Source organism: Bufo bufo, chromosome 1, assembly GCF_905171765.1.
Source record: "Bufo bufo chromosome 1, aBufBuf1.1, whole genome shotgun sequence".
Lineage (NCBI taxonomy): Eukaryota > Metazoa > Chordata > Amphibia > Anura > Bufonidae > Bufo > Bufo bufo.
Window position 1 is genome coordinate 423960658 of NC_053389.1, and position 72089 is coordinate 424032746.

Genomic DNA, 72089 nt, shown 5'->3' on the forward strand with positions numbered 1-72089 from the left:
AACAAAACTGCCACCTTATCCCGTAGTTTCCAAAATGGGGTCACTTTTTAGGAATTTCTACTCTAGGGGTGCATCAGGGGGGCTTCAAATGGTACATGGTGTCAAAAAACCAGTCCAGCAAAATCCGCCTTCCAAAAACCATATGGCGTTCCTTTCCTTCTGCGCCCTGCTGTGTGCCCGTACAGCAGTTTACGATCACAAATTGGGTGTTTTTTTAACTACAGAATCAGGGCCATAAATATTGAGTTTTGTTTTGCTGTTAACCCTTGCTTTGTTACTGAAAAAAATGGATTAAAATGGAAAATCTGCTAAAAAAAGTTAAATTCTGAAATTTCATCTCCATTTTCCATTAATTCTTCTGCAACATCTAAAGGGTTAACAAAGTTTGTAAAATAGGTTTTGAATACCTTGAGGGGTGTAGTTTCTAAAATGGGGTCATTTTTGGGTGGTTTCTATTATGTAAGCCTCACAAAGTGACTTTGGTCCTTTAAAAAGTAGGTTTTCGAAATTTTCTTAAAAATTTCAAGATTTGCTTCTAAACTTCTAAGCCTTCTAACATCCCCAAAAAATAAAATGGCATTCACAAAATGATCCAAAAATGAAGTAGACATATGGGGAATGTAAAGTAATAACTATTTTTGGAGGTATGACTATCTATTATAAAAGTAGAGAAATTGAAATTTGGCAATTTGCTAATTTTTCTAAATTTTGGGTAAATTTGGTAATTTTTCATTAATAAAAATGACATTTTTTGATTCAATTTTACCACTGTCATGAAGTACAAATATGTGACAACAAAACAAACTCATAATGGCCTGGATAAGTAAAAGTGTTTTAAAGTTGTCACGACATAAAGTGACACATGTCAGATTTGCAAAAAATGGCCTGGTCCTTAAGGCGTTAAAGAAGATCATGTTTTGGAGAGAAAAGCCAGACTTATTTACCACCAAAACCAGAGAGACTGACCTTTTGGATGCCAGGTGTTGCTATGTTATTATGTCTGAAAACCTGTTTTGTCTGGAAAAACTGCTGTGTCATTACCATTGAATATCATTGAAGCTCTAATGCAAGTCTGTGAGAGATGGAAAGTGTAACATTATATTTGTTTGGGTTGTGTTTCTCCTCTCCACCTGTCCCACTAGAAGGCTTTAGTTCAGGTAGAAACTGTATATAAGGAGAGCAGTTGGATCCCCTAGCATTCTGCAGTTAGGGATCACTGCAGTGTTAGAAGAGACTCATGACAACTATTAACCAGCCTTCTTAGAGAGAGAGGGGGACCGCTAGCTCAGGCCTTTCCGCAGCATCAAACCCTTTTTCTGCCTGGGATGAGACTGGAGATCTTGTGCCTTGCCTGTATTGTTTTTGCACTTGAGTTCCTCCAGTAAAGAAGCACACTGGTCAACTGCAGACCCTGACCTTCTGGACTTATTTCCCATTGGGGTGCACCATGCCTTACCATCCCCTCCGGAGCACAGCAACAAATGCTGACACCTTAACGGTGTCCGAGAGACCCGGTGTAGAGTTGAATTGAGATTCTGATGCCATTTCTTGTTCTTTATTTGGTAAGGTGAATTATTAGAGATCTTGTGTGAATCCAAATCAACAGATGCATCAATATTTTCACATATATGCACCTATTTTCCAAATTTTATCCCAGCTAAAACTGCATCTGCCATAAATTTAAAGATGAAATGGGAATCTCAAAATCTGTCAATGGTCCAGCTCAGGCTTTGGATTAAAATTTTATTACAGTCTTTTCCTGGGGCATACACAGTATTTTGTTAAGGTAGGGGTCTTTCACTAACCTGAATACAGGGAGTGCAGAATTATTAGGCAAGTTGTATTTTTGAGGATTAATTTTATTATTGAACAACAACCATGTTCTCAATGAACCCAAAAAACTCATTAATATCAAAGCTGAATATTTTTGGAAGTAGTTTTTAGTTTGTTTTTAGTTTTAGCTATTTTAGGGGGATATCTGTGTGTGCAGGTGACTATTACTGTGCATAATTATTAGGCAACTTAACAAAAAACAAATATATACCCATTTCAATTTTTTATTTTTACCAGTGAAACCAATATAACATCTCAACATTCACAAATATACATTTCTGACATTCAAAAACAAAACAAAAACAAATCAGTGACCAATATAGCCACCTTTCTTTGCAAGGACACTCAAAAGCCTGCCATCCATGGATTCTGTCAGTGTTTTGATCTGTTCACCATCAACATTGCGTGCAGCAGCAACCACAGCCTCCCAGACACTGTTCAGAGAGGTGTACTGTTTTCCCTCCTTGTAAATCTCACATTTGATGATGGACCACAGGTTCTCAATGGGGTTCAGATCAGGTGAACAAGGAGGCCATGTCATTAGATTTTCTTCTTTTATACCCTTTCTTGCCAGCCACGCTGTGGAGTACTTGGACGCGTGTGATGGAGCATTGTCCTGCATGAAAATCATGTTTTTCTTGAAGGATGCAGACTTCTTCCTGTACCACTGCTTGAAGAAGGTGTCTCCCAGAAACTGGCAGTAGGACTGGGAGTTGAGCTTGACTCCATCCTCAACCCGAAAAGGCCCCACAAGCTCATCTTTGATGATACCAGCCCAAACCAGTACTCCACCTCCACCTTGCTGGCGTCTGAGTCGGACTGGAGCTCTCTGCCCTTTACCAATCCAGCCACGGGCCCATCCATCTGGCCCATCAAGACTCCCTCTCATTTCATCAGTCCATAAAACCTTAGAAAAATCAGTCTTGAGATATTTCTTGGCCCAGTCTTGACGTTTCAGCTTGTGTGTCTTGTTCAGTGGTGGTCGTCTTTCAGCCTTTCTTACCTTGGCCATGTCTCTGAGTATTGCACACCTTGTGCTTTTGGGCACTCCAGTGATGTTGCAGCTCTGAAATATGGCCAAACTGGTGGCAAGTGGCATCTTGGCAGCTGCACGCTTGACTTTTCTCAGTTTATGGGCAGTTATTTTGCGCCTTGGTTTTTCCACACGCTTCTTGCGACCCTGTTGACTATTTTGAATGAAACGCTTGATTGTTCGATGATCACGCTTCAGAAGCTTTGCAATTTTAAGAGTGCTGCATCCCTCTGCAAGATATCTCACTATTTTTGACTTTTCTGAGCCTGTCAAGTCCTTCTTTTGACCCATTTTGCCAAAGGAAAGGAAGTTGCCTAATAATTATGCACACCTAATATAGGGTGTTGCTGTCATTAGACCACACCCCTTCTCATTACAGAGATGCACATCACCTAATATGCTTAATTGGTAGTAGGCTTTCGAGCCTATACAGCTTGGAGTAAGACAACATGCATAAAGAGGATGATGTGGTCAAAATACTCATTTGCCTAATAACTCTGCACGCAGTGTATGTGCGAGGTACCTGGATAAGAAACAATGATTAAAAATTGACATGGATCAGACACACGCTTAACAAATGGTTGAAATGCTGCTGTAGCTGTTAGTGTGAATATATACTTTCAGCAAACAGAGTGCTGTGATTCCTTCTAGTATGCTATATCGAAGTCTGGTGAACCAGGATGACTTGTCACTTTGCATTCATTTACCCTGGATGCTGTTTTGTTTGTTTGTTCTGCTGGCTCTTGTATCTTTGGATAGGACACAGTTTGTACCTTCACATACAAGCACATCTTTAACACACCCATACACTCAGCATATCTAAAATTTTTCCTGATGGTATCCTTAAAGTGCTAATATAACGTACAGTTGTTGCCCAAAAATTTGAGAATGATAAAAATTTTGGTTTTCACAAAGTTTTCTGCATCAGTTTTTATGGTAGCAATTTGCATTGACCCTGACCTAGATGGTCATGAAGAGTGATTCAGTGAATTGCAATTAATTTCAAAGCTATACCTTCCCATGAAAATTAATAAAAAAAACACATCCACTGCATTTTAGCCGTTTTTCAGAATTACCTGATAGCATCATTGCAGTGATCTTCTCGTTAGCTCAGGAGAAAGTGTTAATGAGGGCAAGGCAGCTGATATCATATGGTTACCTTAAAGGAAACATGTACAATCTTTATTGCTTTTCATCAAAAGGGCTTCACATGCAATGATATTGCTGCTTGTAAGATTGGACCTACGCCAGCCATTTAGCAGATCATCAAGATCTTAAAGGAATAAGTTTCAGTTGCTGTGAAGAAAGCTTCAGGGCGTCCAAGAAAGTCCAGCAAGTGCCAGGACCATCTCCTAAAGAAGATTCAGCTATGGGATTGGTTCACCTCCAGTGCAGAGCCTGCTGAGGAATGGCAGCAGGCAGGTGTAAATGCATGTGCATGGACAGTGAGGCAAAGGCTTTTGGAGGATAGCCTGCTGTCAAGAAGGGTAGCAAAGAAGCCACTTTTCTTCAAGAAACACATCAAGGAAAGACTGATATCTGCTGGAAGTACAACAATTTGACTGAAGAGGTCTAGGGTAAGGTCATTTTTGATGTTGTAGCCCCCTTTAGACTATTTGGGACATCAGGAAAAATGATTGTCGGGAGAAAAAAGGTCAGTGCTGTGTCGTGACAACAGTAAAGCATCCTGATACCATTCATGTGTGGTTTGCTTCTCATCCAAGAGAGTTGGCTCACTTACAATTTTGCCTAAGAACATTGTCACAAATAAAGAATGGAATCAAAACATCCAATGATCCAGAAGCAATTTGGTGATGAACAATGCTTTTTCCAGCATTATGGAGCACCATGTCACAAGGAAAAAGTGATAACTAAGTGGCTCATCGAACAAAACATTGACATTTTGGTCCATGGCCAGGAAACTGCCCAGATCTCAATCCTATTGTGAACCTGTGGTCAATCCTTAAAAAGAAGGTGGACAAAGAAAAACAGAAACTGAGAGCATAGATTAGGCAAGAATTGGTTGCCATCAGTCAGACTTTTGCCCAGAAGCTGATATCCAACATGACAAGGCAAATTGCAGAAGTCTTAAAAAAGACGGGTTCCAGTCACAGCAGCTGGAACAGCAGTCCAATGCCTTATATAGGCATCGGAGCTTGCCTTCTACAGAAGCCTATGGGATCCAGCCCCCTGACTGGGTCTCATAGGCACTCTGTCAGTGTATTACACATTACACTGACACGCAATTCATTACACTACACAATGTATTGTAATGCATTGTAGAGGGGATCAGACCTTCAAAATTTGAAGTCTCATAGTGGGACAAAAATGGAAAAAAAACACCCCTTCCCCATAATAACTATAAATTAAACATATAAAATTGTAAAAAAAAATAGGAAAAAAGAAAAATAGGTGAATACCGTAAAAAACACTAAATAAAACCTGTGCCAAAACAGGCATTTTTTATGACATTGCCTCACAAAATGTGTAATACCAAGCGATCAAAAAGTCATATGCACCCCAAAATAGTACCAATGAAAACATCACCTCATCCTGCAAAAAATGAGCCCCTACATAAGACAATCACCAGAAGAATAAAAAATATGGCTCTCAGAAAATGGCAACACAAAAACATGATTTTTCTTTACGAAAATGCTTTGTGTAAAAGTGGTAAAACATAAAAAATATATATAAACTTCTATCTCTGTAATTGTAGTGATCAGCCAAATAAAGATAACATGTCATTTTTCGAAACCCAAAAAGCAATGGCAGAATTGTTGCATTTATTTATCCTACTTCCCAAAAAGCAAAATAAAAAGTAATCAAAAAGTTGTATGGGCTCCGAAATTGAACCAATGATGATGGCAACTGATCCCACAAAAAATAAGTTCACAGACATAAAAAAAACATATGGTTGTCAGAAAATAGCTGTACTGGTACCCCAGAGACTGTTCAATACCAACATGGTTCCTGTAAACCAATTACCGTATATACTCGAGTATAAGACAAGTTTTTTGGCACATATTTTTGTGCTCAAAAAGCCTCCTCGTCTTATACTCGAGTCTAGTCTAGCTCCGGTAATACAGGCAGTGCGGGGGGCGGCGCTCACTCACTGACGTCACGCGCCTGCGCCGCCTAGTGGGAGAAGGCGCGTGACGTCAGTGAGTGAGCGCCACTCCCCGCACTGCCTGTATTACCGGAGCAAAGACAAAGTAAGCATACTGCTGTGAGCGTCGGGGAGGGGGATCTGTGGATGGCACTGTAGGGAGATCTGTGGATGGCACTGTAGGGGGATCTGTGGATGGCACTGTAGGGGGATCTGTGGATGGCACTGTAGGGGGATTTGTGGATGGCACTGTAGGGGGATCTGTGGATGGCACTGTAGGGAGATCTGTGGATGGCACTGTAGGGGGATCTGTGGATGGCACTGTAGGGGGATCTGTGGATGGCACTGTAGGGGGATCTGTGGATGGCACTGTAGGGGGATCTGTGGATGGCAGTGCCAGCCACAGATCCCCCTACAGTGCCATCCACAGATACCCCCTCCCCTAAACAGTGCCATCATGGCACTGTTTAGGGGAGGGGGATCTGTGGATGGCACTGTTTAGGGGGGATCTGTGGATGGCACTGTTTAGGGGGGAGATCTGTGGATGGCTCCCTGTATTTAATGCAGAGTGTGTGTGTATATAATGCACACACTCTGCAGTAAATACAGGGAGTCACCCTCTTGCAGATGTGTGTATATAATGTAGAGTGTGTGCATTATATACACATACACTCTGCATTATAGCTGCATTTCCCACCCTAGTCTTATACTCGAGTCTTATACAAGTGTTTCCAAATTCTGTAATATGCCTGTGGGGGGAAAGTGCTCTGTACACCCCTTACTAAATTTCTTGAGGATTGCAGTTTCTAAAATGGGGTCACTTTTTTGGGGTTTCCGCTGTAGGGGTACCTCATTGTCTATTCAAATTCAACATGGCGTCAAAAACCGTTTCAACAAAATCTGTAAAATGCAGAATCAAGGTAATAAATATTGAGGTTTATTTTGCTGTTAACCTATGTGCTGCAGGAAAAAAATGGATTAGCATAAAAAATCTAAAAAAAATAAAATAAAATTTCACCTCTGTTTCCTTTAACTCTTGTGGAACACCTCAAGGGTTAATAAAGTTTGTAACATCAGTTTTGAATAATTTGAGAGGTGTAGTTTCTAAAATGGGATTATTTATGGGTCGTTTCTATCATGTAAGCCCCTCAAAATCACTTTAACTGAACTGAATTGGTGCTCAAAAAAACTGTTTGGGAAATTTTCTGGAAAATTTGAAACAAATTGCTTCTAAAATTCTAAGCCTTCTAATGTCCTAAAAAAAAAATTGCATTTACAAAATGATGCCAACATAAAGTAGACTTATGAGAAATGCTGGTTGATAACTTTTATGATGAGAATTTCACATTCACATCTTTATAAATAAAGGGAAAAAAACGACTCAAATTTACGGCTAACATAAAGTACAATATGTCACCAAAAAACAAACTCATAATCGGTTAGATAAGTAAAACCAGTCCAAAGTTATTACCACATAAGGTGACACATATCAGATTTGCAAAAATAGGCCTAGGCAGGAAGGTGAAAACTGGCCTGGAGTAGAAGGGGTTAAAATATCTTTACCCTTGGAGTGACAGAAAGGCATGTTACACAAAAATCACTTTATTTTAACTGCATGCTCCATTCAGACACTTTTGGTTCAGCCCAGTTCAGTAAGTAGCAACCCTTCCATGTGTCCCTATTGCACAGTAATGTGTGCGGAGCTTACACATGAGTCTGTTCCTCCACTGTTTACATTCCTGTTTTATGCACTTATCTCATTGTGTGTGTACAACCAAAGGGGATAAAGTCTAAAACATGTCTTCAAACTTCTCTACACTTTGTAAGCTGCTATGCACACTGATGGCTAAATATTTGACAAAAGTCTGAAAGATAACGTATGATAATTGACCATAGTTTAAATCGTGGGGCGATTATAATCCTTTAAGGGCCATTTCATTTTTGAAAAATGGAAATAGTATAAAATAGTACAACACATGTTGCCCATACAAGGGTACTTGGAATAGTGCCACATAATAATACTAGCCATAACAATACCATTCAGGCTATGTACAAATCGGTGTTAGAAGCTTTATCACTGATTCCATGATAAATACTGCGCTATTTTGTTTGGAGAAAGGACAGACACCATAATGGAAACCTAATAGGCTTATCGTTTTTGGGGTTCGTCTTATGGCAGATCAGACACTGTTGTTATTATTTTTTTTTTTATGTAGTTGTATTTTTTTGCCTTCAAAACAATGCCAGCAACTGTGGAGGTAAAACATTCACCTCTTCCACATTTCTGCACTGCTCTGGGCTTCAGTAATCCAAGTAAGACCTATACCAGAGAAAAGGTGGCCATCTTACCTCTAGGATAATGCAAGCCTGATGCTACTAAAATACTGTATTACACTGAGGAACAGAAGTATTTGAACACCCTTCAATTTTGCAAGTTTTCCCGCTTAAAAATCATGGAAGGGTCTGAAATTCACATTGTAGGTGCAAATCATGGAAATCTGGAAATCACATTGTATGATTCTTTTAAGAATTTATTCGTCTTGCACTGCTGAACATAAGTATTTGAACACCTGAGAAAATCAGTGTTAATATTTAGTACAGAAGCCTTTGTTTGCAATTACAGAGGTAAAACGTTTCCTGTAGTTCTTGACCAGGTTTGCACACACTGCAACAGGGCTTTGGGCACACTCCTCCACACAGATCTCCTCTAGCTCTGTCAGGTTTCGGGGCTGTCGCTGAGAAAAACAGAGTTTCAGCTCCCTCCAAAGATGTTCTATTGGATTTAGGTCTGGAGATTGGCCAGGCCACTCCAGAACCTTGATATGCTTCTTACGGAGCCACTCCTTGGTTATCCTGGCTGTGTGCTTCGGGTCGTTGTCATGTTAGAAGACCAAGCCACGACCTATCGTCAAAGCTCTGACTGAGGGAAGGAGGTTGTTGCTCAAAATCTCACAATAAATGGCCCCATTTATCCTCTCCTTAATACAGTGCAGTCGTCCTGTCCCCTTCGCAAAAAAGCACCCCCAAAGCATGATGTTACCACCCCCATGCTTCACAGTAGGAATGGTGTTCTTGGGATACAACTCATCCTTCTTTTTCCTCCAAACACGACGAGTGAAGTTTAGACCAAAAAGTTCTCTAGGGGTGCATTTAGAGTGGGGACATTGGGGGGCATCTGGAGCACTTATGAGGGTGCACCTAAAGCAGAGGCATTGGGGGGACTTAGGGCAGAGTACCCCCAATGCCACTCTGAACTCCGCAGAGAGCAGCACACATTAATAGATCTGTGTCTGCTATAAACAAATCCCCTATTTCTCCCTTACAGTCTCCTACAGCTCACTACTGTCATACACCTGAGAAATCAGCCCAGCACCGCAGAGGGGTCCTTCTCTCCAGCAGCCAGTTTTCTGACAGCAGCGAGGACAAGAGGATGGTCAGACATGTTCTCTCCTCCTTCACCGCCAGCAGCTGGGAAGTTTAGAAGATACTGCGGGGCCTCCTGTACAATTTACACCAGTAGGAGGCTGCATCGGTGCATGATACTGCCACCTAGGGGCTACAATAATTATCTCTCCTGAGATACAAGAGAAAGAATTACTCCTCCGTCCTATCTCCGGGCGCAGGAGACTGGGGGCCTACCAAGGATGGGCCAGTCCGAGCCTGTTCAGGATAGGTTATCAATATTAGATCAGCAGGGGTCTGACTGCAGGGGATGAGAACGGTAGAGTGTACTATCAGGGGATCCCCTATCTATCCAACGCTACTGAAGAGGTTTTTGCAGCATCTTTGGTACATTAGCTTATTGCACCCACTGGTTTTACGTAATGGGTTGAAGTACAACCGTAATTTTGTTATCTTATTATTTCCTTGGGCTTCCTTCTCTATTTTATGGTATTATTCAAATAAAGGTTATGTCTTAGTTACTATGCCAACTGTAATAGTGTTTAGTACTGGCATGGTCTGTGTTTACCAAGATTCTGCAATTGCGGATTCAGTTGTGCTGTGATACACTTTGAGAATAGTTTGTTTTCAAGGGACCCTTCTAACAAGTAGGGATTGTACAAAGCAGAGGACCCTTTTGTTGAGACCTTTTGCCCAGATTCCAAAAAAAAGAAACAAAAACAATTTAAAAGTTATCTTGAAACACATCTGCTGACTGCATGAGAAACATAATCTTAACAGGAACAGTTACTCTTTCCACTAAGATGCTTCCTAGGAGTGCCAAAGGGAAAAAAATATGTGAAGTATTTTGATGTTTTTTTCTTATTAAAGATATGTCTTCTAAACTGATTATCTATAGGTGCAAAACACCTTTCTGAAAAGCAGTATGCCAATTGAAAGCAGCAGTGTAGCCTGGGTTTTATTCCTTAGGATGCTTTCACACTGTGTTTGCAGTGTCTGACAGCGGTATATGGGGAGTATATAGTATATATGCTACTATATATACTATGCTCAAAGGCTCCTATGTTAAAAAAAATTTATATTGTTTAGTATACTTTTTGTGTCTCTGTATAGAATAGTCTAGTCAAATATGCTATTCTCAAAAAAAGGTATACCAATGTGTACCAGCCTCATGGAGGCCAAAAGCACGCTCTTCAATGGTGGCTTGACTAGTTAAATGGGGCCTATGGATACATTCGACATATACCCCGGTAGCTTTCCGGTGCATGAAGCAGTGTGAATGCACCCTTAATTGTATGGATGCACGAGGGTATAAAGGCCATCCATACAGGTGGAAAATGGGAGGGATTCTTGTGGAGAACCTAAGCATCTATTCTGCAGGGGCACTACAACATTAGCTACTGGGCCCTTCATGCCAAGAATAAGGGGTGTCTTGTGTTGGGAATCATTTTTGTGGTGTGACTCTATCATAAAACTAGTGGTGTACCTGTGATATAAACAACATTCTTTTCAATGAAATGACCCCAATATATTGGCCACAAATTTTAAAATCAATAAGCTATTCAGTTGAATGTCCATAAGATATAAATCAGATATTATTTCTTGGCTCCTTAATATTTACAGAACCTATGCCTCCTGAAATCAGAGCGTGGTTCTTGTCACGTGACATTTTCCTATTTATGAAGTTTGTGTTCTCTTCTTTGTAATTCAACATCTAAAACATTTGATACTCTCATATAAATGAGGAAAATGTGTCCCATCACAAGGCACTCAATGCTCTGACAACTGTGATATTTGTGGGAACTTGTCTATTTTGGATACGACATCGGAGGGTTAAGGGAGCGGTTCAAATACAGACCCCCATCTTCATTTCTCATACAAACTGAGAACTGAGAAAATTCCCACACTCTTCTGAAGACGCTAGCAGGAAGTCCCATTAACTTCTTGTTTGCCACAGGGGATGCATGGAAGGGAACTAGTTAATAGATGCAAGACCCTTTTAGTTTGGTTCATTAGTGTTCCCAGACAACTTGCTGGCACAGAGTTGGTCTCACTCTCTCTCTCCTCTGTTTCTCTCTGTTTTTGTCCCTCCCCCACTGCTCTGTTTCATCCCCCCCCCCCTTCTCTTTCAAACCTAATGATTCCCACATGGTTCTTGGTATCTCAGCCAAGCCTCCTAGCATTGTCTGAAAACTCCAAATTTAGAAGAAATATGAAAATTGTCAAACAGTCAGTCCTTAGTGGGTAAAACTGAAAACCTCCTAAACTGTCACAGGTCAAGGCAAGAAAAGGAGGGGGTGTCACGTGAATACACCCCCAACCAATGGCATCCCACAACGACCTGACAGATGTGCCTTATAACAGCCTGGCCTCTCTTCCCTCCAGCTCATATAAGGTAAAAGAAAAAAGGTCTTTTCCCCCAGATGGTTAGAATCTAGTGCAGGAAAGCCCTCATCTCTTACACAGATTTTTGCTTGTGCAACCCAGGAGGATCAAATTCTCAAGAATGCCTTGGAGGAGGTAAGTCGTGATTTTCATAACTTGTACCAATAAGCCTGTGCAGGAATATAGAATGAAAATCCATAATTATAATTTCTTCTTACAGTGTGTTAAGTCCAAGTTACAAAATAATGCTGTAAAACAGTTCTCTTCATCGTTACAAAATGCTTTATAAAAGCGCAAAACTGTATATGTGATGGTGTCATGAAAAATCTTATGTAAGGTTCAGAAAGTGAATTATGAAAGTTATGCCACTTTGTAAATTCTTCCATTCAAACGCTGGCCCCTAGGTGCCAACACTGCAGGAAGATGGTTTATGGTTATTCATGTACGACATGTAAGGCAGCTTCTGCAGATGCATAAAGTTCACTGTCCGCTGTATATACATGCATGTGCAAATAATCATAGCTCACTTCTGCCTTGCTGGTGCCTGACATGTCAGCCCAAGGGCCAAAATGAAATGGAAGTAAATTGCAAAGTGACAAAACGTCTCTAGTTGAGGAAGCTCTGTTCAAAACATTTTACATAGGAACTGTAAAGTACACCTACAGGTAAATTACTTATACTTATTTCATAGTTATCTATAACCTAGTCTGACAGTCATCATTCCTAGTCTTCTATAACCTAGTCTCATAGTCAACTCTTATAGTCATTTATAACCAAGTCTCATAGTCATCTCTCATAGTCACCTATAACCTTGTTATCATTATCTCTTATGGTCATCTATTACCTAGTTAAAGGCATCTTTAATAGTCAACTAAACTAGTCTCATAGTCACTTTTCATAGTAATCTATAACCTAGTCTCGTAGTTATCTATAGCCTAGCCTTAAAGTCATCTATAACCTAGTCTTCTAGTTATTTACTCATCAGTAACCTATTCTCATTGTCATCTATTACCTAGTCATAGTGCATTGTCATCTATAACCTAGTCTCATCATCGTCTCTTACGGCCATCTGTGATATCTCGTTGGCATCTCTTATGGTCAACTGTGAGCCTCAGTCATATTACAGCCATCTGTAATCTAGTCTCGTAGTCATCTGTCATAGTGATATGTAAGTCTAGTCATCTCTAAGGGCCAGTTCACTCAAAATATTTTTAAAAACATGCTTAAAAATTCAGCGCAAAATGCATGTCTTTTATTTCAGCATGAAAAAAAGGGTTCACTTCAAATCAGCGTGGAATACACTACTTTTTTCAGCGTGAAAAAAAGTGTTCCCTTCAATACAAAGCTTGATTTTTTTTTGTAGGCAGACCTGCGCAAAAAACGTGCGGAATCCGCACAAAAACACATGGACTTTCATGGAACAGTTTTTTTCCTGCTTCCTATTCATTTCAATGGGACGCTCAGCGTTGAGTCTGCCCCAAGGTTGGAGATCGATGCTTCTTACACGTGCAAAAAAGAAGCAAGTGCCGCTTCCCATTGAAATGGATGGGAGGCTGTTGTGAGGCATTTTGTGAGCTGATTTAAAGTTGATTTTGAGGCAGAAATGCTCCAAAATCCGTGAAAATGTGTGAACTAGCTCCTATGCTCAGCTACAGCTTAGTATCTAAAAGCATGTCTAGTTGTTCCACCTGTTGTTCCCTAACCCTGAAGATCTATATTTTCCTTTTCTTCCTATTAATATTCTCCAATGTCCCTGTCTGTATGTAACTTCCTTTTCTGTATATTCAAACCACAAGTCTCTCCCTTTTTTCTTGCTTCCCTAGCATTTTCTACACCACCCCCCAAGCTGCAGCTGTCTGCAAACCATGAAGTGCTTGTGTTTATATCTGGTATATCTGGAGTTTTTGAAGTATGTTAAGAAGTCCAATTTATCTTTAAAGAGCCAAGTAATCTTCAAAACCTAAATATTGCCAATGTACCCAACAGAGGGGCTTGTGCATTATAAGAAATGTATAGTTGATATTGAAATATTCTTTGCAGACATGAAAGTCTCATTCTCCAGTAGTATGGTAAAATATTTGTCAGTGTTATATAAGTAGTAAACTATTCAAAGCCTTCTTAAAGGGGACATCAGAAATAATTCTGGTTTAAGAGAGCATTATATTAACTGCTAGTTTATAGTGTATTGCCTTAGCCATTCATTCCCAAAAATAAATGTGCGTCCTTGGCTACAGGTATCGTATTTCGAATAAAGTGCCGCAGTATATGTTGGTGCTATATTATTAATGGTATAAACACACGGTGCATTTCTATTGCCATAAAAGTATTGCGTTGCTGCACAAAGCATAGTGAGACCTCCTCGCTGCCAAGCATTATCATATTCCCTCTGCTATTATTTATGGAGAATTACACGATGACATTTATGACAGCACAGATGATAAGCCTGGATGTATTTCCATAAAGTGAGTGGGGCCTTCTCTAGGCATGTGTGACCTGCCAAACCTTGCAGCAACTTTCTGAAAGGAGTGGGACATAAAGTTGGCAGCAAAAGGCCTAGGCAGCTGCTCCAGATGTGACCACTTTAACCGCTGGAAAAACCCTGAGGCTCTCATCATCATGCTTAGACTGGCGATGCTTAGAGATTTCCCAACGCATTATAACCTTAATCCTCTGTATCACAGACAGCATGTGGGTGTTCTAGGTGACCATCTATTGCTCTGGTCTTGGTCTTGTGTCTGTCTATTTATCTATCAATCTGTCTGTCTTATAGAAATAAGATACATGGATAGATAGATAGATAGATAGATAGATATCGTCTATCACATCTGTTTATCTCATATCTATCTATCTATCTATAATATAAAAAAGACCGCAGCACTTCCAATTGGTGAAAAAATGTGAAGTCCTTTATTCACCCACGTGACGTTTCAGTCCACTTGCTGGGACCGTTCTCAAGCAACATTTACAAAAGCTCAGTGCATATATATATATAGGGTATCAAACACTTACATGATTAAGTATCATTAAATAAAACAATCAAAATAGCATGATATCACATATAAAAAAAAACAAATCATGTACATACATTTCAAGTTCCACCAAGTATATAGTGCAGCATTTACCATTGAAGTATTCTTGCTTCAATCTTATTATACTGAAACGTCGCCTGGGTGAATAAAGGACTTCACATTTTTTCACCAATTGGAAGTGCTGCGGTCTTTTTTATATTATAGATAGATAGATATGAGATAAACAGATGTGATAGACGATATCTATCTATCTATCTATCTATCTATCTATCTATCTATCTATCCATGTATCTTATTTCTATAAGACAGACAGATTGATAGATAAATAGACAGATACAAGACCAAGACCAGAGCAATAGATGGTCACCTAGAACACCCACATGCTGTCTGTGATACAGAGGATTGGACCAGAAGGTGAGGTGCGGAACGAAACAGAGGCATGGATCAGAAGCCTACAGAAGCACTCCGTAGTGCTTCTGTGGGTTTTCTGTCCTTGCTCCCACAAAGCAGTAAAATAGTGCATGCACTACTTTTTTGCGGTGCGGACTGTCGTTTGCGGATTGAATCCACAGACGGCGGGCACGTAGTCAGTGCCCATGCATTGCAGACTGCAATTTGTGGTCCACAACACAGGCACGGCCAGCACACGGTCAGTCTATCTATCTAATCTATCTATCTCATATCTATATATCTATAAGCCCAGAACATCAGTTCTGATGCATTTTTCTTAGAACTGTGTTTTTTTTCGGAAATGTATGAATAAATTGACAATGGGTGCTACCACTCACAATCCAATCAGTGCTGATCAGTGTCAAACTGCATAGGTAAAAATCCCTATTAACATAGGGAATGGTAACACCTATCCAGGAGAATATATACGAATAAAGCGGAACAACACAGAGCTGTAGGAGCATGTTCCCCAGACATGTTATTTCATTAGGAATACCAGCATTTTAGAAAGCAGATATGTCAAGAGAGTGGACAGGTCCTCATGAAAGACTGTGCTGCTGTCACCCTTGCCCCATCATATTTCGGGGTCATAGGAGGACAACATTCATCCAGTGAGGTTTTGTTTCCTGTAGATCATACACCTCAGTGATGAGCATGTTCATTGGAGCAGCCACCATGACAGTAAGCACTCTTTTTCCTAAAATTAAGGGAGAATTATATTGGTTGCTAAGGGCAACAGGTGAGTCACACAGGTCCCTGGATAGACCTATTTTTATACATCTAAACCCTGGTCAGATGAGGGACCTTATTCCCAATAAAATATCTGTCACTGGGGCTGGGAGGAAATTCAGCCACATTGACAGATTGACGAGCAATCAAACCCCATTGCCAGCCTGAGCAATCCTGACCAGTGATGGCAACACAACTTTTAACCGATCCAGGAATCGTTACCACCTTGGGCAAATCTGCCCAACCATGGCAACTCCCACCAAAATGCTGGGGGTTCCACAATGTATGACTATAATCCTTACAATCTTCTAGAATATATAGCACTTTTCTAATGAACAAACCAGCAAAAATCTAAATAAATCTATGGCCGGTTTAAGATTGCTGTAATGGGGCCATTTTAAGGCTACAAATCCCAGAGCATGTCCTCCTCCCATGGTTCTACTAAACTGAACTTGGATCGTCATCAGAGCAAAACCTTGTTCTACAATTATTTTCATGTAAAATAGGACATATATCTCTACATACTGTGCAATTGCAATAAATGTTCAAAATGGAAATAATCCTTTAAAGTATCTTGTGTGACATGACGGGACATAGTTAATTAGAGGCCCTGGATATTTTGATGTCAGTTAAAAACATCAAGTATCATCATTTGTGGAGATCGGGGTTGTAAAAGTAGGAAACCACATAGTAGATACACTTACTACCTTTGAATGTGAGTAAGACAAGCAAGGCCAAAATTCCTTTTTAAGTAAAGGCTCTACTGTTGCCTTTGTGGGATGTCTTCTGTCCCGAATGGCTGCTGTTCTATAGGTTGTATTAAAACCTATATTAGGGAGCTAGGGTATCAATATAGATGTGGAGAATTAAAACCTAAATAAAGTTTATACCCTGCATTGCGCTGCTTTCTGCTTGTGGTCTGTTCCTCTCATACATTGAGCTGAACATAAGAATATTTTTGCCATTAAAAATTAGTCCGAGGCTAGCACTTTTAGGCTAGGGCTACACGAGGACATTGAGGTCGCACCAATGTCGCTCGACAATTTTCATAATGATAGTCTATGGGGTTGCACTGCGACATGCGTCATGCTGCGACTGCGACACGACAGTAGCAAAAATTCCATCCCATTTTGCAGTGCGACACCAAAGACTATAATTATAAAAATTGGGGTGCGACATTGGTGTGACATCAATGTCGTGCGACACATGTTGCAGTGTAGTTGTGCCCTATGTGTCGCATGACTTATTGTCGCGCGACACATGTCGTTGTGTAACCCTAGCCTTGTAGTCCACATAGGGCAGTGAACGTCTTGCTGTGTATCAACAAGGCGAAGTCTACTGGGTTTAGATGTAAGCCATATAGTAAATACTTTGGCACAATATACCATACATACCATGTTCCCACAAAATTCATGTTGGGGTCTGTGGTTTGGATAACTCCATCACTTCCTGCTGCTCTCATGAATGACCCTCCATTCCACAACATGCGAAGCGTCCTCTCTCACATGCTCCCTGACCTCTCATCTTCTTCGTTGTTTTTATCCCATCAAGAATGCTACTTGTAAACAGAATGGAGAAGTTTCTGTGTCACACGCTTCCCATTTCCTTCACAAACTAATTAAACCCATGCTTGTGTAGCCCATGCTGAAACGGTGTCATGCATATTCTGTTTCCTGCATACAGTTACATGCATCAGTAAGTGTTCATAACTGCTTACATCTGCTCCTAGGGATGACTGGGCAGGGAAGTAGATTCCCTAAGATGTGGTTTGTGTTATCAGCATGCGTGACTTGATGGAAGAAAAGAAATACTTTAGTCTTTCTCTTGATTTTCCTGTTTTATATTATGTAATGATTAGAGAGCCTGACCATAGAAACATAAGCAAGTGATTGAGAAGGCTTCATTGACTGTCAACACGCACCATATTAGGTAGTGCAGGTGCCACTAATAATTTATGACATTATATGGTTGTCAAAAAAAGTCTGCCATGAAAGACTTAAAGTGTTGAGTTGAGGCAGAATGACCTATTGGATGGTATGGTGTAAATATCTCATATAGCTTTTAATACCACCTCCATCATCTAACAAGGCACTTTTCCTAAATGTAATTTCCACATTTTTTATTTATTTATTTATTTATTTAGTCCCCAATCCCATTAGATGGTGTCTTGTTAGTGTCATGTCCAAAATGGACTTGCTTTGATAATTGTACTTTATTTGTCATTAGTTTTGTACCATCTTGTCGTACTTTACCCAAACACTATAGTATTGCCATGTATAATCAATTAAACTGCCATATAGGTGTCAGATTTTACTTATCCCATAGCCATACCCGTGTCATAAGAATCTAAGATATTTATAATCAAATCGCAAAAATGCAACGTTCCTAAAAAAATTCACAAGCAAAAGCAAGCTGATTTCGTAAGTCTCTGTTCTCATAACAATTCAGCCTCCCATTGGAGGTACACATTGAGAGAATGCCCCAACATATACCTTGCCCTTGTCTGCTTAGAACAGTGCAGTCTATGATGTTTTTCTTTACAGGAAAAATAAGGATACCAATGTATATTAGCCCCACCGATACCAAAAAGAAACTCTATTGGCATCCTTATGACTACATTTTGCATATGTGCTGGGATCTGTCCTGGCATATATATGGGAAATGTAGGGCTCTGACATTATGTGAACAGAGCCTGAAGGTGCCCTTACGTTATTAATAACTATCAGCCTTGTTCGCCTGCTAGCTGTTCTTCCTGACTCCTCCATATAACTGGGAGAGGTGTGTAAGAGACAGCCAGACTCCTCTCTTGGCGGTTTATTTTCCTTGAGAACTAAAGAATGGGGGGGGGGGTTAAAGTTGAACATACCTGATCCTTTTCTACCCGACATCATCTTTATATAGAGTTGGCACGTCCCCATACACATAAGATAGATGCTATTGATAATATTGATGACATCTCCTCAGGATAGGCCATCAACATCAGATCAGTCCGACAGCACCCCCACTAGCCAGGGTTTTATGCTGCTATGGAGCTCGTGCTGACACTGCTCACCATCTCCCTTGTAGCGGCGGTGCAGTGTAATTACAGCTTCCTCTTCCATTCACTTGAGCAGGTCCAGCAGTTCTACAATAATTACACTGTACCGCCGCTACAAAATAGATGGCGTACTCACTGAAGAGGATGCAGTGCTCATGCAAGCTCTGCAACCCAAACCTATCTTTAGTACGGAGCTCCTAAAGTTCAGGAGAGCGCACCGTGGCCGTCCTCCATTAATTTCATATGGAAAAGCTGAAAATAACGGAGCTGCTTGTGTAGTCCCATAGAAACTACACAAGCACAGCCACCACTCTATTCCCTTTTATGGAACTGCTGAAAATAGCTGAGCTCTATCTCTCTTTTGGAGATTCGTTCTAGAGATAGGTGCGGGTCCCAGAGGTGGGACCTGCTTCTAGCTGACACTTATGGCATATCCTAGCGATATGCCACCAATGTTCCAGATGAGACAACCCCTTTAAGCAAGCAACATGACATCCAGACCCACTTTTAGTGGTCTTCTCTATTTAAGTATCACATGTGCTGGTATATGGAGTTGCTTGGTGGAGAACATGGAGAGGAGCATAGCTGGCCACCTACTTCCCTGTGACATGGGGGGGGGGGGGGAACAGTGTGCTTATCAATGGTTTTCTGTATACTTGAACCTATGTGGCTGGTATTATGTAAAAAAATAAATAAATAAGTGTCCACCCATAGAGTGCCCATAGTTTCCCTTATATTACAGTTAGGTGAAAGTGTAGCTCTCCAGTGTGAGGATCCAATAAACAACACACTATACCCTAGCTTCCTAGACTATGTAAGCATGACATGGCAATGGGGTTACCTGGCTACATCAGATTTTTTTACTTTTCAGTGGAGTTAGGGTTGATGGCTTAGATGAGATAGCTGGAGCTGCACAGTCACATAGCCAGCAGTGGCAAAATGCCCTTTGAAGGCAGACAAAGATAAATGTATAATATAAACTCGTTATAAGATAAAAGTTTAAGTTGTCTCTTACTGTAAATAATGTATAATAATATCTAAATAATATACATGACCCAGAGGACATATAGTCAGTAGTTGTAGGTCATGCCAGTCTCTCATTTGTGTTATATTCCTAAAAACCTGCACAGCAGAAGTAGAAAAATGAAATTCCACGTGCCCCCAGCAGACGGGCACAGTGCCGAGGGGGATTTGTGTTTGAATTACCAAGAAACTGCCTCTGACCATAAAAGGAAGAGAGATTTTTCTTCAATCCAGATCATGGAAAAAGAAAAAGCTATTTTTAGTTAGAAGTCTGGCGGCATCAGAGGAGCTGCATAGTGTGATAATGATCTAGAGCCAGTGCATGACACTTTAATACACTCATATACATCAAGAGAGTACACATACGTCATCAGAGGATAGCAGGACCTCTACCATGAAAGCTTTCCCAGAAAAATATTTCATTATCATCCAGTTTAATGACATTACTTGTCACTTATGTTTAGAAGGAGCAGAGTATACAGTTTAAAGCAGTAGTCTAGTAGGAAAATGATCACCCTTAATCATGAGAAAGTCTATCAAGACCAAACATGGCTCTAAACAGTTTTTGCAAATAGAATATCAATCAAACATATATAGATAAATTATATTGAGAAGTCTGTGGTCTACATATTCTAGACTAGTCCGTATCAACATACCATTGGTATTACTGCCCCCTATATTCCACATGTCCATGCTAGCCAGCAGAATGCTATGTTTTAAGATTTTGCATTCTGTCCATGCATAGTTTCTTCTTATCTCTTTGATACATCATGTGAACAGTGTTGGACTGAATTTCCTTGGGCCCATCAGAGAAAATGATTCTGGATACCCACCCTCTGCTAGTGTTCCTGCTTTATAAGGGGCCCTGTTTCATAATGGGCATATTATGCCAGAGCTTGGACCTGGTACTCTGGTGGGCCAGTTGACCCTGGGTGTGATTGCAAAGGGAATTAGGGCTTGGGAACAAACAAACTCATAATACAAGCCTGCTTCCTTTTTTTATCAATTTAGTCTGAGGTATATTTCTAGACATTTTTGCAAGAGATTAGTAGTTTCTGTTTGGCTACTAAATAGATATTCATAATCATCCTATTTTCAAATGCTTATTTTAGGATTTATCATTTTATGAAGACATATAGGAGGATCGATCTAGCAGTTGTATATCTCAGACATTGCGCACAGGCTGCTATCTTGTATATATTAAAGGCTTGTAGGTTAGCTGCTTGTGTCAGTTATGTAAGTCATAACACAGCTAGAAGATATGACTAAATGTTAAGTCAGATCCATGTGTTGGAACTCAATTTACAAATCTCATCTGTTTAACCTAGGGAGACCTGAGGCATGTTGCAAGGAATTGTGGGAAATGCTAGAGTGATGTGACAGCAGCAGGGTTTAATGTCTGTGTTAATGTGGGAGCTGAATTTAATGATGATCATTTTCCCTAGACTGAGAACATACAGGAACCAGCTGTTGCCCATCTGCTGAGAATTTCCCCCCAAAAAACTTTAGAGTTTGTAAAAATAAAGACACATGAGATTCAGCCTCCTCTTGCCTTTATCTATAAGAAAAGCAATGACCAAGAGGTCAAGCCTCCAGGAAAACACTCATCATCCCTAGAGACAAGATTTGGACAACCTCCAGATTTCAGAGGGAACCTAATTTAATGTCAACACAAGGAGAGATTTAGTCACTCCTACAAATGCCACTCATGTCACGAAATAGTTTGGCACAGTTAAGATTTCAGGATAAAGATGATGTATATAGAGCTGTTTGAGATGTCTGAGGAATAGCTAACTCAGACTTTCTAGAGTGCTTCCAATTCTTGGAGCAGATGTAATGAGAGAGAGAGAAGGAGAGAAGCCAGTTATCCAGCAAATAATGTTTTCTTGATTCCTTCCAGATCCAGAGGAGGCTGAATCCTTAGATCACTACTCTAGCAGGGACAACAGACATTACATTCTTATTTACAATGCAAATAGTGTCTCAGAGTGTGGATGCTATGGTAAAACACTACCAAAAAATCTAAATAGCCCTTGGTCTTGTTCAGCTGACTATAGTTTCTCTACATTTTGGCTCGTTAGAAGGCCCAGGATAAAGAGTAGGATTGGTCTCTGTGTTATTCTGTCACATCACTTTGTTAGAGGAACACAGAAAAACCTTTCCATTAAAGGGGTTATACCATGATTAATGTGAAAATTGAAAATCAGAAATGATATAGTACATGACAACCTCTTCCTAACTAGCTAGAACCAGCCCTGTACCTCACTTGGGTCCAGAGATCTCTCCATCCATTGCTCCGATTGCTCTGCTAGATTTGTTTCAAGCGGACAGCTCAGTGGGCATGTCCTTTTTTATGCAGCTGGTGACACTTGAAGGATGGAAGTAAGCATGTGTGTCTACCTCAGTGAGGTGGGCAGAGAAATTAGAAAAAGAACAAACAGCAACTGACGGATATCATTGAATAACCCAGTAGATATACTACATTTTTAATTACATGCATTTACAAAGCTATCCAGATCCAGGTGCTATTAAAAACAAATGTAGAATAATTTTTGTTGAACAACCCATTTAATGTCTCTCTTGATTTCAAAAGGAGATTTCTGATTGCAAATGCCATCAGTTGGCTTCAGCCACTCTCTTTGTGTCACATCTCCATTATGTTTTATATGCAGAACGGTGTTATTCTTTTTAGCCAAAACCTATCCATATGCCCTATCCAGCTGTACCTTTGAATGACCTGGTTATGGCATGAGGATCCCATTGATTTGTGCAATGCATTATTTTTCTTTCATTGAGGACAATATCTTATCCTGGAGGTTACAATCTGAAAGCCCACAGTGAAATCTCCAGCTCACTGTTGCAGATCCTGTCACTAAGGCTACTTTCACACTAGCGTTTTTCTTTTTCGGCACAGAGTTCCGTCACAGGGGCTCTATACCGGAAAAGAACTGATCAGGTATATCCCCATGCATTCTGAATGGAGAGTAATCCGTTCAGGATGCATCAGGATGTCTTCAGTTCAGTCATTTTGACTGATCAGGCAAAAGATAAAACCGTAGCATGCTACGGTTTTATCTCCGGCGAAAAAAACTAAAGACTTGCCTGAATGCCGGATTCCGGCATTTTTCCCCATAGGAATGTATTAGTGCCGGATCCGGCATTCAAAATACCGGACTGCCGGATCCGTCCTTCCGGCCTGCGCATGCGCAGACCGGTAAAAATGTGAAAAAAGATACAAGATGGATCCGTCTGTCCGCATGACAAGCGGAGAGATGGATCCGTCCTTGCAATGCATTTGTGAGACAGATCCGCATCCAGATCCGTCTCACAAATGCTTTCAGTCAGCGGCAGATCAGCGGATCCGGCGGCCAGTTCCGACGACGGAACTGCCCGCCGGATCACACTGCCGCAAGTGTGAAAGTAGCCTTAGGAAGAAATTAACTAAACCACCAGCCACTGAAAAAATAGATCAGGTTTTAGCATTGATCCAGATGTGAACAAAGCCTTGTATATACATATATATTTCAGACATGCAAGATGAACTATTTTGTCCTTGCTTGACCTGTGTTTTTCCAAATTGAGATAATGAAGCCTTAAAAAATGACCAGTCTTTATGTACTTGTATTTATGTATGTAATTAATCTATATTTGTGAACCAGTATGTACACAATCGGTAGATAAATGTGAACATAGATACAACATAATCATATTTGGTGTCCATATTTACCTCCATATTTCATCCATATGAGCCATACATAATACAGATATTGCTGTAGACAAAAAGTTCATAAGATGCTGAACCATCAAAGTTCTAGAAGAGCAACAGTGGATTGAACTAAAACACCCATCCTTCTCTTTAGGTCATCTTTTGTCAACAGACCATGGGAGTTATAGTTTAAAACATCTCGGTTGCCCATCATGGTAGAAATTGTAATTATGTAGAGAATGTCAGCTCACTGGTGTCAAAGATATAAGATAGTAATTATTAGATCTTCATTCCATAATATGAATTTGATTAGTGAAGCGTTTGCCAGAGCTTTTCATCATGCATCATACAGTCTGTGCTATAGATTATCTATAATAGGGTAGGCATTTATTACATCCAGCCATTTATTATACAAGTCCGTCTTAATTACGTAATTTGGAATTGACTCATTTAAGCTTGAACAGAGATGACTCAAGCTTATTATGGGTTGTTTAAGGACTTGATTGAGAAGGACTGCCCTAGATCAATGGCATCATTCACAATAAACCTGACCGCACATCACAGTCTTGCTGAACAATCCACATCCTTTTCAAGCCATCTTATTACAAAAGGCTAATTGTGCTTAGATTATGCAATTTATCCTCTCTTTTTTTGTAGGCATCATTCCAGATCATATTCCCAACAATGAAGGAGGAGGAACAAAGCAACAGCCATGCTCACCCAATTAGAAGGATGAGACATGGCTTTGGCCCAGACAGCTGTGGTGCAGAATATAGCATACCATATCCGTGGCAAGAAGGAGGCCAGGTGAGGGGTTTGGAGAAGGTGATAGGGTTTTCTCGCAATTGGTTTTTATGGTTTTGAGTGATTTCCAAAGATTTTGTCCAAACCTCATATTAACAGCTGGCTTGAGAGAGAGGAAATACCTTGCACGATTGTATATAAAAGTATCTGTCTCAGAGAGCAGATGATTTAACTCAAAGCTAACATTACCGCCAAGTTTTCTCATGCAGATTTTGCTTTTTCAAAACTTTCCTGAATATTGAACATTTAATACTACTCATTATTTTATAATTTCATCATTACTAAAGCTGTTCTAAAATGGAAAAAGGGTGTTTTTTTTGTGGTTTTTTTTCATAAACAGCTCCACTCTTGTCCATGGCATGTGTCTGGTATTGCAGTGCAACCCTGTTATGCTGTTCTGCAACTAAAATGCCCTCAGCATTTTAATCCCTTGAATAAATGGAGACATATCAACCATATTGTACTTACCATCACCTCTTAAAGGGGTTCTCCTGCCTTGGAACCATCTAACTCTATCATTAGAAATGCTCACCTCTCTTCAGTTCCATCATTCCCTCACAGCAGACCCATTCCTGGTCGCTCTGGGTCTCCATCGGACCAGATGTGTCTTGGTCCCATGTAGAGATGGGTGAATCGATTCATCTCATCAAGCAGAGTTTTACACCTGTGTGGGGCTGTCCCCGCAGCTGTAGACGCTCCCCCTGCTGCTTGATTCACAAGGCCGGACATCTTGGCTGGCTCTGACAATCTCATGCCTGGGCCGCTGCTCTGAGTAGTGAGGTAAACACAGAGGCTCTGCTTCCGCTACTGGAGCCAGGACTGTACATGCGCTGCTACACATCCAGGTAGTCTCATGACTACTGCGGCCAATTACTGACCTAAGGGGGTATGTGGCCTTGGTGCAATTGGCAGGACTGTGGACAGTTGAATATTTCTAATTGTGCACAATTTTTGTGGATTGGGTTGTTCAGGTCCCAGGCCAGATAACCCATTTAAATTTATCTTAAAGGGATTGTCCAAGTTGGGTACAAAATTTGTGGGAGAAATTTGATAAAACAATAAAAGAAACATCATTCATTTTGCCTTCGTTGCAGCCTTGCCACTGATCTTCTGTGTTTATTTGGCTGCAGTGGTGACATGCCTGCATACTCACATGACTGCTGCAGCTAATCACGGACCTCATCGGTCTTGTGACATTTACCACTGAGTCCAGCTACAGCATTGATGTGGGTACATCATTACTGCAGCCAAGTAGACAAAGAATGGCGAAAAAAAAAATCAGGGTAGGGTTAGTGGAATGGCGTGAAACAAGCAGGTAAGAAATGCTTCTTTTATTGTTCCATCACATCTCCTTCACTTGGGCAATTTTTTGCTCAACTTGGACAGCATCCAATTTAAAGCTGAAACGATCATTATCAAATATTCTATCCAGTATGCTTGAAATATGACAGTCTGCAGTAGTGCAACCAACCAAAAAAACCCAGCTTTTCTAATATGATGACTGGTATAGATTTTTTTATGTATTTCAGCTGATCACCTAGAGCTACTAATCTCAACAAGATATGCCACACTCTTCGAATAGTTGTAGATCCTACCTCTAGGACCCACACCTATCTCCAGAACAAGGGTTCCCTGACCCCTATTGAGTGGCCGCTGTGAATGGAGAGGTGGTCATGTATGGCTCTTTCACTTTATGGGAGCTCAGAAAATAACCGAGTGAGCTTGCTTTTTTTGAATTCCCATAGAAATAAATGGAGAGAGATATCCATATGTTGCCACATCTCCATTTACAGCAGCTGCAGGAAAGGGGGTTGGAGGTCCCCTGTTCTGGAAATAGGCGAGAGTCCCAGAGGTTTGGCCTGCATCTACCAGACATTTATGGAATATCCTGTGGATATACCTTTACCATCTAAGGTGGGAAAGCCCCTGTAAAGTGTGAGGTAAGCACCTGTATCCAATGAGGGATGAAAAGCAAGCCCCCAGCAGACGTTAATTGCTGGTCAAATTAGTGGTATGCTGAGTAATGACCAAGTATTGTGGTTATTTTCAACCAATGCACTTCTTGTTATAAGCACATATGCTACAATGTGGATATCACAAACCTAGGTGGGTTAGTAGCGTGTCCATAATGATAATATACTAATACATGTCATCTTTCTTTCCCAGTGTCCGAATAAGATGTGTAATGATAATATTCCCTGTGATATAGTCCTCATATGTCCACTTCTCTCTATAAAGGATGTCCATTTCTCCAGATTGTCCAGTGTCTTCCAGCCCGAGGTGCAGTGCTGCATCTCTGGTCAGTTGTGAGTCTGAGATGAAGCACTGTAGCTCGGGAAGGTGGAAATCTGCTGCCATAAAGAAGAGGACTGAAAAAGGACACCTTAATCAGCAAATCTGTTCGAGAAAAGTATACATCTGATGTGCATTACAGTCCAACTCTATGTAATTCCATGTTATTCAGATTCATCAGAAAAAAAAATTGTTCCTGTTTATAGGAGGCCTCTGTAGGCCATTAATCTTTTTCCAGCTGTTTATAGGTCATCTTTGTCGTGAACAGGAACACATATTCCTGCCGCAGCTATAGTCATTCATTGTGATTGTTTTCTTCAATAATTGTAGCTCAACAGTACCTGCTCTGGTGTTGTGAAGCTTGGTTACTTTTCAGGAAGATGCATTAACCATCTTGTCACCTGGTCCTCACGGTCCAGTTTTCCCAGGAATCCCTTGGGTGTTGTGGTGGGGATTCCTGGAAATACTGTTCTTGGGGTCTAGGATTTGCAGCCAGGAACATCAAGACCTTCATCAATGTCATGTTGTGCGTTTATCCACAGGTTTTTCCCTCTTTAATCCCATGTTCTGTTTAGGCTAAACTACATATATATCATTATGAAGGAGCAACGGATGAGCTTCAATAGAGAACAACGGAAATTTCTCCTTTTTCTTTTTGGTAATACATGTCTAAATAAATATCTACAAAACCAATGTAAAACATCTCAAATGTATTATTGTCAGCTAAGTTCTCCATAAGGCTTAGTGATAGCTGACTGTCTTTCAGTGTGATCAAGATGTACAATGTTGTTGAAAGGACAGAATCACTTCAGTATATATTTGACAATTGCCTTTTCGTTATTTATTTCCTTTCCATGTCTTTCTGTAATCCTCCATAAGCCTAAAGAGATTAAATAAATCACTTTGGTTCCTCAATAAAATATTTTCTATTATTAGACAGCAAGTTGTGTTATTCTTTATCTGTGGCTAAAGATAGATTCATGAGTTAAAGATCTGAAAAAACAAAACCATTTCTTTTGTAAATCATATATCCTTCTGATGAGACTTAGAAGTGCAGTGCGCCAGTCCTGCAGGGTGAGCGAATATGAGGTCACAGGGGATGTTAACAAACCGAGGGTTGCTCTTGGTACTCACAGTTTTTATTTACCCTAGGCAGGCGTACAGCAGTGATGGAGAGACTAGCACAAGAATCCTCTGGGGCACTCTCTGTGTATAGGGACCAGGCCAGGTGGTAGGTGAGGAACCCTGGGTGTTGGAAGTTTAATGTGCCGGTGGCAAGGTCCCTTATAGTTCGTGACGCCAGTGCCGGTAACGGTGGCACACCGATTTGTTGTAGGAATAATGGAGGTACACAGAGTTGCAGTGAACCAGAACTTCTTTTTACTGAACAGTTCAACTACTTACAGGTTTCAGTTAGTTCCACATGTACAATGTTGGTCACAGGCAGAATTCACATAAGTGGCAGGCAAAGTCTTTGCAAGATACTCAGAGGGAATAACACTTACAGATCAGGCTGTATTTTCCTCAGATCCTGTCTGGCTTTCTCCAAGGCCCGTATGCCCTATAGCTGGCTTTATCCTTGGGTAGGGAAACCTTTCTCTGGTGTAAATCCTCTTGCTGTAAATATCCTTCTGCCCTTCAGCTTTCTACTTAGCTGGATAAAAGTGGTTCTGCACTATACTTTTCAAGGTGCTAGATATCTTCAGGAGGCAACTTCTCCTTGGTGCAAGCTAGGAACCTGGGCTATCTAGCTGCATGTCAGAAGCTGCTCTTCAGCAAACCTCTGGCTAAAGTGCTCACTTGGCTTCCCCCCCCCCCCCCTCTCTGGACTGGACCTGACTATATATACTAGGGGGTTCCCTAGCTCCCTCTACTGCCTAGGAGGAGGAACTACACCCCTAACAGGCCTGGTACACAGGAGATAACATTAAATTATACATTACAATGCAATATAAAATACCATAACCATGTTCCACAGGTGGTGGAGAACAACGTGACCCAATTGACCCTTGAGTAGTGCCCACCCTTACGTAGTGGGACACTACAGAAGATCCTTCAGCTCTCCTGACATGGCTGTTTAGTAAATGCTTACATTCGCCCAAAAATATAAATCCTGGGACATTCCTCTGCCATTCCTCCTGTAAGTGTGTGAACAAATTGTCAACTGGGTGTTACAGTTCCCCTTGTCAAAGGGCTTTTCCAAGACAGGGAACTCCTTTTCATATTTATAGGCAGGGTGCAGGGGTTAAAAAAGACTCATCTGTCACCAGTGCCCTGGCTACAGTGTCAAGCTCCCTTCCCCTCTGCTTCTGGCTCCACTTGCTATCTACACGCATGTCACTGATGCTGGCCAATCAATGGCTTCAGAGGTGGCAGTGGTCACATGCCATGCCTGCACACATCATATCTGAGGCTATTGATTGGCCAGCAGCAGTGATGTGCGTGTAGACAGCACATCACACTTCTGGTCCAGCAGGGACCAGAAGCGGAGAAGAAGGGACTCTGTGCAAACTTTTTAGCGCCCTTGACAGGTGAGGTTTTTTTTTGTTTTACACCCTGCCTGTAAATATGAAAAGGGGTTCCAGATCTTGGAGAACTCCTTTAATGAAGCATGTTCCTATACATTCTAACAGTTTCTAATCAGTGCAGAAAATGACAGACTGGAGCAACCCAGTTGATGAAGGTAGGATTATACACTGCTCAAAAAAATAAAGGGAACACAAAAATAACACATCCTAGATCTGAGTTAATTAAATATTCTTCTGAAATACTTTGTTCTTTACTTAGTTGAATGTGCTGACAACAAAATCACACAAAAATTAAAAAATGGAAATCAAATTTTTCAACCCATGGAGGTCTGGATTTGGAGTCACACTCAAAATTTACGTTCAATAAGTCTTTATTGAGATTTTTCCATTTATCCAGAATATCCACACTCAAAATTAAAGTGGAAAAACACACTACAGGCTGATCCAACTTTGATGTAATGTCCTTAAAACAAGTCAAAATGAAGCTCAGTAGTGTGTGTGGCCTCCACGTGCCTGTATGACCTCCCTACAATGCCTGTGCATGCTCCTGATGAGGTGGCGGACGGTCTCCTGAAGGATCTCCTCCCAGACCTGGACTAAAGCATCTGCCAACTCCTGGACAGTCTGTGGTGCAACGTGACGTTGGTGGATAGAGTGAGACATGATGTCCCAGATGTGCTCAATTGGATTCAGGTCTGGGGAACGGGCGGGCCAGTCCATAGCATCAATGCCTTCGTCTTGCAGGAACTGCTGACACACTCCAGCCACATGAGGTCTAGCATTGTCTTGCATTAGGAGGAACCCAGGGCCAACTGCACCAGCATATGGTCTCACAAGGGGTCTGAGGATCTCATCTCGGTACCTAATGGCAGCCAGGCTACCTCTGGCGAGCACATGGAGGGCTGTGCGGCCCTCCAAAGAAATGCCACCCCACACCATTACTGACCCAATGCCAAACCGGTCATGCTGGAGGATGTTGCAGGCAGCAGAACGCTCTCCACGGCGTCTCCAGACTCGGTCACGTCTGTCACATGTGCTCAGTGTGAACCTGCTTTCATCTGTGAAGAGCACAGGGCGCCAGTGGCGAATTTGCCAATCTTGGTGTTCTCTGGCAAATGCCAAACGTCCTGCACGGTGTTGGGCTGTAAGCACAACCCCCACCTGTGGACGTCGGGCCCTCATATCACCCTCATGGAGTCTGTTTCTGACCGTTTGAGCAAACACATGCACATTTGTCGCCTGCTGGAGGTCATTTTGCAGGGCTCTGGCAGTGCTTCTCCTGTTCCTCCTTGCACAAAGGTGGAGGTAGCGGTCCTGCTGCTGGGTTGTTGCCCTCCTACGGCCTCCTCCACTTCTCCTGATGTACTGGCCTGTCTCCTGGTAGTGCCTCCATGCTCTGGACACTACGCTGACAGACACAGAAAACCTTCTTGCCACAGCTCGCATTGATGTGCCATCCTGGATAAGCTGCACTACCTGAGCCACTTGTGTGGGTTGTAGACTCCGTCTCATGCTACCACAAGAGTGAAAGCACCGCCAGCATTCAAAAGTGACCAAAACATCAGCCAGGAAGCATAGGAACTGAGAAGTGGTCTGTGGCACCACCTGCAGAACCACTCCTTTATTGGGGGTGTCTTGCTAATTGCCTATAATTTCCACCTGTTGTCTATCCTATTTGCACAACTGCATGTGAAATTGATTGTCACTCAGTGTTGCTTCCTAAGTGGACAGTTTGATTTCACAGAAGTGTGATTGACTTGGAGTTACATTGTGTTGTTTAAGTGTTCCCTTTATTTTTTTGAGCAGTGTATATACAGTACACAACTCCACACCACTGTTATCACGTGAGCCTTCAACTCCCTTGACCTACTCGTAACCATGTATGCTCTGCCAAGTAAGGTCTGCAAGTTTGTTCAGTATGGAGAGGATGACACACCACTGCTAGACACTGCAGCCTATCTCTTGTAAGAACAAAAGGATTAGGCAAGTCCGATCCTCCTTTGCTTTGACAATAACCTACATACCTCACGTTTTCCACCAGAAGTTTAATTTTTTTTAAAGTAGCGATGCAACAGGGTTACACATTGGTAGAATGTCACTTAAACATCTACTGGGAGATGCTACCACAGATGGAGAAAGAAACATCAGACTCCCATAGTTCCGATTATCCAAAGGACACTTGAGATTCATCATGAAATACATTTATTTTTCATGCAGGTCAATGTTCTTCATCAGTTTTTCATGTATGTTACCACAATAATGAACTGAACACGCAAAGTACAAGCCTGACAGTAAATCATCAAACCATAGCCAATGTGGTTGCAGTCAGTAACCAGACACTATATGTTCATTGATTCATGAAGGTTGCTTCAAGGAGGGCCTTCAGAAGCAAAGATTGGCATAAGCATTTGGTTGAAAGTAAGGACTATTTCTCACAAATTGCGCACCATTAAGGGAAACAACAAGAATCCTAATATTTCTATTTTACTCTACTAACCTCGGTGGCTTGGCGGGCACTCTTCTTCTTTGTGTACTAGGCATAGTGGAGTACATTTTGTAGTGGCTGTGCCTTATAATCAGCTCGTTCCCGTTTGTTAGAATGGGACTGAGCTGCAGTACCAGGCACAGCTACTACCAAATGTATAATACTGCACCTGGTAAACAATGAAAGGGATGTGGCAATTGGAGCACTGAGGCACTGGGAGTGACACCCCAACTTATCTGGTATTAATGATCTATCCTAAAGGTCCTTTTAAAGGAGCAGGTAAACAAGCACAAATTGGCGATACAGCATGTCGATCTTACTCATGTATTATGTTTAAATGTACCAGTTGTCCTACTGTATAGGGAAAAATTTTCCTAAAACTGTCATCATTCAGTTTTCTTTTGTCAGCAGCACATCCCCTGCTTACAGACAAACAAGTGTTTTTATGCTCATATTAGATTTTCAATCAGCTGACACACTAGCTTTTTCCCATTTGTTAGCTAATCAGTGAGATTTTGCAGGGCTACAATGGGTCTTAGCATTTTTTTTTCTTTCAGTAGAGGATACTGTTTAGATATAAAAAAAAAAGGTCTGCAAGCAACATTTTTAAATGAAAGTTATTATAAAAAACAATCTATTTAATAAATAAATAAAAGTAAACTATAAAACTGGAATACCTCTTTAAGGCTTGGCCATCAGCCATCAATATTGTTGTCCATCTTAAAATATAGCAGTCACATGCCTTGTTATTGATTTTTGTTTTTATAACTTACTACATACTTGGAGTTTTGGATACAATTTTGGGTACCAGTGCCGAAGAAAGACATAGCAGAGACTGAGCCGGAGCAAATTCAGCGCTCCCATGCACAGTGGCCAACAGCCATCTTGGCTAAACTATGGGCCCAAGGTAAGAGCTTGGAATGACATACCACAGGAGGATATCCAGCATCTGTATGACCATTACATTTCCAGAATGGCAGCCTGTATCGCAGCAAGGAGAGATGGCATGCAGTATTAATGTGACTCTGCCTCAAATATACCCTGATGCAGAACACAAAATAAAATGCGCACCACCATTGACCAATCAACACTAGCAGTTTTCCTTTTTTCATTTTCCTGTGTACATGAAAACTAAGAACAGCAGATATATTCATCACAATGAACATGGGGCACATGACCATCCACAAAAAGGAAAAAATATCTTTAAGAGTATTTAAAAATCCAAACCTGGGGCCAGCTAACCCACATCCTAATATGTGCAAATTCTGCTTTTCTTTTTATAACTTGTCGATTTAACAAGAAATGATAATTTTTGGTAGGTACGGTATATATTTAACATTCATGAGTGAGCATGTGACAGTTCATGAGTGAGTATCTTCAATAACCCCTATACACCCATCTATTCAAGGCCGTTTTTTAAATAGTTCAGTATATTACTGGAGCCTGCTCTCCCTGAAGTCATTTAAGGCCTGTTGTCACAAAGAGAAGAATCAATATAGAGTAGGATCCCATCTAAAAGAGGTCACCTTGCGAACTACAAACAAGTGTCCAAGAAGCTATTATATGAGGAGGAGTCTGATGGATTTGTTCACCTCTGCAAAGCTGCTACAATTATTATAGTAATAATGGCAAAAAGAGAGAAAAGGTGCTATGGGGTAATAACGTATAAACTGAATTAAACCAAGTGGGAAAACAAAGCAGTTTAAAATACTCACCTTATAACGCTGCGCAAAATGTAGTCACAACACTAATGATGCTTGTGTAGTAATCACAAATACTGGTAGATGATGCCACTGTCCAGGGAACCTTCTACTATAGAGGTAGAGGTAGCAAGGATGCTTTGAGGCCATTACGGAAGAAAGGACATTGTGTCGGCACAAATACTACCAGGTAAAAAGATCCAGTGGAGTCTAATAGCAACATGTTCCTTTCTCAAGCTCCAGACAGAACCTGTAGGTGAGCATCCAGTATCGCTACTATAGGGAAAGCTAAAGCAGCTCTAAACTGTGATCAGTCTAACAAACATCTCACAATATCTCAGCTTCCCAGACTCTTATGACTGCTAAATAAGGTTAAAAAAAACTAGTCCTAGTACATAGTATATATAAGTCCAGCTCACCCAATATCCTCCGTGCACGGCTACGAGCCAAGGCCGACTCCACATACATAAGAAGCAAAAAAAAAACAATCCGGCACTGGATAAATTCGTTGTCACCACGTATTTCTCATATTCACGATACATAGTACATACAGCGGACATCTCCTCCCTCCATACGGAGAAGATGCCCGCTGTATGTATTATGTATCGTGAATATGAGAAATAAAGTAGTGCCGGCGACAAATTTATCCAGTGCCGGATTGTTTTTCTTTGCTTAAAAAAAAACCTAGTCAGATCTGAAGGTTTTTTTTACTTTTTCAATATACACCATATTTTAGCTTAAATTTCTGACTGAGGAAAACACAAGATTTATAACCTAGAGCTACCCAATAAAACTGCATGTGCTCCAATGCCAAATGTGTTACTGGGCCACCACCAACAGGGCGCAACTGCCACCTCTGCATCCCCTATAACAATGCCCCTGAATTGACCAATGGGAAACAATGCAAAGAAATTCCAACTTCTGAATCATAGACTTTTATAGATATTTGGATCAATAGAATTCCTTGTACTGTAGGGAAATTACATTGTTAAGTTAGCCAACTTGCTAAACCACTAGAATTTCTGGACCATTGAATATAAACATGTGCTACTGTTAACATCTACGGTGGAGCTCCCATCGAAGATTCTGGCTTACGAATTGACAGACAACGTTACAAGACAATGAGGTCCACCATGCGGCTTCCGTCTAAAGAAAGGCCACAATCCTGATGTGAACAGAGCCTTATATTGGTAATCTCATCAATAATTCTTTTTTTGATGAGAATATTAACAAACTTGGAATGCACTATATATAAACTTGATTAATGATTTCTTAGTTGAATACATTTTCAGCATTTACAGTTCCCTGCATTTATTATTATTTTTTATTTTTTTTTATAAACCAGAGATTTTTAAATTACATCATACATGCAGATGAAGGATTCACTGACTATATAAATGAATATCTTCTGCCCTCTGCAGCTCATTAGCTAAACTGCACAAAGGGCTCAGAGAGTTATACCCATTCATTTTTACAATGGTAATAAAAAGGAACTTTTATTAAGGGCTCATGCACACGACAGTATGTATTTTGCGGTCCGCAAAATACAGATCTGCAAAAAAAATACAGATGACGTCCATGTGTATTCCATATTTTGCGGAACAGAACAGCTGGACCCAAGTAGAACAGTCCTATCCTTGTCCGTAATGCAGACAATAATAGGAGATGTTCTATCTTTTTGCAGAACGGACATATGGAAACGGAATGCACATGGAGTAACTTCCCTTTTTTTTGCGGACCCATTAAAATGAATGGTTCCGGATACAGTCTGCAAAAAAAAAAAAAGGAACGGACACAGAAAGAAAATGCATTTGTGTGCATGAGCCCTAAGACTGGTGTTTTATATCCCAAACTTAATCCATGACCCACTGGCATCAGATGCGAGACAATTATTGAAAAGCACACGCTAGAACTGAAATAGAAACCATCACAAGAGCTACACAAGTTTCCTAGTGTAGATTATAATAAAAGTGCTGGCTGGCTATTTCGGGCGCCGCACCACCCACTCCCTGCCCCAAGAGAAAAGTTGGGGCTGCAAAACCCCCAAAAAGTTGCAAAACTTTTTGATGCCAGTTTTCCAAAATAATGGGGTTGATAAATATTCCCCTAATTAAGACGTATGTACAAACAATACAAGTCAAACATAAATGTATAGCTGATTCAGTGGAGTTATGAGCATTCAGGGTAATAATTTGCACTTCTAGAGTATCTAAGAATTTCAGCGATGGAAAATGTGTTAGACGTCAGTGATGGTCAGTTTGCAGTGTTCGCCAGCGAACACATGCGGGCTGCCATCTTTAGTAAGGTAGACTCATCCATCCGGCGATGCACAGGTAAGCCCTTACCTGTGCCTGTGCTGGGAGCCGGTCTGAAATCAAATGCAGTCACTGGGAGCAGGCAGTTCCGAGAACAGCCGTCGGGGCCTTCATCGGACTGTCTCGGAACTGCCTGCTCCCGGTGACTGCATTTGATTTCAGACCGGCTCCCAGCACAGGCACAGGTAAGGGCTCACCTGTACATCGCCGGACGGGTGAGTCTACCTTACTAAAGATGGCAGCCCGCATGTGTTCGCTGGCGAACACTGCAAACTGACCATCACTGGTAGACGTGCTTTTTCTCTGTAAATAGTCAATATAGTTCAGAATTTATTATATACATTGTAAGTCTGGACGGATCCGTTTGGCTCCGCACGGCCAGGCGGACACCCGAACGCTGCAAGCTGCGTTCGGGTGTCCGCCTGCTGAGCGGAGCGGAGGCTGAACGCTGCCAGACTGATGCATTCTGAGTGGATCCGCATCCACTCAGAATGCATTGGGGCTGGACGGATACGTTCGGGGACGCTTGTGAGAGCCTTCAAACGGAGCTCACAAGCGGAACCCCGAACGCAAGTGTGAAAGTAGCCTAAAGTGCATTTTGGACCTTCATTGCCTGGGGCTCAGATAAGGCTACTTTCACACTATCGTTCAGCCCTAATGCATTCGTCCAGCCCTAATGCATTCTGAGTGGATGCGGATCCGCTCAGAATGCATCAGTCTGGCGGCGTTCAGCCTCCGCTCCGCTCAGCAAGCGGACACCTGAACGCTGCTTGCAGCGTTCGGGTGTCTGCCTGGCCGTGCGGAGGCAAGCGGATCCGTCCAGACTTACAATGTAAGTCAATGGGGACGGATCCGTTTGAAGATGACACAATATGGCTCTATCTTCAAACGGATCCGTCCCCGATTGACTTTCAATGTAAAGTCTGGACGGATCCGTCTGAAGCTACTTTCACACTTAGAATTTTTTCTACTATATAATGCAGACGGATCCGTTCTGAACGGATCCCAAGTCTGCATTATAGGAGCGAATCCGTCTGAGCAGACATCAGACGGACCCGCTCTGAACGCAAGTGTGAAAGTAGCCTCACTCTCAATCTGAACTTGACCCATGCACTCAGTGTATGAGATATTCTGAGAACCATTGAAAATTGTTAGAGTGACTACAAACTAGATGTGAGTGCGCTGTATAAGCTCATCACCCAGTTTAGGGGTTTCAGTGGGGACATCTCGTCCTCTCACCCCCTTGGGGTCGATGTTCTTAATTAGTAAGTAGAGGACTCAAAATCACGTAACATACAAAAGTCATAGATGTCACAAAGCATTGCAACACCATATAGTGTACAGAGGAATACTGCTATAAAAATATTGTACAAAAAAAAAATTAAAGGGGCAGGAGTGCTTTTCTGAGTGCTCTGCATCTTCAGGTTTCATTGTCTCTGCTGTGTTGTCCAAGAGCATGTAGTATGGATTCCATATTATTATTATTATTATTATTATTATTAATAATAATAAATAATCATCCTTTTTATATTTGGACACCCAAGCAGCAGCAATGAAAGCCAAAAAGGCAGCAGCGCTTCTGCCCCTTCACGTTTTTACAAAGGGTCATAGACCCTTTTGTGTCTGCTTCAATGCTCTACTGCACACAAAACGGATAGACATGTGGAGAGAAAATATTGACGGCAAGCAGAGGCGTAGCTTTAGGGGAAGCGGCTGCTTTGGGGACCTGACCCAGAAGGGGCCCATCCAGGAGGAGGAGGACTAAAGGATTTGGCCAGGGCCCCTCAACAGTATTACACAATGAAATAATATACAGTGACAGTATAGACAGCGTATAAAACAGATGGAACAGCTGCCGGCCCTGGTCTGAGAGAGTGATCTTTACTAGCCACAGGAATAGGGGCTGCATGAAAGGAAGGGGTTGCGAAAAAATTACTGGGGGAGTGGGCCACATTCAAAAATTTGCTGTGGGGCCCAGTCATTTCTAGCTACGCCACTGACTGTAAGGGTCCAGTGACTGCATGGCCATATTGTGGTGAAATTGTCCATAGCTGATGAAGTCAGTATTTGCTATTATGCACTCAAGAGTGGATACCTAGATCAGCAAAATTTAGGGGACAGCACTATATTAAGTGCATTATTTTTGTGCTTTTTGAGAGCATATTTTTATTTTTTTAAAGAATGTATATACAATAATTGAAAAAAATGTTGGATTGCTGCAAAACTCTGCATGCAGTTATGTCTCAAGCAGATATGTAAATTATAATAGATGTGGCCTGATCAGACACTGGGTTTTACTACAAGAGGGTGCTAAAGTGCTTTCTCCACTGCCCTATAAAAAAGGGCGCCCAGAGGGTACTTTTGGGTAGTGTACCTTTTGGTGAGAGAAAGTTGACTGCTAGACATGTCTTTATGATACATTCAAAGACATTTTGCCTAGGTCACAGACTTTGAGAGGGGGCGCATCGTTGGACTGAGCAAAGCAGGATGGTCCTTTCAGTGCATGCCATCTAGCTGTTGGGAACAGTGGTTATATGAGGACATGCACACCCTGAACAGGATCTGAATCACCCAAACAAACAGACCAACAGTAGAGAGGATTACTTGATCCGCCGACAAGCAAAAACAGCTCCCACAGTTTTGTTGTACACCATACATACACAAGGAGACACCTCCAATACATTACTCTGTCTCTGCCTAGACCATTTTCTGGTACTTAGCAGAAGGAAATTTGCTGTCACGGTACCCATTAGGTGTCCTCTAATTGACAACCAGCCACCATCACCTTTGTTTGCAGTGTTGTGAACGAGAAACTTGGACTGCTATGGACTAAAACCGTATCTAATCCAGGTTCTGTTTGGGATACAATAACAGTTGATTTAAAGTATGGAAGCCTTCTTACATCTCTGCCCTGCTTTCCCAATACATCCCTACATATAATCTCCGATCCTCACAAGACTTCTTTCTTTGCTGTCCTGTGCACCATCTTCTACAAGATTTCTTGCGTGCATACCCCATACTATGGAACTCACTACTCCAGCACCTAAGACTCTCCCCCAACATCCAAACCTTCAAAAGCAACCTGAAAACCCACCTGCACTAAGCATGCTGCCACCACACAGCCAGGTGGGCAGCTTTTACCCTCACCTACTGTCTCCTCGTAGATTGTAAGTTCTCCTCGCCCCCGCCTCTTCATCAGTCTGCTCATGCACATTGTACTTTTGCTGTTTTAAATTAAGTATGTGTAACTCCTCTTAGATGTAAAGCGCCATGGAATTAATGGTGCTTTCAAATAAATAATAATAATACATACATACTAACGTTTATGTAACTCTGAATGCTTACAGGCATGATTGTATGTCGTGAGTGTACGTGTAAACATGTTTGTACACTTGCATATAGTGAATGTGCTTATGCATGCACGTATGTATGTACGTACTGAGGTTCATATGTAAGAAGGTGTATGGTTGAGAGAGTAAAGGTTCCTTTACATGGGACAATAGTACAGTAGATAGTCGGGAAGGAAGCGTTCCTTTCTGACAATCTGCTGGTCGCTGGCGGAGAAGACCGCTGCATTTACATGCAGTGATCTCCTCCATAGTATGCGGAGGAGCGAATGCTAATGCCATCTCTCTTTCCCACACTGACTAGTTTTTTGCCGGCAGGAGATCATGTTTGCACAGCACAATCTGCTGTTGGTAAACGATCATTTTTTTTGTGCGCACAAACAATCGGACTACCCGATGTGGGAGCGTTTTGCTCGTTCATCGAGTAATCGGCGGTACACTTAGGCCCCTTTCACACGAGCGAGTATTCCGCGCGGATGCGATGCGGGAGGTGAACGCATTGCACCCGCACTGAATACTGACCCATTCATTTCTATGGGGCTGTGCACACGAGCGGTGATTTTCACGCATCACTTTTGCGTTGCGTGAAAATCGCAGCATGCTCCTCTTTGTGCGTTTTTCACGTAACGCAGGCCCTATAGAAATGAATGGGGTTGCGTGAAAATCGCAAGCATCCGCAAGCAAGTGCGGATGCGGTGCGATTTTCACGCACAGTTGCTAGGAGACGATCGGGATGGAGACCCGAACCTTATTATTTTCCCTTATAACATGGTTATATGGGAAAATAATAGCATTCTGAATACAGAATGCTAAGTAAAACAGGGCTGGAGGGGGTTAAAAAAAATAAAAAATCATTTAACTCACCTTAATCCACTTGCTCGCGATGCGGGCATCTCCGTCTGACTCTTTTACTGTATAGGACCTGTGGAGAGCATTAACTATAGTTTAAGGACCTGGGATGACGTCACTCCGGTCATCACATGGTACGTCACATGATCTTTTACCATGGTGATTCACCATGGTAAAAGATCATGTGACGTACCATGTGATGACCAAAGTGACGTCATCCCAGGTCCTTAAACTATAGTTAATGCTCTCCACAGGTCCTATACAGTAAAAGAGTCAGACGGAGATGCCCGCATCGCGAGCAAGTGGATTAAGGTGAGTTAAATGTTTTTTTTTATTTTTTTTAACCCCCTCCAGCCCTGTTTTACTTAGCATTCTGTATTCAGAATGCTATTATTTTCCCTTATAACCATGTTATAAGGGAAAATAATACTATTTACAGAACACCGATCCCAAGCCCGAACTTCTGTGAAGAAGTTCGGGTTTGGGTACCAAACACGCGCGATTTTTCTCACGCGAGTGCAAAATGCATTACAATGTATTGCACTCGCGCGGAAAAATCGCGGGTGTTCCCGCAACGCACCCGCGCATTTTTTAGCAACGCCCGTGTGAAAGAGGCCTTACACCCCTGGATCATCGCCAACGAGCGTTACTATGAACTGTGCGATTCTCGGCCCGCGTATTATATTGTATAAGTTATTGTGATAACTATCTCAATGTCTAACCTTAGCTAACTGTACTGGACAAGACTAAAATTTACCTACCTTGTCGAGAAAAATGGGAGCCAATTATATGAGAACAACGCAGCTTTAAACATGCCCTGTACATCTGCAATATTAGTGAACTGCATAGAGAGAAATTTCACAACACTGTACATGTATCGGTTGTCAATGAATTGCAGGGAAATCCACCTACCCACACAAATTGCTGTAATTCAAGAAAATACCATAACTCATTACTAACCAAAGACACCTCTGATGTGTACCATGGCATTTTTATGAGACCTGACTGCTGTGTACGTCTAGACAGAGCGGCATGTTAAGGAGTTAAATAGCTGGGATCATTTGGACAACAACTATCTCATGTCTATGACCAGCATATTTTATGATATGATGTTCTGATAATCAATAATGTTTAATTATCAGGCAGTGGCATACATAAAGAAGTAAGGGCCCCATAGCAAGGATCAAACCAGCCAAACCGCCTAAACCCCTTTCAATGACCCTTGGGCCATTTTTTCCACTGTCTCATTTGCTAAAAGTTGTTCCTTTAGAGCAGGCATTCTCAAACTGCAGCCCTCCAGCTGTTGCAAAACTACAACTCCCAGCAGGCCCGAACAGCCTACAGGTATCAGCCTACAGCAGGGCATTGTGGAAGTTGTAGTTTTACAACAGCTGGAGGGCCGCAGGTTGAGGATGCCTGCTTTAAAGGGTAGAGCCCTGACCAAGTTTTCACCTCCAGTAGAAGAGGAGATGATCCCAACTGGACCCCCTCTGGCCCAGGGCCCCATTGCAGTCGCATGGTCTGCCACCCTGTTATCAGGATATATTAAATTATATACAATGAAACCTCTTTGAGACCACCATCCAAAATGTAATTTAAAAGCAGTCTTCTAGGGGGATAGTCTTCTCAAAGAAGATGACAAGTATGCATAATATATGCTGAAATGGAGGATGTGTCACTGGTAAGGAGAAGGGGGTGATCTTCTCAAAGAGGTGGTTATCTAAAGTATTCTTTTAATCCACCATTATTAGGACTACAAAAATGTCTCATAATCAAGGGGTCTTCATGTTATCATGTACTATATGCATGTATGTAAAGAATATATGGTAATAAATAGCAGATCTAGGACAGTAAGGCACAAACCTGACCAAATGTAGCACATGCTCCCTTGTGAGTGACACAGCATTTTTTATATGACGTTGAAGCTTTTTAGTATTCCTCATTCCATTCTCGTGATTAGCGTGACAGGTTAAGACATGGAATCTGTGACTCATAGGCTGTGCCTAAGATATCACAAGCGTTTCATGTATGCCCTGCCCTTTATACTGTAATTAATGGGAAAACCTTTCCACCACTTGTAATTATGTACCAAAGTCAATTAGGAGCAGACTTCCTGGTCTCTCTTATCCTGTAAAACTGGAACTGATATATTGTAGGCTATATGTAGACAAGGAGGCCAATGTTCAGCTGTTTCATAACTTCCATCTTTTTGCTAACCCATTAGAAGACCCAATAGATTAATATTTTTGGACACTTCTGTCTTATATAACATGTTCATATCCCAGAAGTATTTGAGGTGTACTCTCTAGTCTGTGTGATGTTTGTAAAATCATTGTGTCTATTAAAGGGGTTGTCTGGATTAGAAAGACAATTTTTAAATTGGTTATTAGAAAATGATGACTTAAAATGTTGGGTCCTCATTTTTAGCCATAGAAGAGAGAAGATGCAAAGCACCTCCAAACATTACATTGAAAGCCATTTGCTCTTGTGGGGTCACAGCAGATGGAAAACTTTTGAACCAATGATTGTTAGGGGGGGCTAATTTCCAATATTGTCTAAGAACCTATTAACTAAGGACAAACAGAGCAAGCAAGTTTTCCGCACAGGTGGGAGTCTGTTCAGCAGAAGTTGTCAACAGTTGACCAGTCCAGCCAGGCACTGATCAGAGTTGTTGGATCAAGGAAGAGGTGAATAATGTATAAGGATTTTTGTTTGTAACTGGTTTTTATTATCTGGACTGTGTTCAGCACTATTAGTTATGGGTGCTCTTTGCTGGCTTCCACAGGTACACTCTGGCCGTTGATAACAGGATGTATACAAAATAGCTCTCTAGAAGAGAGAAGATCTTTGGTGACACCTAGAGATAGATGCCTTTCCTTCCTGTCAATGTCCAACCAGTCCTGCTCTTTTTTAATCTTCTATTCACGTGTTAGATACCAAATCCATGATTAAATGCAAGGGGTAACATGAATTTTGGTAATCACAGGACTGACACCATGTATAGTCCTATTCTGTTACCCAAGAATGCTTTACACAGAACTGATTTGGGCCATACCATTTTTATACACCGGTTTCTTCACTAATACAATATTTGGATGTAGAATATGTCACCACCTTTGTAATGCCCTCTCTGAGGGCAGCATAGTGACTGATTCTAGTATTATTGGTCAATAATGTAGTCTCTGTGAAATCAGCTCCAAATGGCATGATGCTGTGAGGAAGCAGTCCTGGTATTCATTAGCTACGGGGCCGGCCCGGCCCGCTCACTGGGATAACCCCATCTTACTGACAATGATTGATAGCTTTCTCCCTATAGCTATCAATCAGCAGCAGATGGGTGTGGCTATCCCTTGTGTGGGAGGGACTATCTCCGCAGCTCAGTAAATTTCTCTGAAACTATATTATGGACACATATAACACAACAACACTGGAATCAATATGCCTGTCATTATTTTATACTGCGCTCAGTGAAGGCAATATAGTGGTGGGCAGAGTCCCTTGTAATGCATTTTTGTATGATTTCCTAAAATATACTCTGAATAGCTGCACATATTGATATATAAACCTCACAGATGAGCAAAAATGGATCCTCTGAAAACCCACTCTAACAACTAAAAATATTGCAATCACCCTATTACGTAGACTAGCAGGATTTTTTAATAAAATACGTTGTAATGGGTGTTTGTACAAAATGGGCAGCAGATTAGATTAGTTTTACAGAACTGCCAGCGTGTCTGCATCCTATTAGGTGTGTCAGGCTCTTAAAATTGTTCAAGGAGCATCAAGTTCACACCCAGATTTCCCTTTTCATTCCATAAATCCAAGTATCAATCACACGTATCCTCCATGCTCCACCTAAGTCTTGCAGGACTAAGCACTATGCAGAAGCCCCAAAGGAATTCCACTGATGGCAATGCAAAGAATGTGACCCAGTGCGCTCTCCCAGCAGCTGGCGCTAAATGCAGCTTTCATACAACTGCCTGGTATATATAGCATCAACATGTGTGCCGTTCTTACATCCTTGTACCATCTGCCAGAGAGTCTTCATGGCGTCTCAAGTGGAACAATGACAGACAAACGTGCAGGGACCTGCCTGTCCATTTCCCTGCTTGTAAAAACAAGGGGAATTTCCAATTGTCACATTTTATGTTACTTATCTCCAGGGCCGTCTTTAATATTGATTGGACCCTGGGCAAGAATTGACTTGGGCCCCCTGGATCTCGCCTTCTCACACCCTAGCATGCAATGCGCTGAGGTGTGAAACGGCCGTCGCCACGATTCTTGTTGCCTGCGCTATGCCAAGTCCGCAACAATAATGTTTGATGTCTGCAATAAGGATGTCTGAATAAAGAAGCTACTTTTTTGGCGAGTGCCGCCCACATTTGTTTTCTCCTTCGTGACATAAGTTGTTGTGATTTGGAGGCAGAGCACCATCTGTAGTGAGGAAAACCCGGCATCGGAGGTTTTTTATGTCTGAATTCAGACATTAGTGCTGGCCGCACCACAGATAATCCAACGCTACCCCCCAATCACCCCATCCCCCAGGTATGAAGCCGGTGTGTGCGCATTATCCATTCTTTCTTTCTGAATTCAGAGATACTGCCGGACGCACCGCAGATGCTTCAATCAAGTTGATTGGAGCATCTGTTAGGAAGTTAGGGAGAGGATTAACAAACACAAGAGTACAATCCGGAAGAAAATGGTGGATAAGCCGGTGGCGAAACATTTTGTGGAGTGTGGCCACTCAGTCAACCAACTGAGATTCCGTGTGAGGGATTCAGTGGGGGTTTTGAGAAGAGGAGGTGATAGAGAACGCATCCTTAGAAAAAAGGAGCTAAAATGGATCTTTACTTTAAAGTCATTCCAACCCTTTGGCCTTAATATTGAATTCAATGTGAGTGGTATTGAATGATATAGAGTAATATATCTTTTTTGTCCGATTCAGTATAGAACATATATGATGATTTTGGTTTTTAATATGTCACTTATTGTTATTATATTACTCTCTATAGATGGTGTATGACATCTGGTGACCCTTGGAGACATCCGGATCCTGCTGGTAATTACATAGGCGGTAGGAAAAATATATATGTATGACAGCCTGGATCCATCTTATATACATAGATATGTGGGTGACAATCCCATGGTGGAGCTCTTCTATGGGATTGCGCCCTTACAGACAGTGAGCGTTTGTCTATCCATTCTGCCCATATAAGCGTATCTCCATGGTGATGAGGACGCTTGGCAGTCGACTCTATCGGCGTAGATGGGCGGGAGTTGGATTACGATCATGTGATTTTCACATGATCGTCATGTGATGATGCAGGGTGACGCGAACGGTGCGCTGCTGAGGAGCGGTGCGCTGCTGAGGAGCGGTGCGCACAATGATGAGCTGTTAGACATGCGCAATTGAGATAGAGTAATGCCACTCTGCAGCCCGGATCTCTCCACGTGGACACCATGATTTGTTACCAACTCTTATTAGCACATATAATTATTATTGATTTGAGATTGTGGGAGGTTATATGAGGGATTAGGTAATCCGATTATATGTAGGCGTGTTTGGGGGTTGTGACACCCGATGAATTGGTCTCTTACCATTAGGGGAGGGGCTATATTCACTATATATGTATTGTTATGATCATTTGTTATTAGCTTGAAAAAGGCTACCATGTAGCCGAAACGTTGCTGCTTTTTTGTGTACAGATTTTTTTTAAAGGGTTTCTGTCACCCTGCAAAACTCATTTTTTTTTTTTTGTATAGTTAGATTGCTCATAGTGCGATATAGCAGAATATAATGCTCTTACTTACTTTCATGCGGCCGATTCTTTATAAAACGAACTTTTATAATATGTAAATGAGGGCTCTACCAGCAAGTAGGGCGTCTACTTGCTGGTAGCTGCTGCAGAAATCCGCCCCCTCGCCGTGTTGATTGACAGGGCCAGCCGTGATCTCCTCCTCCGGCCGGCCCTGTCAGTAATTCAAAAATCGCGCGCCTCGCGTCATTCGGCGCAGGCGCTCTGAGATGAGGAGGCTCGTCTCCTCAGCACTCCCTCAGTGCGCCTGCGCCGATGACATCTTCTCTTTCGGTGATGTCATCGGCGCAGGCGCATTGAGGGAGTGCTGAGGATACGAGCCTCCTCATCTCAGAGCGCCTGCGCCGAATGACGCGAGGCGCGCGATTTTTGAATTACTGACAGGGCCGGCCGGAGGAGGAGATCACGGCTGGCCCTGTCAATCAACACGGCGAGGGGGCGGATTTCTGCAGCAGCTACCAGCAAGTAGACGCCCTACTTGCTGGTAGAGCCCTCATTTACATATTATAAAAGTTCGTTTTATAAAGAATCGGCCGCATGAAAGTAAGTAAGAGCATTATATTCTGCTATATCGCACTATGAGCAATCTAACTATACAAAAAAAAAAATATGAGTTTTGCAGGGTGACAGAAACCCTTTAAGTACAAGAAATAAAGATGGAACCGGAGATGCTGCCATGACCGTTTTTTTATTTGTAATCTAAGCTCCCCTATCCGTATGTCTTTGGACTGTGGGAGGAAACCGGAGTGCCCGGAGGAAACCCACACAAACACAGGGAAAACATACAAGCTCCATGCAGATGTTGTCCATGGTCAGATTTAAACCTAGGACCCCAGCGCTGCAAGGCACCAGTGCTAACCACTGAGCCACCATGCTGCCCATCTATCTATCTATCTATCTATCTATCTATCTATCTATCTATCTATCTATCTATCTATCTATCTATCTATCTATCTGTCTATCTATCTCTTTCTTTCTTTTTCTGTCTGTCTATCTCTCTTTCTATCTAGCTGTCTCTCTATCACTAATTTTCTGTCTGTCTGTCTAACTATCTATATAGTTCTGTAAGCATGCTGGGGGTCATTTATCAAACTGGTGTAAAGTAGAACTAGCTTTAGTTGCCCGTAGCAACCAATGCGATTCCACCATTCATTTTCCAATGAAGCTGTGAAAAATAAAAGGTGGAATCCGATTGCTTGCTATGGGCAACTAAGGCTACTTTCACACTCGCGTTTTGGCTTTCCGTTTGTGAGATCCGTCATGGGCTCTCACAAGCGGTCCAACACAGATCAGTTTTGCCCTAATGCATCAGTTTGCCTCCATTCAGTCTCCATTCTGCTCTGGAGGCAGACACCAAAACGCTGCCTGCAGCTTTTTGCTGTCCGCTTCACGAAACTGAGCCATTTTCTCGGACACAATCTGGCACAATAGAAAACGTATCCGTCTCCCATTGACTTTCAATGGAGTTCATGACGGATCCGTCTTGGCAATGTTACAGATAATATAAACGGATCCGTTCATGACGGATGCGTGCGGTTGTATTATTGTAACGGATCCGTTTTTGCAGATCCATGATGGATCCACCCAAAACGCGAGTGTGAAAGTAGCCTAAGCCAGTTCTACTTTACACCAGTTTGATAAATCTCCCCCCCTGTCTGGCACTTATGTAAGTATGGCAAAGCTCTGGGAAAAAAATAGTCTTCAATGGTTCTGTCTAAACATGTGTATCCGATTCATGCCTGCTCATTTATAATGTCTACAATGTTATATTTTAGAAAGCAACTAACCAGAGATCTACATACACAGCATGTTACTTACATACAACAGTATACAATGGACGGAAATCACAACACATAGCTGGGATATATATAGCACGACAAGAAAGGAAGGCTCTCCCTGTGTGTGTCTGCATTCATATCGATGTAATGTTTAGATCAGTGCGGAGTAAGAACTGTCTGATAAGTGTCCCCTAGGCTCTGGACTCTAACTCTATCTAAGGGTCGTATTGTCGTTTACACTAAAAAGACACTCAATTAAAACTAGGGATGTCCCGATACTGATACCAGTATCGGTTTCGGTACCGATACTGGACATTTGCACGAGTACATGTACTTGTGCAAATGTCCCCGATACCACTGCCGATACCTGTGCGCCGCTTCTAAATGTGTCTGTGTCCGTCCGCGGCCCCTGCACCTCGCACAGCTAACAGCTTCAGAGGCAGCAGCAGGCAGTGTAATAGGAGCCTACAGTGGAAGCTAGCCCCGCCCCTCCCTCCAACCAATCAGAGGCAACCAGCACTGACTCACAGCACAGGGAGCGTAGTGCAGGGACTCAGAGAATTGTCTGAGTTTATTAGTTAAAAGAATGGAATGAGTCACAGACTGTGTCACCGAGTCCCTGCCAGGCTTCCTGCTCTGCGGCTCCCTGTCTCCTGACAAGTCCGGGGGGGGGGCATTAGTATAGCATGAAGCGGAGCTGTGTGTGCACAGGGTGCATGCAGCAGTGTAGCATGTAGCAGAGCAGGAAGCCTGGCAGGGACTCGGTGACACAGTCTCTGACTCATTCGATTCTTTTAACTAATAAACTCTCAGACGATTCTCTGAGTCCCTGCAATAACTATACATTGTAATTACATCACAGTCTGCACCAATGCATTCACTGCAGCAGAGCTGTGTTTGCCAGGAGCGAGTCCCTCTTGACCTTCGGTTCACTTGAGAGTGAAATGCTTCTCTAGAGTCCAGACACCCTCCGGCCTCCTCAAACAGAGTTCGCCTGCCAGTAGTTTTAAAAGTTATAGGAACCGACCCTAGGAAGTGTATAAAGCTTAGTTAGAAGATTATAACCAGCCCAAGTGGTCACAAACAGAAAGAAATAAAGGTGTTGTGTCTGTCTTCTATGGCCCTGGTCCTTCCCTTCCTGCCTGCAAGCTGCACATTGTTCTCTAAAAGCAGGCAAGAAGAAATATACATTACTGTATGATGGCCATAAGACTATTATACTGAGGAGGGGCTTCAGAAATTGTTGTCCTGACTCCTTACAGTAGCGTCTCCTTGTGGCTGCCCCCATACAGTATAACGTCTCCTTGTAGCTGCCCCCATACAGTATAACGTCTCCTTGTGGCTGCCCCCATACAGTATAACGTCTCTTTGTGGCTGACCCCATACAGTATAACATCTCCTTGTGGCTGCCCCCATACAGTGTAACGTCACCTTGTGGCTGCCCCCATACAGTATAACGTCTCCTTGTGGCCCCCTATACAGTATAACGTCTCCTTCTGGCTGCCCCCATACAGTATAACGTCTCCTTGTGGCTGCCCCCATACAGTATAACGTCTCTTTGTGGCTGCCCCCATACAGTATAACGTCTCCTTGTAGCTGGCCCCATACAGTATAATGTCTCCTTGTGGCTGCCCCCATACAGTATAACATCTCCTTGTGGCCCCCCATACAGTATAACATCTCCTTGTGGCCGCCCGCATACAGTATAATGTCTCCTTGTGGCTGCCCCCATACAGTATAATGTCTCCTTGTGGCTGCCCCCATACAGTATAACGTCTCCTTGTGGCTGCCCCCATACAGTATAACGTCTCCTTGTGGCTGCCCCCATACAGTATAACGTCTCCTTGTGGCCCCCCATACAGTATAACGTCTCCTTGTGGCCCCCCATACAGTATAACGTCTCCTTGTGGCCCCCATACAGTATAACGTCTCCTTGTGGCTGCCCCCATACAGTATAACGTCTCCTTGTGGCCGCCCCCATACAGTATAATGTCTCCTTGTGGCTGCCCCCATACAGTATAACGTCTCCTTGTGGCTGTCCCCATACAGTATAACGTCTCCTTGTGGCTGCCCCCATACAGTATAACGTCACCTTGTGGCTGTCCCCATACAGTATAATGTCTCCTTGTGGCTGCCCCCATACAGTATAACGTCTCCTTGTGGCTGTCCCCATACAGTGTAACGTCTCCTTGTAGCTGCCCCCATACAGTATAACGTCTCCTTGTGGCTGACCCCATACAGTATACCGTCTCCTTGTGGCTGTCCCCATACAGTATAATGTCTCCTTGTGGCTGCCCCCATACAGTATAACGTCTCCTTGTGGCTGTCCCCATACAGTATAACGTCTCCTTGTGGCTGCCCCCATACAGTATAACGTCTCCTTGTGGCTGACCCCATACAGTATACCGTCTCCTTGTGGCTGTCCCCATACAGTATAATGTCTCCTTGTGGCTGCCCCCATACAGTATAACGTCTCCTTGTGGCTGCCCCCATACAGTATAACGTCTCCTTGTAGCTGCCCCCATACAGTATAATGTCTCCTTGTGGCTGCCCCCATACAGTATAACGTCTCCTTGTGGCTGCCCCCATACAGTATAATGTCTCCTTGTGGCTGCCGCCATACAGTATAACGTCTCCTTGTGGCTGCCCCATACAGTATAACGTCTCCTTGTGGCTGCCCCCATACAGTATAACGTCTCCTTGTGGCTGCCCCCATACAGTATAACGTCTCCTTGGAATGTTATAGTTATGTTTTTGGGCCTTTTGGTTGGTCAGTGGTCAGAAAATACATGTGTCTGTATTTTATTGTTAAAATTAGTATCGGTAATTGGTATCGGTGAGTACTTAAATAAAAGTATCGGTACTCGTACTCAGTCTTAAAAAAAATGGTATCGGGACATCCCTAATTAAAACGAAACAATAGTAATGGTCACTAAATATTTTTCACTGTTTGCTCGTTACTGAGATTGTTGCTCGTTAGCCTCTAGAGTTTTTACACTGCTAACTACTGGCAGATTTCTGAATAGTCAAGGGGATTTGGTGGCAGCCACCTTTGTCCGATCCGTGGAAAATGAAAGAATTATCATTTGTTATTTTGATCTTTTGGTTAAAGAAATCAAGGAGACCATATAATGTTTGTTCACAGGGACATTTTGTCTGCCCGTAAATAAGCTACTCTGATATGATGAGTTTCAGTAGCTGTGACATAAATAATTCAGTCAGGTAATCATGCAGTAAGGGAATTTCAGACAAATGTGGTTCTCTCACGCTAGCTATTGTGACATCACACGTCATTGACTGCCAGGTAAGTTGCTGTGACATCACAGTGGGTTTCCATCAGGTAAGCTGCTGTGATATCATAGTGGGTTTCCATCAGTTAAGCTGCTGTGACATCACAGTGGGTTTCCATCAGGTAAGCTGCTGTGACATCACAGTGGGTTTCCATCAGGTAAGCTGCTGTGACATCACAGTGGGTTTCCATCAGGTAAGCTGCTGTGACATCACAGTGGGTTTCCATCAGGTAAACTGCTGTGACATCACAGTGGGTTTCCATCAGGTAAGCTGCTGTGACATCACAGTGGATTTCCATCAGGTAAGCTTAGCTGCTGTAATATCATAGTGGGTTTCCATCAGGTAAGCTGCTGTGACATCACAGTGGGTTTCCATCAGGTAAACTGCTGTGACATCATAGTGGATTTCCATCAGGTAAGCTGCTGTGACATCACAGTGGGTTTCCATCAGGTAAGCTGCTGTGACATCACAGTGGGTTTCCATCAGGTAAACTGCTGTGACATCACAGTGGATTTCCATCAGGTAAGCTGCTGTGACATCACAGTGGGTTTCCATCAGGTAAGCTGCTGTGACATCACAGTGGGTTTCCATCAGGTAAGCTGCTGTGACATCACAGTGGGTTTCCATCAGGTCAGCTGCTGTGACATCACAGTGGGTTTCCATCAGGTCAGCTGCTGTGACATCACAGTGGGTTTCCATCAGGTCAGCTGCTGTGACATCACAGTGGGTTTCCATCAGGTAAGCTGCTGTGACATCACAGTGGGTTTCCATCAGGTAAGCTGCTGTGACATCACAGTGGATTTCCATCAGGTAAGCTTAGCTGCTGTGATATCACAGTGGGTTTCCATCAGGTAAGCTGCTGTGACATCACAGTGGGTTTCCATCAGGTAAACTGCTGTGACATCACAGTGGATTTCCATCAGGTAAGCTGCTGTGACATCACAGTGGGTTTCCATCAGGTAAGCTGCTGTGACATCACAGTGGGTTTCCATCAGGTAAGCTGCTGTGACATCACAGTGGGTTTCCATCAGGTCAGCTGCTGTGACATCACAGTGGGTTTCCATCAGGTAAGCTGCTGTGACATCACAGTGGGTTTACATCAGGTCAGCTGCTGTGACATCACAGTGGGTTTCCATCAGGTAAGCTGCTGTGACATCACAGTGGGTTTCCATCAGGTAAGCTGCTGTGACATCACAGTGGGTTTCCATCAGGTAAGCTGCTGTGACATCACAGTGGGTTTCCATCAGGTAAGCTGCTGTGACATCACAGTGGGTTTCCATCAGGTAAGCTGCTGTGACATCACAGTGGATTTCCATCAGGTAAGCTTAGCTGCTGTGATATCATAGGGGGTTTCCATCAGGTAAGCTGCTGTGACATCACAGTGGGTTTCCATCAGGTAAACTGCTGTGACATCATAGTGGATTTCCATCAGGTAAGCTGCTGTGACATCACAGTGGGTTTTCATCGGGTAAGCTGCTGTGACATCACAGTGGGTTTCCATCGGGTAAGCTGCTGTGACATCACAGTGGGTTTCCATCGGGTAAGCTGCTGTGACATCACAGTAGATTTCCATCAGGTAAGTTGCTGTGACATCACAGTAGGTTTCCATCAGGTAAGCTGCTGTGACATCACAGTGGGTTTCCATCAGGTAAGCTGCTGTGACATCACAGTGGGTTTCCATCAGGTCAGCTGCTGTGACATCACAGTGGGTTTCCATCAGTTAAGCTGCTGTGACATCACAGTGGGTTTCCATCAGGTAAGCTGCTGTGACATCACAGTGGGTTTCCATCAGGTAAGCTGCTGTGACATCACAGTGGGTTTCCATCAGGTAAGCTGCTGTGACATCACAGTGGGTTTCCATCAGGTAAACTGCTGTGACATCACAGTGGGTTTCCATCAGGTAAGCTGCTGTGACATCACAGTGGATTTCCATCAGGTAAACTGCTGTGACATCACAGTGGGTTTCCATCAGGTAAGCTGCTGTGACATCACAGTGGGTTTCCATCAGGTAAGCTGCTGTGACATCACAGTGGGTTTCCATTGGGTAAGCTGCTGTGACATCACAGTGGGTTTCCATCAGGTAAGCTGCTGTGACATCACAGTGGGTTTCCATCAGGTAAGCTGCTGTGACATCACAGTGGGTTTCCATCAGGTAAACTGCTGTGACATCACAGTGGGTTTCCATCAGGTAAGCTGCTGTGACATCACAGTGGATTTCCATCAGGTAAGCTTAGCTGCTGTGATATCATAGTGGGTTTCCATCAGGTAAGCTGCTGGGACATCACAGTGGGTTTCCATCAGGTAAACTGCTGTGACATCATAGTGGATTTCCATCAGGTAAGCTGCTGTGACATCACAGTGGGTTTCCATCAGGTAAGCTGCTGTGACATCACAGTGGGTTTCCATCAGGTAAGCTGCTGTGACATCACAGTGGATTTCCATCAGGTAAGCTTAGCTGCTGTGATATCACAGTGGGTTTCCATCAGGTAAGCTGCTGTGACATCACAGTGGGTTTCCATCAGGTAAACTGCTGTGACATCACAGTGGGTTTCCATCAGGTAAACTGCTGTGACATCACAGTGGATTTCCATCAGGTAAGCTGCTGTGACATCACAGTGGGTTTCCATCAGGTAAGCTGCTGTGACATCACAGTGGGTTTCCATCAGGTAAGCTGCTGTGACATCACAGTGGGTTTCCATCAGGTCAGCTGCTGTGACATCACAGTGGGTTTCCATCAGGTAAGCTGCTGTGACATCACAGTGGGTTTACATCAGGTCAGCTGCTGTGACATCACAGTGGGTTTCCATCAGGTAAGCTGCTGTGACATCACAGTGGGTTTCCATCAGGTAAGCTGCTGTGACATCACAGTGGATTTCCATCAGGTAAGCTTAGCTGCTGTGATATCACAGTGGGTTTCCATCAGGTAAGCTGCTGTGACATCACAGTGGGTTTCCATCAGGTAAACTGCTGTGACATCACAGTGGATTTCCATCAGGTAAGCTGCTGTGACATCACAGTGGGTTTCCATCAGGTAAGCTGCTGTGACATCACAGTGGGTTTCCATCAGGTAAGCTGCTGTGACATCACAGTGGGTTTCCATCAGGTCAGCTGCTGTGACATCACAGTGGGTTTCCATCAGGTAAGCTGCTGTGACATCACAGTGGGTTTACATCAGGTCAGCTGCTGTGACATCACAGTGGGTTTCCATCAGGTAAGCTGCTGTGACATCACAGTGGGTTTCCATCAGGTAAGCTGCTGTGACATCACAGTGGGTTTCCATCAGATAAGCTGCTGTGACATCACAGTGGGTTTCCATCAGGTAAGCTGCTGTGACATCACAGTGGGTTTCCATCAGGTAAGCTGCTGTGACATCACAGTGGATTTCCATCAGGTAAGCTTAGCTGCTGTGATATCATAGGGGGTTTCCATCAGGTAAGCTGCTGTGACATCACAGTGGGTTTCCATCAGGTCAGCTGCTGTGACATCACAGTGGGTTTTCATCGGGTAAGCTGCTGTGACATCACAGTAGATTTCCATCAGGTAAGCTGCTGTGACATCACAGTAGGTTTCCATCAGGTAAGCTGCTGTGACATCACAGTGGGTTTCCATCAGGTAAGCTGCTGTGACATCAGAGTGGGTTTCCATCAGGTCAGCTGCTGTGACATCACAGTGGGTTTCCATCAGTTAAGCTGCTGTGACATCACAGTGGGTTTCCATCAGGTAAGCTGCTGTGACATCACAGTGGGTTTCCATCAGGTAAGCTGCTGTGACATCACAGTGGGTTTCCATCAGTTAAGCTGCTGTGACATCACAGTGGGTTTCCATCGGGTAAGCTGCTGTGACATCACAGTGGGTTTCCATTGGGTAAGCTGCTGTGACATCACAGTGGGTTTCCATCGGGTAAGCTGCTGTGACATCACAGTGGGTTTCCATCGGGTAAGCTGCTGTGACATCACAGTGGGTTTCCATCGGGTAAGCTGCTGTGACATCACAGTGGGTTTCCATCGGGTAAGCTGCTGTGACATCACAGTGGGTTTCCATCGGGTAAGCTGCTGTGACATCACAGTGGGTTTCCATCAGGTAAGCTGCTGTGACATCACAGTGGGTTTACATCAGGTCAGCTGCTGTGACATCACAGTGGGTTTCCATCAGGTAAGCTGCTGTGACATCACAGTGGGTTTCCATCAGGTAAGCTGCTGTGACATCACAGTGGATTTCCATCAGGTAAGCTTAGCTGCTGTGACATCACAGTGGGTTTCCATCAGGTAAGCTGCTGTGACATCACAGTGGGTTTCCATCAGGTAAACTGCTGTGACATCACAGTGGATTTCCATCAGGTAAGCTGCTGTGACATCACAGTGGGTTTCCATCAGGTAAGCTGCTGTGACATCACAGTGGGTTTCCATCAGGTAAGCTGCTGTGACATCACAGTGGGTTTCCATCAGGTCAGCTGCTGTGACATCACAGTGGGTTTCCATCAGGTAAGCTGCTGTGACATCACAGTGGGTTTACATCAGGTCAGCTGCTGTGACATCACAGTGGGTTTCCATCAGGTAAGCTGCTGTGACATCACAGTGGGTTTCCATCAGGTAAGCTGCTGTGACATCACAGTGGGTTTCCATCAGATAAGCTGCTGTGACATCACAGTGGGTTCCCATCAGGTAAGCTGCTGTGACATCACAGTGGGTTTCCATCAGGTAAGCTGCTGTGACATCACAGTGGATTTCCATCAGGTAAGCTTAGCTGCTGTGATATCATAGGGGGTTTCCATCAGGTAAGCTGCTGTGACATCACAGTGGGTTTCCATCAGGTCAGCTGCTGTGACATCACAGTGGGTTTTCATCGGGTAAGCTGCTGTGACATCACAGTAGATTTCCATCAGGTAAGCTGCTGTGACATCACAGTAGGTTTCCATCAGGTAAGCTGCTGTGACATCACAGTGGGTTTCCATCAGGTAAGCTGCTGTGACATCAGAGTGGGTTTCCATCAGGTCAGCTGCTGTGACATCACAGTGGGTTTCCATCAGTTAAGCTGCTGTGACATCACAGTGGGTTTCCATCAGGTAAGCTGCTGTGACATCACAGTGGGTTTCCATCAGGTAAGCTGCTGTGACATCACAGTGGGTTTCCATCAGTTAAGCTGCTGTGACATCACAGTGGGTTTCCATCGGGTAAGCTGCTGTGACATCACAGTGGGTTTCCATCGGGTAAGCTGCTGTGACATCACAGTGGGTTTCCATCGGGTAAGCTACTGTGACATCACAGTGGGTTTCCATCGGGTAAGCTGCTGTGACATCACAGTGGGTTTCCATCGGGTAAGCTGCTGTGACATCACAGTGGGTTTCCATCGGGTAAGCTGCTGTGACATCACAGTGGGTTTCCATCGGGTAAGCTACTGTGACATCACAGTGGGTTTCCATCGGGTAAGCTGCTGTGACATCACAGTGGGTTTCCATCGGGTAAGCTGCTGTGACATCACAGTGGTTTTCCATCGGGTAAGCTGCTGTGACATCACAGTGGGTTTCCATCAGGTCAGCTGCTGTGACATCACAGTGGATTTCCATCAGGTAAGCTGCTGTGACATCACAGTGGGTTTCCATCAGGTAAGCTGCTGTGACATCACAGTGGGTTTCCATCAGGTAAGCTGCTGTGACATCACAGTGGGTTTCCATCAGGTAAGCTGCTGTGACATCACAAGTAGGTTTTAGGTAAATAACCTGCTGTAATATCTTCTGTGTGCGTTTGTCGGCTAACTGCAGTGACATCACAACTGCTTCAGCCAGATAAACTACTGTGATTCCAAAAGTGGCTTTTAGTTAGTAAACAACTGTTAGTTTCTGAGACATTACAAGTGGTTTAAAGATCCTCCATCAGCATGATCAACCCTATTAAACTAGGCATACTGCCTGGTAGAGTTGATCATGCTGATCAAAATGATACATTTCTTTTGTCTGTATTTTACACAAATGCAGAGATATCTCAGTTTTTATCCTTAGGCAAATGAACACATTCAAGCACCAGGGGGCTGGCCAGAGCCGTTGGAACACTGCTTTTGTAGCATTCCTGTGCTCTGCACCCCCCCCCCCCCCCCTTCCTCCAGATTGACAGGGCTAGACATCAAGCATGCTAAGTAGAGATGAGCGAAGCTATCAAAAATTCAATTTGGCTGCTTCGCCGAAGTTTACAAAGAAAACCCTTGGAACCATTTTACAGTGAAAAACCTTGGAACCAAACTCGGGTTTGGTTCTGAGTGGTACTTCGGAACCGAAGCCGAGTTTGGTTCCAAGGTTTTTCACTGTAATAATTAATAACCAAAGTTATTCTACATAGTATCGTGCGACTTCACGAATAATGGACTTCGCCTCATCGGAGGCAGAACATTCTACTGCTGTACGGACAAGGATCCCCGTACAGCATTTTAACAAATTTATTAGCAAAGCGACTTCGGATGTAGCATCCGAAGTCACTTTGCTCATCTCTAGATATGAAATCATAAGAGTGTTTCAGTTAAGAATAGTGTTGCAAAGACATCACAATTACTTTCAGCCAGGTAAGCTCTTGGGTGTTCATACCACATGTGCTACAAAATTACTTAAGGGGCCCATATACTATTCTTGCTCAGGTTCTCTCTGTTGTTGGTATTCAGTCCTGGAGCCATGTCTGCGTGCATGAGAACTTAAAGGGGTTTTCCAGGCTACAGATATTGATGACCTGTCCTCAGGATAGGTCATTAATATTAGATCGTTAGGGGTCCAATACCCAACATCCCCACCGGCAAGCGGTTTCAGGCTGCCGCAGCACTGGGATCTGCGTACGGAGCAGAAGCAGAAAGCTCCGCACACTGTGTAGTTTCCTGCACCAGTGTACTGAAACGTAGCTCCCATTAACTTGAATGGGAGCTGAGCTGCAGTACCCTAGCATAACCACTGTGTATTTCCTCCAGCTTCATACTCTATATACACTGCTCAAAAAAATAAAGGGAACACTTAAACAACACAATGTAACTCCAAGTCAATCACACTTCTGTGAAATCAAACTGTCCACTTAGGAAGCAACACTGAGTGACAATCAATTTCACATGCTGTTGTGCAAATGGGATAGACAACAGGTGGAAATTATAGGCAATTAGCAAGACACCCCCAATAAAGGAGTGGTTCTGCAGGTGGTGACCACAGACCACTTCTCAGTTCCTATGGTTCCTGGCTGATGTTTTGGTCACTTTTGAATGCTGGCGGTGCTTTCACTCTAGTGGTAGCATGAGACGGAGTCTACAACCCACACAAGTGGCTCAGGTAGTGCAGCTTATCCAGGATGGCACATCAATGCGAGCTGTGGCAAGAAGGTTTGCTGTGTCTGTCAGCGTAGTGTCCAGAGCATGGAGGCGCTACCAGGAGACAGGCCAGTACATCAGGAGACGTGGAGGAGGCCGTAGGAGGGCAACAACCCAGCAGCAGGACCGCTACCTCCGCCTTTGTTCAAGGAGGAACAGGAGGAGCACTGCCAGAGCCCTGCAAAATGACCTCCAACAGGCCACAAATGTGCATGTGTCTGCTCAAACGGTCAAAAACAGACTCCATGAGGGTGATATGAGGGCCCGACGTCCACAGGTGGGGGTTGTGCTTACAGCCCAACACCGTGCAGGACGTTTGGCATTTGCCAGAGAACACCAAGATTGGCAAATTCGCCACTGGCGCCCTGTGCTCTTCACAGATGAAAGTAGGTTCACACTGAGCACATGTGACAGACGTGACAGAGTCTGGAGACGCCATGGAGAAGGTTCTGCTGCCTGCAACATCCTCCAGCATGACCGGTTTGGCATTGGGTCAGTAATGGTGTGGGGTGGCATTTCTTTGGAGGGCCGCACAGCCCTCCATGTGCTCGCCAGAGGTAGCCTGACTGACATTAGGTACCGAGATGAGATCCTCAGACCCCTTGTGAGACCATATGCTGGTGCGGTTGGCCCTGGGTTCCTCCTAATGCAAGACAATGCTAGACCTCATGTGGCTGGAGTGTGTCAGCAGTTCCTGCAAGACGAAGGCATTGATTCTATGGACTGGCCCGCCCGTTCCCCAGACCTGAATCCAATTGAGCACATCTTGGACATCATGTCTCGCTCTATCCACCAACGTCACGTTGCACCACAGACTGTCCAGGAGTTGGCAGATGCTTTAGTCCAGGTCTGGGAGGAGATCCCTCAGGAGACCGTCCGCCACCTCATCAGGAGCATGCACAGGCGTTGTAGGGAGGTCATACAGGCACATGGAGGCCACACACGTGGAGGCCTTGTTTTAAGGACATTACATCAAAGTTGGATCAGCCTGTAGTGTGTTTTTCCACTTTAATTTTGAGTGTGACTCCAAATCCAGACCTCCATGGGTTGAAAAATTTGATTTCCATTTTTTTATTTTTGTGTGATTTTGTTGTCAGCACATTCAACTATGTATTTCAGAAGAATATTTAATAAACTCAGATATAGGATGTGTTATTTTTGTGTTCCCTTTATTTTTTTGAGCAGTGTATTTTCCGGCACCACGGTAGCTCAAAACAATTGATCAAGGTGGTATTGGACCCTGACCAATCTGATATTGATGACTAGATTTGGTGAATAGGTCATCAATATCTGTAGTCTGGAGAATCCCTCTAATGCTGTATTCATTCAGATTCAATAAATTAAGAATTGGCTGAGTTGCAATTTAAAATAATAAGTGACATTACAGAGATAGAAAATACTGGGCCAGGATTGAACTGCAGCCATTTTTAATAGTCTCTCATTATCACACTCCTTGAGGTAGGGTTTATACATTGTGGCTGTGGTTTGTTTTTTACAAGCAAAACCGGAAAGTCTTGCTGCAATGTTCGAGAAAAAAAAACAGCAAAAACTGCACCATGGCCTGAGGCTGGGTTAGCGTACTTAGTTTTTCGTTGTGGTAAAAACGATTGCTGCATTTTTTATGTAACAGTCATAGGAAAAATGCGCTTTTTTTTACAATGTGTTTGCTGTTTTTGTTATGTAAAAAAAAAAAAAATATGTGCATCTCTCACATTTCTCTTAAAAGGAAATAGTTCTGTTTCAGCCCAGAAACCAACTCACTATGAAAAAAATTGTGATAATTATGATGATTTTTTTAATATGATATGTTCGGTATGTGAAACACAGTTACAAAAGGGGACAGCTTACATCAAATGTGTGTCTCAGACACTATGAGATGGAGTCCTTCTTCTAAGGACAAGCATCTCTAGATAAATAAAAGATGGCAGCCACATCACTTCACCAGCAGAGGGCGCCCAAGGAGTCCTTTTCAGACACAGTTGAGCTGAGTGTGGAGAGGGTGGGGAGGAGCGACTGCTGTAACCTCTGAACAATGACTCATCCGGAAGCCTCTCTGCTTTTCCCAACTTGGAAATGACATATCCTTTCCCTTCCCTGATGAATCAATGATGATACAATTAACCCTTCCCCCTCTGGCGCTCCACCGTCTCTGTGATCTGCATTATGTATCTCCTTGTAAGCATGACTAGACATGTATCCCCCCAGCCATAAACTATATAAACTGGATCGAGAGAAGATTAGGTCCTCCTGGATTATTTATTTTAATTTATTTCACTAAAGTTCTGAACGAAATATAAAACAAGCAATAAACTATGTACGTGAATCATTAATTATCACTAAAATATTGGCAGATGTTAAGAAAGTTAGTGAAATAAGTAATCCAGAGGGAGATGGTCTTTACTTCATACAGGGCCATTGATATAACCATATTCCACTGCTATGGTCTTGTGGCCAGGGGTGTCAGATAGGGGGGCTTTATTGATATACGTACATCATACATACAGTGAGATCTATGGGATATAGGGATACCGTGTCCTGTATATTCAAAGAAGCATATGAGTCTACAGAAGCCTCTCTTAGGTCACTTGTGCTACATTTAAAAGCCGAGACCGTTTTGTGAACACATGATAATAGCTAAGACAGCTCACCATTTTGCTCTTCATAAGGTTGCTGTGAGGTACAACGAAGAGGATATGGTTAATTTACTGCTGCTCTGTCACATATTGTATATCAATGTCTTTGGACAGAATGGTGTGGCGCACATGTAGGACAGGTCAGACCTGGTGCACAGTTTTCATATACTCCCACAACTTGTCCAGAGTTTTCATAAATCTGCCCCACTATGTCTATAAGGAAACCATATAGGTAGATAGAAAGATAGATAATAGGTAGATAATAGGTAGATGGGAAGATAGATAATAGGTAGATAGAAAGATAGATAGAAAGATAGATAGATAGATGGATAGATAGATAGATAGATAGATAGATAGATAGATAGATAGATAATAGGTAGATAGATAGATAGATAATAGGTAGATAGAAAGATAGATAGAAAGATAGATAGATGGATAGATAGATAGATAATAGGTAGATAGATAATAGGTAGATAGAAAGATAGATAATAGGTAGATAGAAAGATAGATAGAAAGATAGATAGATGGATAGATAGATAATAGGTAGATAGATAATAGGTAGATAGATAATAGATAGAAAGATAGATAATAGGTAGATAGAAAGATAGATAGATAGAAAGATAGATAGATGGATAGATAGATAATAGGTAGATAGATAATAGGTAGATAGATAATAGGTAGATAGAAAGATAGATAATAGGTAGATAGAAAGATAGATAGAAAGATAGATAGATGGATGGATAGATAGATAGATAATAGGTAGATAGATAGATAGATAATAGGTAGATGGAAAGATAGATAGATAATAGGTAGATAGATAAAAAGATAGATAGATAATAGGTAGATGGAAAGATAGATAGATAATAGGTAGATAGATAAAAAGATAGATAGATAATAGGTAGATGGAAAGATAGATAGATAGATAGATAGATAATAGGTAGATAGATAAAAAGATAGATAGATAAAAAAATAGATAGATAGATAGATAGATAGATAGATAATAGGTAGATGGAAAGATAGATAGATAATAGGTAGATAGATAGATAGATAGATAGATAATAGGTAGATAGATAATAGATGATAGATAGATATGAGATAGATAGATAGATAGATAGATAGATAGATAGATAGATAGATAGATAGATAGATAGATAGATAGATAGATAGATATAGATAAGAGAGAATATTCTAGAACACAGGCTCAGGCACTAATAGACATAGGAGAACACTTCCCGAACAGAATTGTGAGGTGTAGCATATAGCGTTGAACCAGGCTACATTCCTGCCTATGGGGCAGCTGTTATATTAAAGGGGGTTTTCTGACTGTATTATACTGATACAGTATCTAAACGGTGGGGTCCGGCTCCCGATTCCACTGCTGATTAGCTGTTTGAAAAGGACATGACACTGTAGTGAGTGCTGCTGCCTCCTCACAACTTACCAAGCACAGTGCCGTACATTATATAGTGCTTGTGCTTGGTATCGCAGCTCAGCCCTATTCACTAATTGGGACTGAGCTGTGCCAAGGCCACGTGACCAATGCACATGGCATCACTGGCCTAGAGTAAGTTGTGAGAAGGTTGTGAAACAGCTGGTCGGCGGGGCTCCAATCAGATACTGATGATCTAGCAGACAAAAACTGTTGGAAAACCCCATTAAAGCTGAAGTTTCATGCTGAAACTATATTTTCTTTATGTAACAAACAAATAATGCCATGTTTCATGATTGCAGTCATGTTCCTTTGTGGTGTCACCTTCTTCTCCAAAGATTGTCCTACTGTCTGTATCGGTCAATCAAATTACATTACTTTTGGGTTCATTGACTTCTGAATTAAGTCTCCTAGCACAAAGGGGGAAATGTACTAATCAAAATGCATAATTTATACCAAAAACTGGCGCCCATACTTTGCACAAAATGTATTAAGTGTTTACTTACTTTTTTCGTTTCGCCTGACAAGGGCCATTACTTAAAGGGAACCTGTCACCAGTTTTATGGTGTCCTAACTAAGGGCAACATAAATAAGTGACTGATTCTCTTAGCAAAATGCTGGGTCACTTTCTTTAATTTGACTCAGTCAATCTGCCAACATCTTGTATTGAAAAGCTCCAGCTGATAATGATGAGTCATGAATATTCATGAGCTCCTGACACTCCCCGCCCACCTGCTGCTGAATGACAGTTTGTTTCCATAGGAATCAGCAGCAGGTGGGCAGGGGAGTGGCTATAGCTGTTAATTAAATATACGCTGGACTCAATGACATCACGCCGGACTCAAATCAGCTCATTAGCATGCGGCATGCGGCATCTTTGTGTGTATATTATGAGATAACCATCTGTCACACCAGTAAGTGAATACATCTAAGGTACTTTTTAGTAGTTAATGATTGTATATAATTAGTTAGATTATAATCAAATATCCACATGACAGGTTCCCTTTAATAGGAAAGGGGCATGGCCTACCAGAATGGGACATGGATTAACAGGTTATATAAACTTCTACTAGACAGTCCAAAGGTACTCCACATTTATCATCCAGCCAGCTACTGTGATAAATCTGGCACGTTTTTAGACTAAGTTCACACTGTTTAAAAATTATACAGGATTGGTAAATCTGCCCCAGTGTGTATGAAATACAGTCCCAAAAGGTCATGATTGGAGGATATCACATAGAGTGGATACTTGTGGCAATTCCTAATGAACTATATCACCTAAACAATACTAAGGAGATCTTGAAAATATGACCTGATATGGGTGCTTGAGTAGGTCATAAGCATTCATAAGAGATGGTGTCCAGTCAGTCCTGGAATAAAGTGGGAGGACAAATACCTGAACTTTTGATAGAATGCAGGTACGTAGTAAAAAAGGGTTAATATACACTCACCTAAAGAATTATTAGGAACACCATACTAATACGGTGTTGGACCCCCTTTTGCCTTCAGAACTGCCTTAATTCTAGGTGGCATTGATTCAACAAGGTGCTGATAGCATTCTTTAGAAATGATGGCCCATATTGATAGGATAGCATCTTGCAGTTGATGGAGATTTGAGGGATGCACATCCAGGGCACGAAGCTCCTGTTCCACCACATCCCAAAGATGCTCTATTGGGTTGAGATCTGGTGACTGTGGGGGCCATTTTAGTACAGTGAACTCATTGTCATGTTCAAGAAACCAATTTGAAATGATTCGAGCTTTGTGACATGGTGCATTATCCTGCTGGAAGTAGCCATCTGAGGATGGATACATGTTCTCATTCTGTTTACGCCAAATTCGGACTCTGCCATTTAAATGTCTCAACAGAAATCGAGACTCATCAGACCAAGCAACATTTTTCCAGTCTTCAACAGTCCAATTTTGGTGAGCTCGTGCAAATTGTAGCCTCTTTTTCCTATTTGTAGTGGAGATGAGTGGTACCCGGTGGGGTCTTCTGCTGTTGTAGCCCATCCGCCTCAAGGTTGTGCGTGTTGTGGCTTCACAAATGCTTTGCTGCATACCTCGGTTATAACGAGTGGTTATTTCAGTCAACGTTGCTCTTCTATCAGCTTGAATCAGTTGGCCCATTCTCCTCTGACCTCTAGCATCCACAAGGCATTTTTGGCCACAGGACTGCCACATACTGGATGTTTTTCCCTTTTCACACCATTCTTTGTAAACCCTAGAAATGGTTGTGCGTGAAAATCCCAGTAACTGAGCAGATTGTGAAATACTCAGACCGGCCCGTCTGGCACCAACAACCATGCCACACTCAAAATTGCTTAAATCACCTTTCTTTCCCATTCTGACATTCAGTTTGGAGTTCAGGAGATTGTCTTGACCAGGACCCCACCCCTAAATGCATTGAAGCAACTGCCATGTGATTGGTTGACTAGATAATTGCATTAATGAGAAATAGAACAGGTGTTCCTAATAATTCTTTAGGTGAATGTATATTGAACAGGGAGCTTTTTGGAGTGTGGTAACAGTTCCTGTCTGATTTCTAGAGGCAATTGGGCTGGGAGGCCTAAGGGAACTTGAAGATATCAATCACTGAAATTACTATCAACCATATGTAAAAACAACCTAAATGAGGAAGTGCTAATATGGACATTCTACTATTTATCACAGTATACATGTAAAGCTTTCAAATACAGATGACAATTAGTGCCGGAAATGGCCGTCTTTAAGAAAATGTATTTGCAAATGCAGGAGCAGTTCTAGGTGGTTTCCATTGGGTGGACAACATTCTTCCAACCTCAAAGCCAGCAGATACCAACTTTAGGGAAGGATCTATAGGTGAGATTTGGAAGAGTGGGTTTGCTGGAGACTACAACACAAAGAGTTCTTCCATGGAAGTAGATGTAGCCATAGCTACCACATATGCTGCTCTGTAGCCCAGGAGGCTGAGAGGGTCCATGAAGATGCAAGAATATCATTAATTTTTTTTGACCAGGAAGAAAAATAACTGTAATGGCTTTTTGCTATCTAGCACTATTTGTGGGTTGTTCACGCAGAAGATCTGCTGTATGACACTATGCATTCTTTGATTGATGACTATGTTAAAGTATTTTCAACATTGTTTCAGGAATAGGCCAGTTCAAGCTATGGGGCTATAGATGGGCAAGTAAGTAAAAACATCTTATTACAGATTTGCAGCCTCCGTTGCCTTATATAAGAGAAATATGGCCCAATTATGGGATATTTGGCCACTGACACAACTTCTTTGAGACAAATTGACACGGGGAATTCAAATTCTAGGAGTCCCCCTGTGAAGGAAACCTTGTTCTCTGAGTTTTAACTCAGTATTCAAGCAGTATCTGTACAACACTCAAGAAATAGATCTAAGACACTTTTCAAGTATGAAATTTAATTTGTTTTAGGATGAATGGCTTTGGAAATGACAATCTTCATTTCTTCATGGTATCTATATTTCTGGTTCAAGGAGCCTGAAATGCAGTATAAGTTATTAGAACTGAAAAAGAATGCACCCCAAGAATATTTTTGAGAATCGTATACAGTGAGGGTAAAGGTTCCAAAAATAAGAAAAACTTTGGAAGCTGTATCAATGTGGTGTAGCTGTAACATTAGCATATGCAGGCCTTAAAAATTGTCTCAGGTGACCTGTACAATATTTAACACACAGATGAGTCATTTTCTGCACCTGCTGTTCACATCTCAGAGAGTTTTCTATTTTATCTTAAGAAGAAATGCAGATTCTTAGTCACAGCTGTGCAACTTAGTTATGAATGCCTGAAGATAAAATTATATCTTATGAAAGTGGGGCACATGTAGTACAGGTCAGTACAGGCCTGTACAATGTTTCATAACAGTCTGTAGAAGTAGAGACGCTTATCATGAGTCAACATAACTCAAGTGAATTGCAGTCTACATAATGCAAAAAACACCTAACATGTCCCATACTATACTGTTTAAGTCTAGATGTCCCTCACATTGAGGATTACAATAACCGCTATATCACAATAGGTGATCGTAATAGCATCTTTATTCCCCCTCCCTGCACAATGACCTCTGCATAAACTCTCTCCCATAGAAGTATATGAGCCCTTCTCCAGTCTACACATTCTTATGGCCCCAACGGCTGTTGTAAAACTTTCTGAATTGTTTTAACAGTAGCTTAAGCAAGATAGTCATATGGGAAAATACAATTTAAAAAATCTATAATCAGAAAGTCAAAATGGGAAAAAATTATATTACTATCTGGTTTCAATTCATAAAAAAAATAAAGATGATATATTCCCTTTATCAAAGTGACTTCTATCATCTGCCTCTATCACATATTAGGTTTTATCTCTTTTCTTTTAAACTCCCAAATCTTCTAATACAAGAAACGCTATTGAAAGTCTGCAGCTGAACGGCTGCCAGAGACCAGAGAAAAGACTTGCTGACTTGGCACAGCAATCCATTAAGTGTCCAATATGTTCTGCCGCCTCTGCCTCAAGCCTTCTTGCCTAGTCACCCTACACTCCCTCGCAGATTCATATCTGGACATGTTAACATTCAGCTCATTGATACTATATATGTCCAGGTCTGATGTATGCACTTGTGCCCACTTCTGCTTCCTTAGCATTTTAAATGCTTTCAAGTTCGGCTTCCCATCCTCCACACTGACATGCTATCTGTATGAATCCACCCACTCATCCAAGCCAGTGCACATGTGTCCACTGAAAACAGCAAACCTCAGAATGGATATCTAGGCAGAATTTCCAAATCCCTTTATTAAAGAGATTTTGCATTACACAATTGTTTTTATAATTCAAAGAATTATTTTATAGCAGTCTGCGCTTTCATTCCATCAATGCTCTATTGCGCACTTTACAACTATTTTCATGGTCAAATACTACATTATAGTCTGGCCAGCCAGGCCCATCACATAAATACTTTACATCCAAATACCTCACATGACTACCTATGCAAAAACATTTTTTTTTTCTTTTTAATCAGTGTATCACTTTAAATTAACCCTGTCCTATAGATTATGACACTGTGAAAGATGGTGTATACTGACAATCCACAAGCAGTATTTTCAATGTATAGTATCGCTCACAACTTGTAGATAGAGGATTACACAATCATGATTTAGAAGGTACGCCGAAACGCGCGTCGGGGTAACGCCATCCCAGACATCCAGGTCGCATTTACTTGTGGTGAGTCCCTTTACTTATATTTTATTTTTCTTGCCGGCTTACTGTTACATTAGTGTGATATAGGTCCAGCAGGTTCACACCACCGCCTGTTCTACGGGTTGTGTTCATGTGTGGATTACCTTCTGGTCTCTACCCACCATATTTATATTATCTCAGGTACTGCCATGCCTTATATTTGGACTCATATTAACTGTATCAATGTTTATGTATTGTTGTGACTTCTCTTGTCGACACTGCAGAGCTGGGATGGCGTCTGTGCTCCCTCTTCCCCTGTTTTATGGCATTTTATCATCCACTGATTGAATTTTCAATAAAGCATACTATTTTTTCACCATTGGACGTCTAAGAGCTTTCAGTTCTTTGTTTTTTCTTGTATTTATAAGCTTGTCCAGTTACACTGGAATATTGGGAAGTCTTTTTTCTATAGAAAGCCGCACCACTGTGTGCATAATTAATTAGCTATTGACACACATGGTTGTGTTTTGTTTTTTATTTTATGCACTGAAAGTTCCCAAGGCTTGATAATTCTAAAATAGAAGAAGTTTGGAACAACCAGGACTCTTCCTAGAGCTGGTCGTTCCACCAAACTAAGCAATCGGGAGAGAAGGGCCTTGGTAAGAGAGGGGACTAAGAACCCAATGGTCACCCTGGCTGAGCTTCAAACATCCTGTGTGCAGATGGGAGAATCTTCCATAAGGTCAACCATCATGGCAGCACCCCACCAATATGGGCTTTATGGCAGAAATGACCTCTCTTAAAAAGGCCTCAGTAAAAGAAACATGAAAACCCTCCTGGAGTTTGCAAAAAAACAATAAAAAAAACACCTAAAAGACTCTCAGACTGTGAGAAACCACATTCTCTGGTCTCACATAACCATTTTTGCTTCACACAGGGCTCATGAATAATGCCTAGTGCCTACTGGCCTGAAAGTACTGCAGACAGTACCCCAAAACTCAGTCAGCATGGCTGACTGAGTTTTGGGGTGCTGTCACTGCTGTGTGGGACCTATTAAGAAATCTAATTATAGGGATTGTCCAACATTTTTGCAGATCGCCTGGACCAGCTGCCTCGTGTGTCAATCCTCTTCAAGAGGTAGCGACCTGGTGTTCCTCTCGGGAAAGCCTATCCCCACCGCCAGGGGTACTGTGAAGAATGAGGCGTTCACTTAGACAACGCCCTTAGAGGAGGTAAGACGCGTAGTATGATGGGTTCACACCCGCTGGTTCATGACACCGGCTTTGCAGTTCCTGGGTCTCCCCACATCAACATACATTTTGACACAGAGCACATGACCATTGCAGCCCATGACTGGCCACAGCGGTGCCATGTCACCCATGTGGCATGTCACTGGGTCACATGCAGAGTCGGTAGTGGGGCAATGGAGTCGGAAACCAGCGGCAGTGATCATTTCAGTATGATCACCACCGCAGTTCCAACCAAGCGGGTTGGTTTGAAAAAAAAAGGTGGACAACAAAGTAGGACTTCCGTGGCAACCGGCTGGGGCTTCCACATTAGACAGAGTGGGAATATGCGGAGAAGGGCAATCAGAAAATTACTATAGGGCCCAATCATTTATATTTACACAACTAGGCACAAGCTCTCTCTCTCTCTCTCTCTCTCTCTCTCTATATATATATATATATATATATATATATATATGTATGTTTTATCTAATTTTTGCACCCAGATTTTCATCCAGGAAGATGGTTGGTAGTCCCGGATAGTGATGCCGGGACGGTTCGCGATCGCGCGAACACGATCAAATGTTCGCGAACCGCAAGTTCGTGGCGGGTCCCATTCATTTTAATGGCAGGCGAACCTGAAAAACCTTCAGCTCATATTTGCAGCCAAGAAATAATTACTAGAAGTGCACAAATAGTCCCACAACATGGACAGTGACATACCAGATGTATTATTCGAATTTGCGATCTCCATAAAAAAAAATTCCAATGCGAAATATCGGCAATTAAATTTTCGCATACGCGCATGCGTAAATGCACTATACAGTACCCAAATGCACTATAAAGAAAGTATATTGGTATATAACACCCCGCTTCAATCATTTTTTTTGGGGGACGACTGGTATATCACACCGGTAGAAATTATTTGTTCCAATAACGCTTGTCCCTCTATATACCTGCAGTATCGCAGCAGAACCGCACACAACTGCCGCACAATACAAATGCACTATAATATACTTTCTAACATTGAAAGTATATTATAACATTGTACACGGAAGGCAATCCATTAGAATATACATGAAGATAAAACGTAACCTTTAATAATTTTATTATGAGGGTCCATTCACACGTCCGGAAATGTTTTGTGGATCCGCAAAACACGGACACCGGCAATGTGCATTCCGCAATTTGTGGACCGCACAACGCCGGCACTATAATGGAAAATGCCTAATCTTGTCTGCAATTGCGGACAAGAATAGGACATGTTCTATTTTTTTGCGGAAACGGAAGCACAGATGCGGAAGTGCGGATCCGCAAATGTGGATGTGGACAGCACATTCCGGCCACATTGAAAATGAATGGGTCTGCACCCGTTCTGCAAAATTGCGGAACGGATGCGGACTCATTTTGCGGACGTGTGAATGGAAAAGATATCCCTCAAAATGAAAATATATAAAATTATTAAAGTTAATCATAGCATAGATGTGGTAGGCAATAACAAGTGCTTGGCGGCACCAAATCAGAAACCATATGTCCTACCACAATCCGGGGGGTTCCAGTGCACATCGATGAATCCCGGAGGGAAAGCAAAAAAAATTCATCCCTGGACTAGATGATGATGTGGTATTGAAGGACAGGTTGGGCAAAGAGCTGTCCCTGATATTGCCCTACAGGGGGGTGATATTCTGGCCCTGATAGCCTAACCACAGACCACCCGCCCTGATAAGAGCGACCACATCCGGAACCTTACCCTATATAAAAATGGCCCTAGTAAGCCCGTAGCCCCTAGGCCCCTGACTGCCAGGTGATCACTATATAGATCTATGTGTTTTTGACTCATTATAAAAGTATAAGTATATCGCACCCCTCTGTGTATCACACCTATCGATAGCACACCTATACTAGTGCTTAAAATGACTTTTGTGGCCCTATTAGCTAGCGTTTGGTGTCCCTAACAGTCTGTCCCTGCTCCACACAGCAACCTCTCCCTACACTGGCAAAACACTGAATGTAAAATGGCGGCCAGATCAGGTTTATTTATAAGGTAGGGGGTATGTCCATGTGCTGAAATGTCTCAATTGGCTGTCCTGTACCACCTGATGGATGTGTCATGGGTCAAAGTTCTTCACAATGTAAAAGAATATGGCGGGCGCGAATTTCTCCTAATGTTCGCATGTTCGGCGAATCGTGAACACGCAAAGTTCGCCGCGAAACGACTGCTGGGCGAACCGCAAGGCCATCTCTAGTCCTGGACACCAAAGGTAGATATTCATTTTACTACTTTTTTTAATATAGAGCTTGCTTTTTATGTTAATGTGTATGAGGCTATAACAGTAAATGGGACTTATTGTGTGACAGTCATAAAAGAGGCATTCTGTAGGGTTATGTTGATTGTAGTGAAGTACAGGTATCAGGCACAACAGGACATAAAGGCTCACATGATCCAGTATTTATCTCAAGCTTCCAGCTCACCGTCATAGCTTACCTCATTGTTTGCACGCCAAGGGTGTGACTTTATGAAATACTTCGCACATGTGTCACGTGGAGTAGCTTCATGTGCATACTTTCAAATTTCATTGGCACACTTTCTATAAAAGATCATTTTAATGATTGTTTAGAATAATTAAAGGTTTGCGTCTTGCACTTTTAATGGCTGCCTACCAGTGAAGTGGCACTTCAAACATAGAATGGGATGAGTTAGGTTCTCTAGAAAAGACTCAAAGACAATCTATGGGTCATGTGACTCTCTCTAAAAGATATAGATGAAGATAGATCGATATAGATAGATGATAGATGGATAGACCTCATAACACAAAGGGACACATGTCATGTCACCCACAGATTGCCTAAAGGGGTTATCTCATGAGCAATTTAAAAAATGAAAATAAGAAATCTTATAGTAAATGACATTCTCTTTCTAACAAAGCTAGAACCAGCCCTGTACCTCACATGGATCCAGAGATCTCACAATTAATTGTTCCAATTGTTCTCCTAGAATTATTTAAATCTGGCAGTTCAGGGGGGTGTTTTTTCTCACAGGACATGTCCTTTTTCAGGGGGTGTCTCTCCTTACAACTGTCACAGCTTCTAACAGTAGATCCAGTTGGTGGAGGTTGATTTAAACTGAGCCTGTGTGACCACCTCAGTAAGGTGGTCATAGAAATATGGAAACAGCAGGTGGCAGTATACAGATACATATTGTTGAATACTGGTAACTGAGTGGTTATATAACATTTTTAATTATATTTAATTACAAAAGTATTCAGATCCAGCTTCTGGTTTAAAATATGTAGAATATTTTTTCAATATAAAAATAAGTGCAACCTGGAACAAAAAAAATAAGAATACAAATATAAGCTTTATTGAATG

General features: G+C 42.4%; 1 long non-coding RNA gene across 1 annotated transcript; it reads left to right on the top strand.

Annotated features, from left to right (window-relative positions):
- Positions 1–11781: 11781 nt before the first annotated feature.
- On the top strand, positions 11782–27772 carry LOC120978283. The gene is made up of 3 exons (XR_005774048.1): positions 11782–11894; positions 24391–24540; positions 26704–27772. It is a non-coding gene; the product is annotated as an uncharacterized LOC120978283 (long non-coding RNA).
- Positions 27773–72089: the final 44317 nt, after the last annotated feature.